The sequence below is a fragment of the Loxodonta africana genome, chromosome 3, assembly GCF_030014295.1.
Source record: "Loxodonta africana isolate mLoxAfr1 chromosome 3, mLoxAfr1.hap2, whole genome shotgun sequence".
Lineage (NCBI taxonomy): Eukaryota > Metazoa > Chordata > Mammalia > Proboscidea > Elephantidae > Loxodonta > Loxodonta africana.
The window spans coordinates 29,310,942-29,383,030 of NC_087344.1; the positions used below are offsets into that span (position 1 = coordinate 29,310,942).

Genomic DNA, 72,089 nt, shown 5'->3' on the forward strand with positions numbered 1-72,089 from the left:
TGTTTGACAGGGTGGCTCTGATATTTGATAGCTCTGTTAATAACCTAGGTGTTGCTATATCATCTCTCTACTGAAGTAACACAGATAAAGATGATGACACTACAAAATAGATTGTCATTGTTGTTGTTAGATGCTGTCAAGTTTGTTCCGACTCATAACGACCCTATTTACAACAGAACAAAACACTGCCCGGTCCTGCACCATCCTCACAATCCTTGTTATGCTTAAGCCCATTGTTGCAGCCACTGTGTCAATTCATGTAGTTGAGGGTCTTCTTCTCACTGACCCTCTACTTTACCAAGCATGATGTCCTTCTCCAGGGACTTATCCCTCCTGATAACATGTCCAAAGTATGTGAGACATAGTCTCACCATCCTTGCTTCTAAGGAACATTTTGGCTGTACTTCTTCCAAGACAGATTTGTTTGTTCTTTTAGCAGTCCATACTTGTTAAGTAGAGGGTCAGCAAAAATGAGGAAGACCCTCAGTGAGATGAATTGACACAGTGGCTGCAATAATGGGCTCAATCATAAAAATTGGGAGGATGGCACAGGACTGGGCAGTGTTTTTTTCTGTTGTACATTGGGTTGTTATGGGTAGGAACTGACTTGATGGCACATCATAAGAACAATAACAACTATCTCTTTGATAATTTTCCCTCTTTCCCCCTGTTCTCTCTGGTAACCATCAAAGACTTCACCCGATGTGTAAACCTTTTGTTGTTACTTTATAAAAGAGGTCTCATACAATATTTATATTTTTACAATTGACTCATTTCACTCAGCATAATGCCCTCCAGATTCATCCATGTTGTGAGATGTTTCACAGATTCCTCATTATTCTTTATCCTTGCATAGTATTCCATTCTGTATATGTACCAGGGTTTGTTAATTCATTCATCTGTAGGCGGACACTTACGTTGCTTCCACTGTTTTCCTACTGTGGATAATACTGTAACGAACATGGGTGTGCATGTATCTATTCATGTCACTACTCTTATTTCTTTAGGGTGTATAACTAGGAGTGGGATTGCTGGATCATAGGGTATTTCTATTTCTAGTTTTTTGAGGAAGCACCATACCGTTTTCGGTAGGGGTTATACCATTTTACATTCCCTCCAGCAGTGTATGAGAGTTCCAATCTCCCCACATCCTCTCCAACACCAGTTTTTTTGGGGGGACTTCCAGACAACATGGTGCTATAGACAGAAACACCACACTGTCCCTCTGCAGCGAAGACCGGAAAAACTAAGTAAAACAGAGGTAAACGCCATTCCTGGAACCTGAATGTCAAATGAAGAGATAAAGAACTCAGCCACACACCAAATGGAATAAAAAACTGACAGAGGTCAGAGAGCAAGGAGAGATACATGTGGAGGACCCCATCAGCTAAGACAGCACAGCACAGCCATCTTGGACTTCTGTCGGGGATTGGCAGACAGAGAGCATCAGAAAGCAGCCTCTCAGAACTCCCAGCAGGAGACAGAGCACCTGGTAACCAGTGATACATGTTTCCCACCCCCCATTCTCTCCTCACTGCTCTACCTCTGAGCTTCCTAGCTGGGTGCCATAGCTCTGCCAGTCAGGAAGTGCAGCATCAGTACCACTTGGATTTGCCCCACCCACGTCAGAGATTGCTGGACAGGGAGTACAGGAAAGCAGCTTCAAGAAGTTCCCAGCAGGAGACAGAGCACCCGAAAACCAGCAACATACCTCTTCCCCTCTTCCTCACCACTTCGGCCTCCTGAGCTTCCCACCAGCAGCAATCTCTTGGCCAGGAGTCAAATGCTTTAGTTTCTGGCTGCTTGGATTTGCCCTGCCCACGCTGGCAGGGCCCCTGAGCTGGTGTTGGTTCCTTCCATACCTTTTGGTGTCTTCTGTGCCTCCTACCACCTCCCACTCCATTCTCTGGACCACCTGGCTCCATGTGCCATTTTTGCTTCTACTTGAAAGGGTGTGAGCCACTCCCCCAGCCGGTGACACCAAGCTGGTAGGAGCCCTGGAGCTTTTTATTTTTTGCCTTGTTTTGCTTTGTTCTGTTTTTGTTACATTTTGTTTATTTCCTTTTCCAGCTTGGGAGCCCCTTCTAGTCAGGCTGCACTGCAAGGCTTAGGAGCCACTCCCCCAATCTGCACAGCCGCTTAAGTAGGATCCCTGGGGATCTTTCTCTTTCTTTCTTTTGTTCTTCCTTCCTCCCTTCCTTTCTTTCTTTACTTCTTGCTTTCTTTTTCTTTTCTCTCTCTTTTTCCCTTTCTGTCTTCATTTCTCAGTTTTCATACTCCATATACGTATCTAACTAAATCTGCATTTCTTGTCTCCTGAATACCTGGTGCTGTGTGACATTTATACCCCCCCAGCCAGGCTATACTGTGCAGCCTGGGAGCCACTTCCCTGGCCTTAGCAGCCCCACTGGTGGACTCCAGGACTCCTAGGGGCTTTTCTTTTCATTTTTCTTTTCCAAATTTTTATTTAGTTATTTTTTCTTTCTTTTTCCTTTTTTCCTTTTTGCTCTTCTCCATTTCCTGGTTTCTCATCTCCCCACTCCAACGGCAGGTTCCCTTAGCACTCGTTTTTCTTTTTTTCCTTCCTTTTTTCTTTCTTTGCTTGTTTGTTTTTGGCTCCTGTTTCACTCTCTTCTCTCTCCTCTTCCTCATACCCTTATTAGGTCCACACACCACAACCTCCCCCCACTTTCCTGCCTGCCTGCACTGCACACTGAACATCACACCCCCAAGCAGCACAGGCACAGCCTACTGGAACCTGCCCAGCACTGATTCCTGGCCCACCTTGTCAGCCCCAGTCCGTGCAACAAACAACCCATCCCAGCCCTTCCCCTTCAGCTGGACCTTCCACTGCTGCACCGTAGGTGATTGACTAGCCCTGCGCATTGGGCAAGAAGGTGAAAAGTATCATGACTATAGATGAGCAAACAACAAAGGATGCACACCCCACCTGCTCAGACATAACCAAATAAAACAAAAAAGAAGGATGAAACAAACAAGTCAACAAACAAAGAAAATGACCACTGAATGTCCCAAAGACAGCAGAACCATATGAAAAACAGGACAGGATGGGTCCAGTCGATATCCAAAATAAAACACCAGATGACTTTCCAGTAAAAGAAAAGGCACTAGAACTACCTGACAGGGAATTTAAATCTCTAATATTCAGACAAACCCAAAAGTCGAAGCAAAAAGCAGACAAAAATGAGGAACAATAGAGAAATTTATGGAAAAGGCAGACAAATTCATGGAAAATACATACAAAAAACTGAAAAAATTAGAAAGTAATATGGGAACAAAATACTGAGATAAATTCACAACTAGAAATCATACAAAAACAATTAGAAATCCAAAAGATAAACAACAAGGTTTCAGAAATGGACAGTGTCATTTCAGAAATGGACAGGTTTGAAATGATGGAAGACAGAATCCATGAAATTGAAGACAAACACTTGGATACAAGTCTGTTTGAGGAAAAATCAGAAAAAAGAATGAAGAAAAATGAAGAATCTGAGAATGATGTGGGATACAATCAAAAGCAAAAATTTGCAAGTGATCAGAGTTCCAGAAGACGGGGAGAAAATGTTAAACACAGAGAAGATCATTGAGGAACTGCTGGCAGAAAGCTTCCCTAATATCATGAATGATGAAAAGCTGACCATCCAAGAAGCCCAACGAACCCCATATAAGATAGACTCCAAAAGAAAAACACCAAGACATATCATAATCACACTCGCTAAAACCAAAGACAAAGAAAAAATCCTGCAAGCAGCTTGAGAAAAACAAAAAGTCTCATACAGAGGAGAAACAATAAGACTAAGCTCTAATTATTTGACAGAAACCATGCAGGCAAAAAGATAATGGGATGACATACATAAAACCTTGAAAGAAAAAAACTCCTAACCAAGAATAATATATCCTGCAAAACATTCAAATATGGTGGTGAAATTAGGATATTTCCAGATAAAGAAAAATTAAGGGAATATGCAAAAACCAAACCAAACCTACAAGAATTATTAAAGGAAGGACTTTGGCTTGAGAAAAAACAACAACAAACCACAGCCTGAATCTGGGGCACGAGGTTGTAACAGCCAGATACCAACCTAGGAAATGAACTCTCAAGGACTATCTGAAACCAAAAGAATTGCAACAAGGAACCAAAGAGGTTAATCTGCAAATAAAAGCAACGTCAGAACAATAAAAGAGGGAATAAACCGTATAGATATAGAACTTTCCAATGGAGAGGAAGGCAAGGCAATACCAAGTGATGATAGACTGGTTCAAACCTAGGAAGATAAAGGTAAATTTCAAGGTAACCACAAAGAAAGTTAACAAACCAACTCATCAAAGTAAAGAAGAAAAACATAAAGACTCAATAAAAACAAAATCTATAAAAATGGAAAAGAAATCCACACAAAAAAAAGGAACTCAGCACAGGAGAGTAAGGGGAACAAAGAAAATGTTAGCACCACAAAAAAGCACTACAAAATGACAGTAATAAACTCACACCTTTCAATAATTACACTGAATGTAAATGGCCTAAATGCACCCATAAAGAGACGGAGTGACAGAATGGATAAAAAAAACAGGATCCAGCAATATGTTCTCTACAAGAGACACACCTTAAAAACAAAGATATAAGTTTATTGAAATCAAAGGCTTGAAAAAAATATATCAAGCAAATAACTATCAAAAAGAGCAGGAGTAGTCTCAGATAAGGTAGACTTTAAAACTAAATTCGCCATGAAAGACAAAGAGCACTACATAATGATTAAAGGGTCAATCCACCATGAAGACTTAAACATAATAAACATCCCTGCCCCCAATGACAGGGCTCCAAAATCCATAAAAACAAACCCAAACAGCACTGAAAACAGAAATTGACAGTTCCACAATAATAGTAGGAGACTTCAACACACCACTCTCAGTAAAAAACAGAATATCTAGAAAGAAATGCAACAAAGGTACAGAAGAGCTAAAGAGCACAATCAGCCAACATGATCTCATGGACATATATAGAACACTCCTACCAAGAGCTGCAAAATACACATTCTTTTCCAATGCACATCAAACGTTCTCCAGAACAGACTACATCTTAGCCCACAGAGCAATCCACAAGAAAATCCAAAACACTGAGATAATACAAAGTATCCTCTCTGACCACAAAGCCATCAAAGTACAAATTAACAACAGAAAGAGTAAGGAAAAAAAATCAATTACATGGAAACTGAACAACACTCCGCTTAAAAAACACTGGGTAATAGAAGAATTCAAAGATGGAATCAAAAAGTTCCTAGAATCAAAGGAGAAGGAAACACATCATACCAAAACCTTTGGGACAGAGAAAAGGCAGTCCTCAGAGGTCAATTTATAGCCCTAGATGCACACATCAAAAAAGAAGAAAGGGACAAAATCAAAATATTAGCTACACAACTTGAACAAATAGAAAGGGAACAGCAAAGAAGCCCACAGCCACCAGAAGAAAGGAAATAATAAAGGTCAATACAGAAATAAATGAAATAGAGAACAGAAAAGCAACAGAAAGAAGCAACAAAACCAGAAGTTGGTTCTTTGAAAGCATCAACAAAATTGACAAATCACTGGCCAGACTGACAAAAGAAAAACAGGACAGAACACAGATAACCCAAATAAGGAATGAAATGAGGGACATTACAACAGACCCGAACGAAACAAAAAGGATAATAGCCGAGTATTATGAAAAACTGTACTCCAAAAAATTTCAAAACCCTAGAGGAAATGAACAAATTTCTAGAGACACACTACCTACCAAACTAACAAAAAATGACACTGAAAATCTGAAAAGACCCATAACAAGTGAAGAGATTGAAAAGATTAAAAAAAAAAAAAAAGGCCTGGCCCAGGTGCCTTCACTGGAGCATTCTACCAACCATTGAGAGGACAGCTTACACTAGTACTATTCAAACTATTTCAGAACAGAGAAAAGGAAGCAATACTTCCGAATTCATTCCATAAAGCCAGCATAACCCTGATAACAAAACCAGGCAAAGACACCACAAAAAAAGAAAATTACAGAACAATATCTCTTAGGAGCACCCAGGATGTTCTGCCCTTTCGGTTTTCCATCTCCGGATCTTTGCAGATGTCATTATAATACTTTAATTTCCCTTCTCAAGAAGCCCTTTGAAATCTTCAGTTTTTCTACTTCATCAAGTCTTCCTTTTGTTTTAGCTGCTTGACGTTCGAGAGCAAGTTTCAGAGTCTCCTCTGACATCCATCTTGGTCATTTCTTTCTTTCCTGCCTTCTCTCAAGCTGAAAGAACTGAAGAAAAAATTCAAGCCTCGAATTGCAATGGTGAAGGATTTTATGCAGAAAATATTAAATGACGCAGGAAGCATCAAAAGAAGATGGAAGGAATACACAGAGTCATTATACCAAAAAGAATTAGTCAATGTTCAACATTTCAAGAGGTGGCATGTGATCAGGAACCAATGCAACTGAAGGAAGAAGTCCAAGCTGCTCTGAATGCATTGGAGAAAAAAAAGGCTTCAGGAATTGATGGAATATCAACTGAGATGTTTCAAGAAACAGATGCAGCACTGGAGGTGCTCACTCATCTATGCCAAGAAATATGGAAGACAGCTTCCTGGCCAACTGACTGGAAGAGATCCATATTTATGCTTATTCCCAAGGAAGGTGATCAAATCGAATGTGGAAATACAGAACAACATCATTAACATCACACACAAGCAAAATTTTGCTGAAGATCATTGAAAAATGGCTGTAGCAGTATATTGACAGCGAACTTCCAGAAATTCAGGCTGGTTTCAGAAGAGGACATGGAACCAGGGATATCATTGCTGATGTCAGATGGATCCTGGCTGAAAGCAGAGAATACCAGAAGGATGTTTACCTGTGTTTTATTGACTATTGATGTTTACCTGTGTGGATCATAACAAATTATGAATAACATTGCAAAGAATGGGAATTCCAGAACACTTAATTGTGCTCATCAGGAACCTGTACATAGATCAAGAGACAGTTGTTCGGACAGAACAAGGGGATACTGCATGGTTTAAAGTCAGAAAAGGTGTGCATCAGGGTTGTATTCTTTCACCATACCTATTCAATCTGTCTGCTGAGCAAATAATACGAGAAGCTGGAGTATCTGAAAAAGATCGGGGCATCAGGATTGGAGGAAGACTCATTAACAACCTGTGTTATGCAGATGACACAACCTTGCTTGCTGAAAGTGAAGAGAACCTGAAGCACTTACTAATGAAGATCAAAGACCGTAGCCTTCAGTATGGATTAGGCCTCAACATAAAGAAAACAAAAATCCTCACAACTGGACCAGTGAGCAACATCATGGTAAATGGAGAAAAGGCTGAAGTTGTCAAGAATTTCATTTTACTTGGATCCACAATCAACAGCCATGGAAGCAGCAGTCAAGAAATCAAAAGACATTGCATTGGGTAAATCTGCTGCAAAGGACCTCTTCAAAGTGTTGAAGAGCAAAGATCTCACCTTGAAGACTAAAAGGTGTGCCTGACCCAAGCCATGGTATTTTCAAGTGCATCATATGCATGTGAAAGCTGGAAAATGAATAAGGAAGACCGAAGAAGAATTGACACCTTTGAATTGTGGTGTTGGCGAAGAATATTGAATACAGCATGGACTGCCAAAAGAAGGAACAAATCTGTCTTGGAAGAAATACAACCAGAATGCCCCTTAGAAGCAAGGATGGTGAGACTGTGTCTTACATATTTTGCACATGTTGTCAGGAGGGATCAGTCCCTGGAGAAGGACATCATGCTTGGCAGCGTACAGGGTCAGCAGAAAAGAGGAAGCCCCCACGAGGTGGATTGACACAGTGGCTGCAACAATGAACTCAAGCATAACAACGATGGTAATGATGGCTCAGGATCAGGCAGTTTTCGTTCTGTCATGCATAGGGTCGCTATGAGTCAGAACCGACTCAACTGCACCTAACAATAACAACAACAATATCTCTTACAAATATAGATGCAAAAATTCTCAACAAAATTCTAGGCAATAGAATTCAGCATCATAACAAAAAAACAATAATAATATACCATGACCAAGTAGGATTCATACCAGATATGCAAAAATTGTTCAACATTAGAAATCAAAGTAATCCACTACAAAAATAAAAGAAAAGAATCACATGATATCTCAATCAATGCAGAAAAGGCATTTGACAAAGTCCAACACACATTCCTGAAAATAGGAATAAAATAGGTACAGAAGGGAATTTCTCCACATAATAAAGGGCATCTATGCAAAACCAACAGCCAACATTGTTCTCAATGGAGAGAGGCTGAAAACATTCCCCTTGAGAAGAGGAACAAGACAAGGATGCCATTTACCACCACTCCTATTTAACATTGTGTTGAAAATCTTAGCTTGAGCACTAACGCAAGAAACAGAAATAAAGTGTACCCAAATAGGTAAGGAAGAAGCTAAACTGTCCCTAAAAACTACTGGAACTAATAAGGAGATTCAGCAGGTGGCAGAATACAAGATAAACATACAAAAATCAGTTGGATTCCTATACACCAATAAACAGAATAACAAAAAAGAAATCAGGAAAACAATACCATTTACAATAGTCCCTAAAAAAATAAAATGCTTGGGAATAAATCTAACCAGCACTGTAAAAGACGTATACAAAGAAAACTACAAAACACTAGTGCAAGAAACCAAAAGAGATCTACATAAATGGAAAAACATACCATGATCATGGATAGGTAGACTCAACATCGTGAAAATGAAAATTCCACGCAAAGTGATTTACAAATACAGTGCAATATCGATCCAAAAACCAACAACATTCTTTAAAGACATGGAAAAACTTATTAACTTTATATGAAAAGAGAAGAGGCCCCGGATAAATAAAGCACTACTAAAGAAGAATAAAGTAGGAGGACTCATACTATGTGATCTCACAACCTACTCTACAGTTATGGTAGCCAAAACAGCCTGGTGCTGGTACAATCACAGATACACTGACCAATGGAACAGAATTGAGAACCCAGATATAAATTCACCCACATATGGTCACCTGATCTTCAACGAGGGCCCAAAGTCCATCAAATGGGGAAAAGACAGTCTTCTTAACAAATAGTGCTGGCAAAACTGGATTGTTATTATTGTTGTTAGGTGCCATCGAGTCAGTTCCGACTCATGGCGACCCTATAGCACAACAGAATGAAACACTGCCTGGTCCTGAGCCACCCTTACAATCGTTGTTATGCGTGACCTCATTGTTGCAGCCACCGTGTCAATCCACCTCGTTGAGGGTCTTCCTCTTTTCCGCTGACTCTGTATGCTCCAAGCGTGATGTCCTTCTCCAGGGACTGATCCCTCCTGACAACATGTCAAAAGTATGTAAGATGCAGTCTCACCAACCTTGCCTCTAAGGAGCATTCTGGCCGCACTTCTTCCAAGACAGATTTGTTTATTCTTTTGGCAGTCCATGGTATATTCAATATTCTTAGCCAACACCACAATTCAAAGGCATCAACACTTCTTCAGTATGCTTTATTCATCATACAGCTTTCACATGCATATGATGTGATAGAAAATACCCTGGCTTGGGTCAGGCGCACCTTAGTCTTCAGGGTGAGATCTTTGCTCTTCAACACTTTGAAGAGGTCCTTTGCACAGATTTGCCCAAAGCAATGCGTCTTTTGATTTCTTGACTGCTGCTTCCATGGCTGTTGATTGTGGATCCAAATAAAATGAAATCCTTGACAACCTCAATCTTTTCTCCGTTTATCATGATGTTGCTCATTGGTCCAGTTGTGGGGATTTTTGTTTTCTTTATGTTGAGGTGTAATCCATACTGAAGGCTGTGGTCTTTGATCTTCATTAGTAAGTGCTTCAGGTTCTCTTCACTTTCAGCAAGCAAGGTTGTGTCATCTGCATAACACAGGTTGTTAATGAGTCTTCCTCCAATCCTGATGCCCTGATCTTTTTCAGATACTCCAGCTTCTCGTATTATTTGCTCAGCAGACAGATTGAATAGGTATGGTGAAAGAATACAACCCTGATGCACACCTTTTCTGACTTTAAAACAATCAGTATCCCCTTGTTCTGTCCGAACAACTGCCTCTTGATCTATGTACAGGTTCCTGATGAGCACAATTAAGTGTTCTGGAATTCCCATTCTTAGCAGTGTTATCCATAGTTTGTTATGATCCACACAGTCAAATGCCTTTGCATAGTCAATAAAACACAGGTAAACATCCTTCTGGTATTCTCTGCTTTCAGTCAGGATCCATCTGACATCAGCAATGATATCCCTGGTTCCACGTCCTCTTCTGAATCCGGCCTGAATTTCTGGAAGTTCCCTGTCGATATACTGCTATAGCAGTTTTTGAATGATCTTCAGCAGAATTTTGCTTGCGTGTGATATTATTGATATTGTTCTATAGTTTCCACATTCCATTGGATCACCTTTCTTGGGAATAGGCATAAATATGGGCCTCTGGCAATCAGTTGTACAGGAAGCTGTCTTCCATATTTCTTGGCGTAGATGAGTGAGCACCTCCAGTGCTGCATCTGTTTCTTGAAACATCTCAATTGATATTCCATCAATTCCTGGACCCTTGTTTTTCACGAATGCCTTCAGAGCAGCTTGAACTTCTTCCTTCAATACCATCAGTTCCTGATCATATGCCACCTCTTGAAATGGTTGAATATCAACTAGCTCTTTTTGGTATAATGACTCTGTGTATTCCTTCCATCTTCTTTTGATGCTTCCTGCTTCATTTAATATTTTCCCCATGGAATCCTTCACTATTGCAACTAGAGGCTTGAATTTTTTCTTCAGTTCTTTCAGCTTGAGAAACGCTGAGCGTGTTCTTCCCTTTTGGTTTTCCATCTCCAGCTCTTTGCACATGTCATTATAATACTTTATTTTGTGTTCTCGAGAGGCCCTTTGAAATCTTCTCTTCAGTTCTTTTACTTCATCAATTCTTCCTTTCGCTTTAGCTGCTCGATGCTCAAGAGCAAGTTTCAGAGTCTCCTCTGACATCCACCTTAGTCTTTTCTTTCTTTCCTGTCTTTTCAGTGACCTCTTGCTTTCTTCAGGGATGGTGTCCTTGATGTCATTCCACAACTCATCTGGTCTTCAGTCACTAGTGTTCAATGCATCAAATCTATTCCTGAGATGGTCCCTAAATTCAGGTGGGATATACTCAAGGTCATATTTTGGCTCTCGTGGACTTGCTCCGATTTTCTTCAGTTTCAGCTTGAACTTGCATATGAGCAATTGATGGTCTGTCCCACAGTCGGCCCCTGGCCTTGTTCTGACTGATGATATTGAGCTTTCCCATACCTTTTTCCACAGATGTAGTCAATTGGATTTCTATGTGTTCCATCTGGCAAGGTCCATGTGTATAGCTGCCGTTTATGTTGGTGAAAGAAAGTATTTGCAATGAAGTCATTGGTCTTGCAAAATTCTATCATATGATATCCAGCATTGTTTCCATCACGAGGACCATATTTTCCAACTCCTGATCCTTCTTCTTTGTTTCCAACTTTCACATTCCAATCAATAGTAATTATCAATGCATCTTGATTGCATGTTCAATCAATTTCAGACTGAAGCAGCTGATAAAAATCTTCTATTTCTTCATCTTTGGTCCTAGAGGTTGCTGCGTAAATTTGAATAATAGTCGTATTAACTGGTTCCTTGTAGGCATATGGATATTATCCTATCACTGACAGTGTTGTACTTCAGGATAGATCTTGAATTGTTCTTTTTGACGATGAATGCAACACCATTCCTCTTTGAGTTGTCATTCCTAGCATCGTAGACTATATGATTGTCTGATTCAAAATGGCCAATACCAGTCCATTTCAGCTCACTAACGCCTAGGATATCGATGTGTATCCATTCCATTTCATTTTTGACTTTTTCCAGTTTTCCTAGATTCATACTTCGTACATTCCAGGTTCCGATTATTAATGGTTGTTTGCAGCTGTTTCTTCCCATTTTGAGTCGTACCACATCAGCAAATGAAGGTCCCAAAAGCTTTACTCCATCCACGTCATTAAGGTCGACTCTACTTTGAGGAGGCAGGTCCTCCCCAGTCACCTTTTGAGTGCCTTCCAACCTGGGGGGGCTCATCTAGCACTATATCAGATAGTGTTCTGCTGCTATTCATAAGGTTTTCACTGGCTAATGCTTTTCAGAAGTAGACTGCCAGGCGCTTCTTCCTAGTCCGTCTTAGTCTGGAAGCTCAGCTGAAACCTGTCCTCCCTGGGTGACCCTGCTGGTATGTGAATTCCAGTGGCATAGCTTCCAGCATCACAGCAACACACAAGCCCCCACAGTACGACAAACTGACAGACACGTGGGGGCAAAACTGGATATCCATCTGCGAAGAAATGAAAAAGGACCCATACCTCATGCCATATACAAAAACTATCTCAAAATGAATCAAAGACCTAAATACAAAGCAAAAACTATGAAGTTCAGAGAAGGAAGACTAGGATCAACAGTACAGGCTCTAATACACGGCATTAACAGGATACAAATCACAACCAACAACACACAAGCTCCAGAAGATAAGTTAGATAAGTGGGATCTTCTAAAAATTAAACACTTATGTTCATCAAAAGATTCCACCAAAAGAGTTAAAAGAGAACCTATAGACTGGGGAAAAATTTTGGCTATGACAAACCAGACAGAGGTCTAATCTCTAAAATCTACAAGAAAATCCAACACCTCTACAACAAAATGGCAAATAGTCCAGTTAAAAAATGGGCAAAAGAAATGAACAGGCACTTCACCAAAGAAGACTTTCAAGTGGCCAACAGACAAATGAGGAAATTCTCACGATCTCTAGCTACCAGAAAAATGTGTATCAAAACCACAGTGAGATACCATCTCACCCTGGCATTACTGGCACAAATGAATAAAACAGAAAATAACTCATGTTGGAGAGACTGCAGGGAGATTGGAACTCTTATGCACTGCTGGTGGGAATGGAAAATGATACAACCATTTTGGAAAACAGTATGGAGCTTCCTTAGAAAGATAGAAATAGAAATACCATATGATCCAGCAATCCCACTCTTAGGAATATATCCTAGAGAAAAAAGAGTCATCACACGAACAGATATATGGACACCCATGTTCATTGCAACATTGTTTACAATAACAAAAGGTAGAAATAACCTAGATACCCATCAGCAGATGAATGGATAAACAAACTGTGGTACGTACACACAATGAAGCATTATGCAATGCTAAAGAACAATGAATCTGTGAAGCATCACATAACATGGATGCATCTGGTGGACATTCTGCTGAGTGAAGTAAGTAATCACAAAAGGACAAATATTGTGTAAGACCACTACTGTAAAAACTCATGAAAAGTTTTACATAAGAAAAGAAACACTCTTTGATGGTTACGAGGGTGGGGAGGGGTGGGATGGAAAAGTACTTAATAGAGAATAGATAAGAGGTAACTTTGGTGAAAGATAAAACAGTGCATAATACTGGGGAAGCCAGCACAACCTGTACAAGGCAGGGCCATGGTAGCTCCATAGACACATCCAAACTCCCCGAGGGACCAAATTCCTGGGCTGAGGGCTGTGGGGACCATGGTGTCAGGGAACATCTAGCTCAATCGGCATAACAGAGTTTATAAAGAAAATGTTCTATATTCTACTTTGGTGAGTAGAGTCTGGGGCCTTAAAAGCCTGTGAGCGGCCATCTAGGATACTCCACTGGTCTCACCCCTTCGGGAGGAAGGAATAATGAAGAAAACTAAAGGCACAAGGGAAAGACTAGTCCAAAAGACTAATGGACCACATCTACCATTGCCTCCACCAGACTGAGTCCAATACAACTAGATGGTTCCCGGCTACCACCACTGACTGCTCTGACAGGGATCACAATAGAGGATCCGAACAGAGCTGGAGGAAAAGGTAGAACAAAATTCTAACTCAAAAAGAAAGACCAAACTTGCTGGCCTGACAGAGACTGGAGAAACCCTGAGAGTATAGCCCCCAGACACCCTTTCAGCTCAGTAATAAGGCCACTTCTGGGGTTCACCCTTCAGCCAAAGATTGAACAGGCCCATGGAACAAAACAAGACTAAAGGGGTACACCATCCCTGGGGCAGGGACTGGAAGGTAGGAGGGAACAAGAAAGCTGGTAATAGGGAACCAGTGTTGAGAAGAGAGTGTTGACATGTCATGGGGTTGTTAAGCAATGTCATACAACAACGTGTACTAACTGTTTGATGAGAAACTAGTTTGTAAAACTTCATCTAAAGTTCAATAAAAATAAATAAATAACGTGCAACCCTCCCCCCCCAAAAATTATTTTCTTTTTTTTTCTTTTTGTTTAATGCCTGTAATGTCAGGGTGACATGATATCTCAATATACTTTTGATTTATATCTAATTGGAGCCCAGATGTATGGCACAGCCTTTAAGAGTTATGGTCGGTGGTTAGAATCCATCAATCACTCCTTGGAAACCCTATGGGGCAGGTCTACCCTGTCCTATAGGGTCACTGAGTAGGAATTGATTCAAGGGCAATGCGTTTGGTTTCTTTTTTTCTTTTTTTTTTTCCTTTTGGTTAATTGCTAATGATTGCAAGCATTTCTTCACATGTTTGTTAGCAGCTTGAATGTCTTGTTTGTTGAAGTGTCAGTTCATATCCTTTACCCATTTTTTAACTGGATTGTTTTCTTTTTGCTGTTCAGATGTTGAGGTTTTGCTTAAATTTTAAAGATTAGACCCTTATCAGATATGTCGTAGCCAAAAACTTTTTCCCAATCCATAGGTTCTCTCCTTACTCTTTCAGAGAAGTCTTTCGTCGAGCATAAGACTTTAATTTTTAGGAGGTTCCATTTATATACTTCATCTTTCTTGTAGGCATTTTTAGTTATATTTGGTAATCTATTTATGCCTTATATTAGGGCATCCAGCATTGTGCCTAATTTTTCCTCCATGATCTTTATAGCTTTAGGTTTTACATTTTGCTCTTTGATCCATTTTGAGTTAGTTTTTATGTATGGTGTGAGGTATGAATCCTGTTTCATTTTTCAAAAGATAGATATCCAATTTTGTTAGGTCCATTTATTGAAGAGTCTGTCTCTTCTCCATTCAATAATCTTTGGTCCATTGTTGAAGATCAGCTGTCCATAGATGAATGGATTTACATCTGGGTTTTCAATTTTATTTCATTGGTTTAGTAGGTTCTGAGATCAGGTAGTGTGAAGCCTCCTACTTTGTTCTTTTTTAAAAAATTTACTTATTTGGACCCTCTTTCCCTTCCATATGAATTTAGTGATTAGCTTTTCTACCTCGGTGAAGAATGCTTTTGGGATTTGGATCGGGATCACATTATATCTACCTTTTGCTTTGAGTTGTATTGATATTTTCACAATGTTAGGTCTCCTATCCAAGAGCATGATATGTTTTTCCATTTATGTAGGTCTCCTTTGTTTTCTTGCAGCAGTTTGTTGTTGTTTTCTTTGTATAAGTTTTTTATGTCCCTGATTAGATTTATTCCTAAGTATTTTATCTTTTGGGGGGCTATTGTAAATGGTATTGTTTTCCTGATTTTCTTTTCCCAGTTCTCTCTGTTGATAGGGAGCAATCCAACTGATTTTTTGTATGTATCTTGTATCCTGCCACTTTGCTGAATGCTTCTGTTAGTTCCAACAGCTTTCTTGTGGAGCCCTTAAGATTCTGTATGTATAGGATCATATCACCTGGGAATAGGGATAGTTTTACATCTTCCTTGTCAATGTGAATAGCCTTTATTTCCTTTTCTTGCCTTATTGCTTTTGCTAGGACTTCCAAAACAATGCTGAATAAGAGTGATGATAAAGGGCATTGTAGTCTGGTTCTCCTTTTCAGGAGGAATGTTTTCAGATTCTTCCCATTGAGGATAATGTTGGCTGTTGGTTTTGTATAAATTCCCTTTATTATGTTGAGGAATTTCCCTTCTATTCCTATTTTGCTAGGCTTTTTATAAGGAATGGGTGTTGGACTTTATCAAATGCCTTTTCTGCATCGATAGATATAATCATGGGATTCTTTTCCGTTGTTTTATTTATATGGTGATTATGTCGATTGATTTTTTTAATGTTGAAATAGCCTTGCATACTTGGTATGAATCCCACGTGGCTGTGATGTATTATTTTTTGATATGCTATTGTATTCTATTGGATAGGATTTTGTTGATTATTTTTACATCTATATTCATGAGGGATAATAGTCTGTAGTTATTTGGGTTTTTGTTTTTGGTTTGTTTTAGTGGTGTCTTTGCCTGGCTTTGGTATTAGGGTTATGCTGGCTTCATAGAATGAATTTGGGAGTATCCCTTCTTTTTCTATGTTCTGGAATAGTTTGAGTAGAACTGGTGTCAACTCTTCTCTGAATGTTTGGTAGAATTCTCCAGTGAAGCCATTTGGACCAGCACTTTTTTTTTGCTTGGGAGTTTTATTATAACCCCTTTGATATCTTCTTTTGTTATGGGTCTGTTCAAATTTTCTACCTCAGTTTGTGTTAGTTTAGGTAGGTGGTGCGTTTCTAGAAATTTGTCCATTTCCTGTAGGTTTTCAAATTTGTTGGAGTATGATATTACTTAGTGTTCTGTTATGATCCTTTTTATTTCAGTGGATTCTGTTGTAATGTCACCTACCTCATTTCTTATTTGGTTATTTGCATCTTCGGTTTTTCTCTTGTCAATTTAGCCAGTGGTTTGCCAATTTTATTAATCTTTTCAAAGAACCAGCTTTTGGTCTTGTTGATTCTTTCTATTGTTTTTGTGTTCTCTGTTTCATTTATTTCTGCTCTAATTTTTATTATTTTGTGTCTTCTGGTGACAGTGAGCTTCTTTTGCTGCTCTAATTGAACAGGAGGGTTAATGTCTTGATTTGTGCGATTTTTCTTTTTTGGTGTGTTTATTGCTATAAACTGACCTCTGAGCATTGCTTTTGCTGTGTCCCACAGGTTTGGGTATGTTGTGTTTTCATTCTCATTTGATTCTAGGAATTTCTTAAAATTTCATCTTTGAATTCTTCTATTACCCAGTAGTTTTTAAGAAGGGTGGTATTTAGTTTACATTTATCAGATTTTCCCCCTTTCTCTTCCTGCTATTGATGCCTACTTTTATAGCACTGTGATTGGAAAAGATGCTTTGTATAATTTTGATTTTTTTTTTAATTGTTGAGGCTTCTTTTGTGGCCTAAAATGTGGTCTGTTCTGAAGAATGCTCCGTGAGCATTGGAAAAGAACGTGTACTTTGCTGCTGTTGGGTGAGTGCTCTGTATGTGCCTATGAGGTCAAGTTCGTTGATTGTGATAATTAGATCTTCTATGTCTTTGCTGAGTTTCTTTCTAGTTGTTCTGTCCTTCACCTAGAGTGGTGCATTAAAATCTCCTAGTATTATTGTGGAAGTGTCTATTTCTCTTTTCAGTACTTTTAGACTTTGTTTTACGTATTTTGGAGCTCTGTCTTTGGGTGCAAATATATATTTTATGGTTGTGTCCTCTCGATGGATTGACACTTTAATCATTATACAATGTCCTTTCTTGTTTTTTATAGTGGATTTTAATTTAAAATCTATTTTATCAGAGATTAATATTGACATTCCTGCTCTTTTTTCTTTATTCTTTGCTTGATATATCTTTTTCCTTCCTTTAAGTTTTAGTGTACTTATATTTTTGTGCCTAAGGTGTGTGTCTTGCAGACAGGATATGGATGTCTATGTTTTTTTATCCATTCTGTCGCTCTCTGCCTCTTTACTGGTGCATTTAGGCCATATACATTCAGTGTGATTTTCGGTAGGTATAAGTTTATTGCTGTCATTTTCTTAAGCTTTTTTTTTGTGTGTAGTGTTGATGGTTTCTTAATTTTCCTTGCTGAGTCTTTTTTTAGTTCTTATTTATTGGGCTTGTCTTTTCATTTCCTTCATTGTTTTTTGTTTTGTGTGTGCTGAATCTTTATGATTTTCTTCTTTTATATATTGATGAGTAGGTTTGTTGACTTTCTTTGTGGCTACTCTGAAATTTACCCTTATCTTCCTAAGTTTAAAGCAGTAATTTATTTCTTGATATCGTCTCGACTTCTCCATATGGACATTATGAAGCTTTATTCCCTTTATTCCCACTGTGTGTTTTAAGTAGTTGACAGTTACAAATTGATGTCTCTGGAACCCTGTTTTCCATCTTTAGTTTTATTTTATTTTTGAGAGTTCTTTCTCTGAGTTGATATCTGTCTGATGTTGTCATGTGTTTTAATCTCAGGTTGTTGTCTGGTGTGTTGTTATTTTCTGTCTGAAGGACTCCCTGTAATATTTCTTGTAAAGTTGATCCGGTTTTTACAAATTTCTCTAATTTTGTTTATCTAGAAATCCCCTAAATTCACCATCATATTGGAGGGCTAATTTTGCTGGGTGTATAATTCTCGGTTGGCAGCGTGTTTTCAAGATTTTTTATATATTATCCTATTGCCTTCTTGCCTGCATTGTTTCTGCCAACTAATCAGAACCTAGTCTTATCAATGTCCCTTTGTAAATGACCTTTCATTTTCCTGAGTTGCTTTCAGGGTTCTTCCTTTGTTTTGGGTTTGGAAAGTTTAATGATGGTGTGTCTCGTGATTTTCTGTTGTGATTTCTCCTGTATGGGATTCGTTGTGTTTCTTGTATAGTTATCTTTCTCATCTTTCATGATATTAGGGAAGTTTTCTGTTACCATATCTTCAACAATTCTCTCTGTGTTTTTTGTCAACGCTTCCTCTTCTGGGATTCTAATCACACTTATGTTATTCCTCTTGATGGTGTCCCGCATAACCCTAAGGCTTTCTTCATTTTTTTGTTTAATTATTCCTCAAACAGATTAGTGTCAAGATACAGGTCTTGTATTCCACTGACCCTGTCTTCCATTATTTCAAGTCTACTCTTATGACTTTCCATTGGTTGTCAATTTCTGCAATTTTCTTTTAAGCTTCTGGATTTCTAGTTGCTCTTTCTGTATCATTTCAAATTTTCTATTTATTCTGTCTTTTTGTTCTTGTATTATTTTCCTGAATTCTTCTAGCATTTTTTCTTTGTTTTCTTTGGTTTTGTCTGTGTTCTTCATAGTTTTGTCTGTATTTTCTTGATTAATTTGAGTGCCCTATACATTTTTTTTTTTATACGTAAGCCAAAAACCAAACCCATTGCCATCAAGTCGATTCTAACTCATTGTGACCCTATAGGACAGAGTAGAACTGTCCCATATGGTTTCCAAGGATTGCCTGGTGGATCTGAACTGCTAACCTTTTGGTTAGCAGCCGTAGCCTTGACCAATATGCTACCAGGGTTTCCACCCTAAACATAAGCCTTTTGAATTCCTTATCATAGAGCTCCATTACTTTTTCTTCCTCAGGGAGGATTTCTAGTTCTTTATTATGGTCATTTGTGGTGCCATCTTGCCCCACTTCTTTAGGTGGTTTTCTATGACCTGTTGTCCCCAAGACATTAAGGAGTTATAGTATTTAGTTTTTGTTTATATGATTGTTTGCTGGGTCTTATTTTGTTTTGTTGATTCCTGACAGGTGTGGCTGGAGTATTGCTCTGATCACTAGATTGATCATGCTGAACCACTCCCTAGCTATCTTTGGATGAGTGGAGTGGTGGGCAGGCACGGTAGCACAGGTCTCTGTTTACCGATCTTGAGGTGAAGCTGACGGTGGTTTGGTTGGGCTTTGGCCTCCATCTGTCTTCAGATTAGTGGCTCAGGAGCAGGGAATGATGCTCTCTCTGCACTTGGAGCAGCTGATGTGATGGCTGTGTAGGTGAGGGGGGGAATGCTGTTCACCTGTTGCTGGTTGGGAGGGAATGTGTGGGTCATAGAGGGAGGGCTGTGGTGGGGGGACACTCACAGAGTTCCTCTTCATTTATCTTCTCCTAGCCAGGAAGAAAGGAGGAAGGAAGGAACAGCAGGTGGATGTTTGCTCAGTCTCACTGCATCTGTCTGTCAGTGGTGGTAAGAGGAAGGAAGGTGCAACAGATAGGTATACATGCACTCACTCTTCTTACACTCCACACTAGGCAGGGAGTGGAAGGAAAGGGTCTCAGTGGGGATGCACACATAGTTATAGCTACTCTGCCCCTCTGTGTTTTGGTTAAGAAATGGAGTTGCAAATGGTGGATGCACACAGTGGTGACGCTTCATGTCAGGTGGGGGGAGGGAGGAAGCGACTGCAGGGCGATGTGCCTAGTCATGGCTCCCTTGTCCCTTGCTAGGTGGGTTAAGAGACAGAGTCACATCTGTGGAGGTACACACAGAGGCGCTATCTCACGTCAGGTGAGGGGATGGGGAAAGGGCTCCTGGGGGATGTGCACATAGACGGGTTTCCTCTGACCCTCACTGGGTGGGTTAAGGGATGAAATCATACCGGGTGAATGCACACATAGTGATGCCATCTTGTGTCAGTTGGTGGCGGGGAAGGGAGGAAAAGGCTGTGGTGGGATGCACATAGTCATGGTTCCTCTGCTCCTTGCTGAGCAGGTTAAGGGAGAGAGTCCTGCCTGGTGGATGCCCACTCACATCATGTAGGGGGAGGGAGGAAGGGCCTACGAGGGGATTCATGCACAGTTAAGGCTCTTCTACCCCTCCCTGGGTAGGTCAAGTGATTGCATCTCCCCTGGCAGATGCACACACAAAGATTTTGCCTTACACTGGATGGGAGGAAGGAGGAGGGAGTGCTGGGTGACCTCTCTCACTGTCTTGCTACCACTGCCCTCCACCAGGCCCTTGGTGAGGGAATAAGTGGCAGGTGGGCACGGGAATGGGGGTGTGCCTAGTCTTGCTCATCAAGTGGGCAAGGGTGAGCACTGGGTGGTGTTGGGTGGGATAAGGGGAAGAGGATGGGCTTGTGTTATGAGCTGCCACCTCTAATCAGGTGGATGGGTTGAGGGGGAGTGAGTTCCTCCATCTAGGATACGTGGGTGCCAGGGGACCTTGCATCTACTGAAACCAGTGAGCAGGACCTGTTCACTCTCAAGTACAAAGAAGGAGGACCACGGGAGGACTGCTTGTATGGGAGAGCTCCCGCCAACACTCTGTGGATCCACTGCCCCGTGCACACCACTCAACTCTGAGTATCTCCGGTTCTGGATCTGGCACCCTCCCCATCTCTGCTTCTCTCCCTGTGTCTCTATAGAGGTCCTCTCTCCCTTTTGGGAAAGTCACGAAGTTGTCTCGCTGTTTTCTTCACGTAAAGTTGCTGCTGGCTTTGTCCAAAGTTAGCTGCAGTGAGCCAAGAAAGCTGACTGAGCTCCTCTGTTCCATGTTACTCCTCTTTTGCTGCTTTCTTATTCCTTCCAGCTGGTGTTTGGTTTAGTCCTTTAATTTTCTTTTTTCATGTTCAGGGTTCCCGGATTATTATGTGATTGTATTTTGCTGGGCTTTTTGGGTCTTTGTTGCAGGAGGACATTATGGTGTGTGTGACTAAGCCACTATCTTGGCTCCACCCCATTTTATAATAATTCTTGAATTAGGTGATATAGGACTGTCAGCTCTATTTTTCATTTTCCAACTTTTTTTTGTTAATCTAGATGATTTGCATTGGCATGTAAATTTTAGAAATGTCAATTTTTTTTTTAATGCCTGTCTGAATTTGATTTGGCATTGTATTGAACATGATAGGTCATTTTGGGGGGAAACTGACATCCTAACAATATTACATTTTCCAAGCCATAGACATGCTATTTCTTTATATTTCTTTATATTTCAGTCTTCATAAATTTCTCTCATATTTTATAGTTTCTAGTGTGGATTTTTTAGTGTAAAGAGTTTACGTGCATTTAAATATTTATTCCTTGATATCTTGATGTCATTACAAATGCTATTTTTAAATTTTAACTTCCCAATTTGTTACCAAACCCATTGCAGTCAAGTCAATTCCAACTCATTGCAACTCTACAGGATAGAGTAGAGCTGTCCCTTAGGGTTTCCAAGGAGTAGTCGGTGGATTCAAACTGCCTACCTTTTGGTTAGCAGCCAAGCCCTTACTGCACCACCAGGGTTCTAGTTTGTTACCAGTATATAGAAATACAATTTATTTCTATATATTAGCCTTGTGATCTGCAGCCTTGCTAAACTGATGTATTAATTGTAGAAGTTATTTTTTATACATTGCTTTAGACTATGTATATAATGATGCTGTCTACAAATAATCAGATTTACTTCTTTCCTTACAAGTCTTTAAACTTTTATTTTATTGTACCTCCATTACAATGTTGAAAAGAAGTCATGAGAGCAGGCATTTGTTTCTTGCCTTGTTTATGATCTTAGAATGGAAATATTCAGTCTTTCACCTTTAAATATGATGTAGGCGCTCTTATTCAGGTTGAGAAATTTCCTTTCTATTCCTTGGCTGAGAGTTGAATTTTGGATCTTAAATTTTGTCAAATGCTTTTTCTGCATGTATTGAGATGATCATATGGCTTTCTCTTTTGATTTGTTGATATGATGGATTACTTTGATTTTGAAATGTTGAGTTCACTTGCATTCATATAGTTTTGCTTTCAATTGTTAAAATTTTGTTGAAGTTTGTTGTATCTGTGTTCATTAGGGATTTTAATCTGCAATCTTGTTTTGTTTTGTTTTTATACTTTTTTTGTTTGTTTTTGGTGTCAAGGTTATACTGGTCTTGTAAAATGAGAAGAGTTCTTTCTTCCTCTAACTTCTAAAAGGATTTGTATAAGATTAGCATTATTTTTACCTTATATGTTTGATAGACTTCATCAGGAAAAACATCCGGTCCAGGATTTTTCTTCGTGGGATAGTTTGGGTTTACAAATGCAATTTAAAAAATAAGCCCAGAGCTATTCAGAGTTTCTGTTTCTTCCTGAGTTGTTTTTACTGGGTTTTGTTGTTCAAGAAAAGTGTCTATATCATCTCAGGTGTAAAATTTATTGGCATAATGTTGTTTAACCCCATCCAGTGTCGTCGAGTCGATTCCGACTCCTAGCAACCCTATAGGACAGAGTAGAACTGCCCCATAGAGTTTACAAGGAGCACCTGGTGGATTTGAACTGCCGACCCTTTGGTTAACACTTAACCACTACGCCACCAGGGTTTCCACTATGTTGTTTATGGTAATTAATTATTATTATTTTAATACCTGAACATTTTTAAGGATCTCACTCGTTTTTAGTAATTTGTGTTTTTCCCATTTTTTACTTGCCCCTTCTTTCTAGGCATTTGTTAATTTTTGAGTATTTTCAAGCCATCTAATTAAGGTTTTTTTCTTATCTTTTTTCTTTTATTATTGATTTCTTTGATTATATTTGTTATTTCCTTCCTAATATCTACTTTGGGTTCATGTTATACTTTGTTCCTAGCTTCTAAGGTAGAAACTGAGATAATAGATTTAGGCCTTTCTTCTTTATCTAATATTAATATTTAAAGCTATAGATTTCCCTCAAAGCATTTCTTTAGCTGCATCCCACAAAATTTCAAGTTGTTTTTATTATCATTCAATTTGAAATAGGTTATTTGTTGTCATACTAGACATCAACGAATAAGAGAAAAAGCTCTCGGTGAAGAAAGTAAAATGTCTCATGATAACTTAAAAAATAATTGAGTTTATTACACCTAAATTGTAAAAGTGGTAGGAAGATAGGGGTACAGAATGGAAAAATAAACTCACATCTAATAAAAGAGATCTCAGAACTCAAATACACAGTAAGCCACAAGCAAAAATTTAAGCTCCAAGCTTTTATTATCCCATGAGATTTTTATGACTCATCATAATTTTGCCATGAAAGAGAAAATGAACTTGAAGACAGTATGTTTTTAGAAATAACTATGACCACTTTAAACAAGTGGATACTCTCAAATTAGTTCTGTTCTGAAGTTGGAAATTATTTTTGGGAAAGTAAAAACATAAAACATCAGAAATGTGTGAAGATTCAGAGACACACGAACAACAAAAAAAAAAAATCAGAATTTCTGAATGCCAATCTGGTTCTGGGATATTTGTGAAATCTTACCCTATCCCAAGGCAAACATTTTTGTCATTCATTTAAAGTGACAATCCCAACAAGACTTTTCAGTACCCTTTTTATGTCCTTGTTCCTCAGGCTGTAGATAAAGGGATTCAGCATGGGTGTGACTATGGTGTACATCACTGAGGCTATTGCACTGGCCCTGAAATTTTGGATAGTGGTAGAACTGAGGTAGACCGCAAGACCTGTACCATAAAACAAGGAAACAACTGAAAGATGAGACCCACAAGTGGAAAATGCCTTATATTTCCCCCTTGCTGATGTAATTCTCAGTATGGAAGAGACAATCTGAGAATAAGAAAATGTGATGCCAGCGAGGGGAATAATGCCCATCACCACAGTAGCAAAATACTTCTCTATGATATTGAGGAGGGTGTGAGAACAGGCAAGTTGGATAACCTGATTGATTTCACAGAAGAAGAGGGGAATCTCCAAGTTAGTACAGAAGGACAATCTCAATATCAGTAAATTGCGTAGCAGAGAATCCAAGACACTTAATATCCAGGAAAGCAGCAGCAGCAAGCCACAGAGCCTGGGATTCATGAAGACTGTGTAGTGCAGTGGGTGACAGATGGCCACAAACCGGTCATAAGCCATTATAGAAAGGAGAAAAACATCCAACTCTGCAAAAAGAGTGAAAAAATACATATGAGTTAGGCAGCCTTGATAGGTGATGGCTTTGTTATGGGTGTGGATGTTCAGCAGCATCTTTGGGACAGTGGTGGAGAAGAAACATACATTTATGAAGGACAGGTTGGAGAGGAAGAAATACATGGGAGTGTGAAGGTGGGAGCCAGTAATGATGATCAAGATGATGAGAAGGTTCCCAGTAAAGGTGACCTATTACATAGACAGGAACAGGCCAAGAAGAAAAGGCTGGAGTTCTTCCTCTTCTGAGAGTCCAAGAAGAATAAATTCTGAAATCTGTGTTTGGTTTTCTAGTTCCATGTAGCTGGTGTGACTGTCAAGAAACAGGAAGAATACTTTACAAACAAATAGGCATCACCAACCAACAGCACTATGACAGATGATAATTTTCACATAATAAACATAAATACAAGAATTGTATTTTACACATAAAATAAATAAAACCCTGTATTTTGTCAGTGGATCATGTTCAGCTGAATATTCAGAGTATTAAAAATGCAGCTATTCTTTCTACCACTGACCGCCTTCCAAGTTAGCAAATTAACCCCTAATCATAACCTACCTTATAAAGCCAGCACTCTCTCCCCATACATTTCTCTGAGATAGAATCACCTTGCTCCTTTCTCCTCAGAGTGTCATCCATGGACTAGAAGCATCAGCCTCACCTGAAAGCTTGTTAGAAATGCAGAATCAGTAGGCTGCCCCTACTGAATCAGAATCTGATTATAACAAGTTCCCAGTTGTATTACTTTCCCAGGAATGCCAAATTACCTAGGTAATTTTTCCTAGCTCACAAATTACCCCAAACTGGGTGACTTAAAACCACAGAAATTGATTCTCTCACAGTTCAGGAGGCCTGGAGTACAAAATCAAGGTGTCAGTAGGATTGGTTCCTTCTGAAGGCTCCCTCCTGGCTTCTGGTGGTTGCCAGCAATCCTTGGTGTTCCTTGGCTTGTAGACACGTCACTCCAGTCTCTGTCTCCATCTTCACGTGGCCTTCTTCTTTCTGTGTCTCTGTGTCCTCTTCTCTTCTCATAATGACCTCAGTCATTGGATTTACAGCCAACCCGAAATCCAGAATCATTTCATCTGGAGATTCTTAATTAACTACATCTGCAAAGACCTTTTTTCTTTTAAGATCAATTCTGAGATTCCAGCTGTGCATACATTTTGGGAGGACACAATTCATTCCACTACATTAGGTGATTCATATACAGATTATAGCTGATCCAGCTGACAGTGATCTAGCTGACAGTGAGTGCCTCCAGGGATAAGAAGCCCCACATTTTAAGTGTTTTTCCTTTTACATCCTGCTTAACTATAGGGTTGCTATAGGGTCGTTATGAGTTGGAATTGACTTGACAGCAATGGGTTTTGTTTTGGTTTAACTATGACAATACGTTACTCTTCCAAAAGCTGCAATTTGCCTCCTTGTAACTTTCATCAGCTACACTTAATTCTGATCTCTAAATTGAAAGGGCACTTTTGGTATATCTGTCCAGAGGACACCCTCCCTCTCTAAGAACTGGGCTTTGTCTCACAAATACTAGGATGCGCCCCTGCCCTGCAGTCTAACTTATACTGTCAAAGCTGATTTGATCAGGAGAACACATGACAGACAATAGTCGAATGAGCATCTTACCTCATCCCTGTGTTTCCCCTACCCTTGGAATTTAGGATTGAAACTTTGAGATTACACTTACGTGGGACTTTGGAATTCTCATTGTGGTGATCATATTCTGCCAAGGGCATGGAGAAGCCTAGAAATATATTTTACAGAATGAGAGGAAAAAACAATTTAGACATGCAGAAAGAAGTTTGTACAAGAGACACAGTGGACATTATGGATATAATGGAGAGGAAAGTTGCATTAGACCCTGGTACCTTTCCATTTTCAACCTTCACTCAAAGACCCACCCTCTAGAGAGGATGATGGACATACTGATTAAGAGTGGGAAGTCTGGAGTCGCAGTACAAGGGATTGAAGACAACTCTGGCACTTATTAACTATGTGATCGTAGGAGGGTTAGTTACTTAAACTCTCTGTGCATTTTTTTTTTACCTGTAAAATAGAGGTCATTGAAGACTTATAATATTTTTGAGAGGAACAATTGAGCTACATATGTAAATCATTTGGGAGATTGTTTACAAATAGAATAAGTATTAGCTATAAGATTTTTATAAGCATTAACTAATACTATGGGGCCCTGGTGGCACAGTGGTTAAGAGTTTAGGCTGGTAACCAAAAGGCTGGCAGTTTGAATACACCAGCCACTCCTTGGAAACTCTATGGGGCAGCTCTATTCTGTTTTATAGGGTTGCTATGAGTCAAAATCAACTCCATGACAACGAAACAGGAACTAATATTATCACTGGAACCCAACCTTGATTATTTGTATTTTATTTTTATGCTCAGTTTAATATCTCATATTGTTTCAAGAATTATAATAAATTTGACTCTAAAAATACTATATTTGTTCCTGATTTTAATGCACATGCTTCTAAATGTTTTCCAATTAGTATGATGTTGATGGTGATCTTAAATACCATATCTTCGTCATGGAAAGAAAGTGTCTGTCTATTCAGAGAACTATATGAGAATTTTTTTATATAAGGAAAAGAGGACGAAAATTGTCTTGCACTTACACAGTATATCTTGAGATCATATTCACAACTCACAGTTCAGAAAATTTTTTGCCCTATAAAACAGTCAAATAGTTTTGAAAATTTTAATGACTTTCAAAAACTTTATGGTCCTACAGAAGATGATTAGATCTGGGCTCCACCACTTATTAGCATAAGGTTGAGAAAGATAAAAGATAATGTGTGTATACACACACATATACTTAGTATGGTGCTACATCACCAATGAATAAGGTGTTACCCTCCAATGTTAATCTTCAATGTAATTTTTAAATGTTATACATTTTCACATTTTCCTAACTTTTGACTATAAGCATTTATAAAACAGAAATCAATTTCAAAAAGTAAACAACAGGGATTATTTTCACTCTAACGAATGAATTCCAGGTAGTTCAAAACATTTTTAATGCCACACAGTTGCTCACAAAATTCAATTAATGCATTTCATGATGGGATAAGAGAATAAAGAGAAATGTCCGCAGAGAAAAGTAATGAGAAAAAACATAAGAGAGAGAGAAATAGAGAATGCAGAGAAGAGAGATAAAAGTAACAAAAAGATGTGGGTGAGTTACTCCCTATGCATGTGCCTTACTGCCTGATGACTCTTGCCTTCTATTTCCTGCTTTAATAACTAGTAGAAATGATGGGGGTGACAGTGAGTTAAATAAACTCAAGATATCTCCTATGTCCCTTTTCTGAAAGCTTTGCTAGTTATAATACCAGACATAACGGTAGCAAGGGAGCCTCAGAAACAGTTATTGAAGAGAAACTGTCAGAAAGTGGAAAATAAACTAAGCTAGAAGTGGCAAATGGTACTTTGAGGATCCAAATTTTTTAAATTCTATGACCATTGGGAGTCCAGACAAAAGTCTCCTGGGAAAAAAATAAATTTAAACCCTAAAATTGTACTTACTTTTCCAGACCAAGTGGGGATTTCAAGATAAATGACCTCCAAGATTTCAGTCAAGATGAAGCAACTCTTACTGGCTTTGTAAAAAGACGTAAATTTTAAGGAGAGATCTGATGGTGTTTGAGGCAAAGGGTGATAACATAAAGATGATAGAACAGTTTGAGACAAAATTTGACAGCTACAGATGTAGTCAAATGCTGGTAAAGCACACTGCAGAGCTGAAAGGTGTTACTCTTTCAAATGTTTAAGGAATGCAACAACTCTATGGCTTTAAAAAATTAACAAATCTCTTGCTGTTGTTAGGTGCCATAGAGAAGGGTCTGACACATATGAAGCCTATGTACAACAGAATGAAATGCTGCCCAATCCTGCACCATTCTCACAATCTTCCCACAGAAATGTATCAGGACAAAAATCGTTAGAGACATTTTCTCATTTCCTACTCCCTCTAGGAAGGATGGAGTCGGGGTTGCCATGAGATGTAATCGAGCCTACGGCAACTGGCTTTTTGTTGTTGTTCTTTTGTTTTTTTAGTTTGGTTTGCTCAATACCTTTTGAGCATCAGTTAATTCAATGTGCTGTTAATGCACAAGGTATGATAACTCACATCCTGTCCAGAAAAATTGTCAGCGGCTATTCCATTCAAGTGTCTTATAACATGTCTGGGACTCCCTCACAAGGTATGTACCACAGGAACGTACAAACCAGTCAGTGAGAATAAATTCCTAATTCCCATCTGCCTTAATTTTATCTCCATCTTCTTGTCCACAACTGATGTCTTTTCCTGTAGAAACCTTCTTCCAAAAACCCAGACCTCTTTTTGGTTTTCTAGGAGGAATAACACCTGTCAAGCAGAGTACTTGCTTCTTTTTTAATTTTGTCTGACCACAAATAAAATCTTCACCTTTAAAGAAAAATGGTCTATCACTTTCAGTCGGTTAAATACTCGACGGCACTGGGTTTATGCAAAATTAAGATAATACTGAAAAATCCCTAAATTCCTCTGAACAGGAAAGACTGAGAACCTCTGGAGAAGGTATAAAAAGAGATAAGATGACAGATGCAGAGTCTGAAAAGGGGAAAATATAGAAAGCCCAGAGGTTGGCAATTGAGGAGGGAGTATTAGGAGATGAATTACCATAATGGGGACTTTTCAAGAAAAATTTCATACACTGGATAGCAAACCCTCTCCTCTCTCTCTTTGATTAAATCAGTGGTAAAATATGCATTTCTTAGTAATGGTTTTACATAGGAAATTTTTTATGACAAATACGTAAAAAGTTCAGTGTCTTGCATCAAGGCTCTGATGGGGTAAAACCAAGGCTGCCCATGAGAAGCTGTGGGCACGTGCAGTTTTCCAGTTAGCAGCAGCCTAAAGGAGTTTCTACGTTCCTGGGTAGTACAAGTGTTTTCTGCGTGGCTACTGACAAAGAGATTAGTAGTTCAGATCCATGTAGCAGCATTGCAGAAGAAAGACCTAAGGATTCCTTCCATAAGATTGCAGCTGTGAAAACCCTATGCAGTACAGTTCTACTCTGAAGCACATGGGGTTGCCATGAGTTGAAATCAACCTGACTGAAAGAGGTCTGGGTTTTTGGAAGGAGGTTTCTACACGAAAAACAGCACTTTTGGACAGGAAGCAGATGGAATTAAGGTAGGTGGGAATTGGGAATTTATTCGCACCAACTGGTTTCTATGTTCATGTGATACATACCTTGTGAAGGAGTCCCAGACATGTTATAAGACACGTGAATGGAATACCTGCTGACAGTTTATCTGGAGAGGATGCGAGCTATCATACTTTGTGCATGAAAAGCACATTGAATTAACTAATGCTCAAAAGATGTTAAAAACGTGGGAATTTTTCTTACATACAGGGTACAGCACTCATCTTACAGCAACCACAAAGCCTTTCTAGAAAGGGGTTTCTGTTAGGAAGCTTTACTACTAAGAGTAGTCCCTATCTGATTATCAAACTACCAGAATCCATCAAGTGTCTTTGGGCATGAAATGGGGGAGATTATCCAGGATTATCCAGATGGGACCAATGTAATCACAAGGGTACTTATAAAAGGGAAGCAGGGGATCAAAAGAGACAAAAGCCTAGTTCATGGCAGAAACAAAAGGTTGGAGTGATGTGAGGAAAGGGTCATGAGCCAAGGAATGTAGGCAACCTCTAGTAGCTAGAAAACCAAGGTAGCAGATTCTCCCCTAGAGCTTCCAGAAGGAGTCAACCCTGCTGACACCTTGATTTTTACCCCGGAGGAACTGACCTCAGACATCTGGTCATCAGAACTGTAAGAAAATAAATTTGTGTCCTTTAAGCCACCAAGTAGTACCATTTTGTTAAGCAGCAGTAGAAAACTAAATACACTTTTACCTAGCATAGTGAGGTCATAACCTCTATGTTACACCACTACTGGCAGATATAGTGGTGATGCTAACTAAGATCTGCTGGGTAGGAAAAGCGGTTCTCTAGTTTTCTATGCTATCAGATGGATATAAAAGCATCAACAGAAATCTATGTTCATAGTTGTTCCACACTCTTCATTATGGGAACCTTAAAACCACGGCAAAGGATGCTTCTGAAATCATAGGCAGAAACTGCTTCAAAACCTCCCGTTTCAATATTGGTCTGGGAAGGTTGAAGCAGGGCACCACTTGAAAGGAAAACCTAGAGCTGTGGATGGCAAAACAACTGCTCTTTATTACTCAGAGGGACTGAGGGTTGTAGTGTCCTTGGCCTGTGCCAAGGCTTCAGGGTCATCTGAAGTGAGTATGAAACTGTTTGGATGTCATTTAGAACACTGGTTCTCTCCCATGAGAAATTCTGCTCTGCAGAGGAAACGTGGAAATGCTCAGAGACATTTTGGGCTGTCATGACAGGGGTAGAGGCAATTCAGTGTATAGAGGTCAAGGATGCTGTTCAACAACCTACAATGCACAGGACAAAAATTTATCCCATAACAACAAAGAATTAACTGTCCCAAAATGTCAACAGTACCATGGCTGAGACACCCAAAATTAGATCCATTTCCTGATCTTGCAAAATAAATACTGAGGTCTAGAGAGGTGAAGTGAACTCTTTGGGCCATATAATTAACACTCACCTCTTTCACCAACTGAAAAGTGAGAGATCTGATCATGCCCTGGCCCCCTTCTTGGAGAAGGGAAACCAGATGTAGATAAGAAGAGAAAGCCAATAGGACAATATCCATGCACTTGACAGAGACAGACTGTGTCCAAACACCCTTGGATGTGCTGACTTTGTGAAGAAGAGTGGTTTAAAGATCTGGCTTCAGGACCTGCAGAAAACGTTCACATTCACAAACTTGTAGCTTCACAGCCATTGTTCACAAATATCCAACACTGACACTGACTGGCAAGCTATACCAACATTTCTGGTTTTGAATCCTGGTTCTCTACTTCCAAGCAGGTGTTCAATAATTGCTAGCTCCCTCTTCATGCATTCTGTCTCAGATATTTCCTTTCATTTCCCTCTGCTCTGTTCCCACCTCAGCTATCTCTCATCATCTCTCTCTGTAATCAGAGAAGACTAGCTGGCTTCCAGCACATTCAACTCACTGTCCCCAGAAAGATATTTCTACAATCCCAACATGCTCTTAGAATTTCCTTTGTTCAAATGTTGGACTGATACTCATTAACTTCAGAAATAAGCCACAATTCTGTAGTTGATGATTTGGCCCCCACCTACCAAGCCAGTTTCACCTTTCACTATTCTCCTTCTCTCCCCCACATTGTCTTACAGCCATTTAAAAATAGTTTTGGTGTCCTAAGCACACCATTTACCTTAATGTGTGTGTGTGTGTATACACATAGGTGTGTGGTAAAATTCACATAATATAAAATTCACTATTTTAGACACTTTTTAAACTGTAAGTTCATTTACTATTGGCATCTAGAACAGTCACAATATTGTGAAACCATCATGACTACTAGTTGCAAATCATTTTCATCAACCCAGAAAGAAACTCTGTGCCCATTAAGACTCTCCCCATTGCCTCCTTACCCAAGCCCTTAGCAATTACACATCTGCTTTCTGTCTTTATGGATTTGCCCAATCTGGACATTTAACATAAATAGAATCATAAAATACATGGTCCTTTGAGTCTGGCATCTTTCACTTGTTACTTCACCTTTTTACACCTGGTTCCTTCTGTGTGGAGCACTCCCACCTTGAAATCTTCAATTCGTGCTTCAGTACTCACTCCAAATATTTTCTCTTCTCTATACTTTCTTTGGAAACCCTGGTAATGTAGTGGTTAAGTGCTACAGCTGCTAACCAAGAGATTGGCAGTTCAAATCTGCCAGGTGCTCCTTGGAAACTCTCTCTGTCCTATAGGGTCGCTATGAGTCAGAATTGACTCGAAGGCAGTGGGTTTGGTTTTTGATTTGATACTGTCTTTACCCTCCTCAAACAGAGCAGAGCAATCTTTTCTGAATCACCAATAAATAAATAAATATGAATAGAAATTGCTAATAAGGGAAGAGAGGAAAAATAGAAAAACTAAAAGAAATGCTACACCAGCTGTATCAGAGAGAGACAGAAAATGAAGAATTAAAAGGACAGTTAAAATGGATGAACTAAAAACTAACCACAGAGGAATCATATTGAGAAAGAGTAGGCTGCAGCTGTCTTTAAAGGGAATTAAAACTAGAAGGACTTGGTCCTGTTGAACTCCTAACTTTTCATGCAAGTCAAGAGCCTCAGAAGGTAATACTGCTAAAAGGGGGCCCTCCCTCCACAAAGCGTTCTCTCTGCACTTACAGTGATGCTCTGGATCCCTCAGATGTTATCACTAAGGAGTTGGCTTCCACTGGTACTGGTTCTCCCCTGAACAATCTTGAAAGATGAAAGCTCTGCCCCAAGAATAAGCAGGGAGATAAAGTCACTCATGAGATCTCTGGGAGGCACAGTTGTTGCTTAAATCAAACCAGAATAGATGGACAACAAAAAGAAGCCCCTATAATACCTGAGGCTTCCAGGACTGAATTATCATTGTCACTCTATCCACAGAGGACTATGCTTCCCTAGAAGCTAATGAACATAGTAGAACAAATTTTGTCATTTATGGCCCTTAGGGGTAGCTTTGGAGCTGGATGTGTGCCTCCTATCTCAAATCAGTCTCCTTTCCTTAGATGTGGTCTCAAGGGAGCAGGGTATAAGGAAAGACCTCTGTATCTTTAGATGTGGTTAACTCATTAAAGACCTGAAACAAAAGGATTGGATGAGGTCTGTTAAGTTCCCAGAATTTTCACTCAGAAATGTGAAAATGGCCCTGACTGAACCTAGACCCTTAAAGGACAACCCAATTGCTTAACAAGGCTTCCATTCTCATTTATGTCTGGTAGCACAGATTTTGGCTGTCTAACAGCCAGGGATTCTAAGGGTGTGTTCACCTACTCAAGGTCACACAGATGCAGAATCATATTGTCTTCCTTTCAGTTTTTGGTCCAGAGGGAAACAGGTGAACGTTACCAACTCATCGTGAGACTGGATGGTACACGAGATCTGCAACACTAATGAAATGGTATGTGCTACTTACTCTCGGGAATCTCTATGATCAGTCAGACAGTCACCTTGGACCACCAAATCATTGTCATAAGATCACCTGGTCAATATTCAGAACAAAGAGGGTATGTTGATTTTATGGACTATTGTCATTAAAAATGAAAGTGCTCTGTGGACATCACATTGAATGAAACATACTTAGTGATATGAAAGAATGTAATTGGAGTATCTAACTTAGTCTCAGTAGAAGAGGAGAGGGAGAATTTTCTAAAAAGATGTCATTCGAGCTGAGAGATGAAGAATGAGTAGATTCGTAGCTGATTGAAGGGAAGGGTTGGAAGGCTTTCATTTAATGCTGGAGCCGTAGTCTAGATTAAATATTCATTCCCACTCCTTTCTCCCTTAGTTTCCCCAAAGCACACATGGGTATCAGATACCAACATTTCTTAGTTGTCCCAACTCCATTTTCACTGTGTCTGTGTGTTTAACATCTATCCTTTTTACACCGATCTGAAAAACAAGCTTCATCACATGCTAATGTATCCCTAGAGTGGTCCCACCCTGTCTAAAGTGATACACAGGCACAGCACAACAGAACACGGACACTTATTTATTTATTTACATGTTTTTAGTATAAGGATGTACAGAATAAAAATATTATGTGGGGAGTAGTGGAAGGAAGTATGAGTTCAGAAAGAAAAGGGAAAGAGGTTAAAATTTTGACCATTAAAGAAAAGCTTGATCCTGTATTTTTTGACCTTTTACTCATAATTTCTAACTAAATGTTTACTTTGAAATAATTGTAGATTCATGTACACTTATAATAAATAATACAGTATGATCCCATGAACACTTCATTCAGTTTTGCCCAGTGGTAACATCTTCCATATTTATGCCTATTAGCAATAAAGGAGATCCAATTGAATGCGGAAATTATCGAACAATATTGTTAATATCACATGCAATCAAAATTTTGCTGATGATCACTCAAAAGTGGCTGCAGCAGTATATCGACAGGGAGCTGCCAGAAACCCAAGCCAGATTTAGAAGAGGACATAGAGCCAGGGATACCACTGCTGATGTCAGATGGATCCTGGCTGAAAGCAGAGAATACCGGAAAGAAGTTTACCTGGGTTTTATTGACTACACTAAGGCATTCAACTGTGTGGATCATAACAAATTATCGTTAACATTGCGGAGAATGGGAATTCCAGAACACTTAATTGTGTTCATGAGGAATCTGTCCATGGATCAAGAGGCAGTCGTTCGAACAGAACAGAGGGATACTTGATGTTTAAAGTCAGGAAAGGTGTGTGTCCAGGTTGTATCCTTTTACCATATCTATTCAATCTGTATGCTGAGCAAATAATATTAGAAGCTGGACCATGTGAAGAAGAACAGGACATCAGGATTGGAGGAAGATTTGTTAATAACCTGCATTATGCAGATGACACAAACTTGCTTGCTGAAAGTTCGTTTTACTTGGATCCATAAATCAAAGGGAGCATTTCGTTGGGCAAATCTGCTGCAAAGGACCTCTTTAAAGTGTTGAAAAGCAAAGATGTCACCTTGAGGGCTAAAGTGTGTCTGACACAAGCTATGGTGTTTTCAAATGCCTCATATGCATGTGAAAGCTGGGCGATAAATAAGGAAGACCGAAGAAGAATTGACGCCTCTGAATTGTGGTGTTGGTGAAGAATACTGAATACACCATGGAGTGCCAAAGAAACAAACAAATCAGTCTTGGAAGAAGTACATCCACAAAGCTCCTTACAAACAAGGATGGTGAGTCTCCATCTCACATACTTTGGATATATTGTCAGGAGAGATCAGTCCCTGGAGAAGGACACCATGCTTGGGAGGGTCAGTGAAAAAGAGGGAGCCCTTCAACGAGATGGATTGACACACTACTGCAACAATGGGCTCAAGCACAGCAACAATTGTGAGGATGATGCAGGACCAGGCAGTGTTTCGTTCTGCTGTGCATAGAGCCACTATGAGTTGGAACCAACTCGATGGCACCTATCAACAACAACTTGCAAAACGATTGTACAGTATCACAACCAGGATAATGACAGGGATACAGTCAAAATGTAGAACAGTTTCTTCATTAAAAAGATCCCTTCTTTGCCTTTTTATAGCTTACCTACCTCCGTGCCTCATCCTTGATCCCCTGTAACCATTAAGCTATTGTCAATTTCTATAATTTTGGCATTTCAAAAAATGATGTATAAATAGTATCATGCAGTCTGTTTCTTTTCGGGAAGGACTTTTTTGTTTTGTTTTGTTTTGTTTTCACTCAATATAATGCCCAGAATATTCATGCAGGCTGTTCATTCCTCTTCAAAAAGTAGTAGTATTCCACAATGTGGATATACCAGTTTGTTTAACCTTTTGTCATTGAAGGATATTTGGATAATCTCCAGTTTTTTTGACTAATGTAAATAAAGCTTCTATAAACATTTCTATACATGTTTTGTTGTTGTTTGTTAGTGTCACAAGTATTCATGGCTCTGAGATAAATACCCAAGAGCGTAGCACTTGTATGGTAGTTGCATATTTAGTTTTGTAAGACACTGCCAAACTGTCTTCCAGAGGGTCTGTAACATTTCACATTCCCACCAAAAATGTGTAATTGTTCCAGTTTCTCCATGTCTTCACTGGAATTTGGTGTTGAGAGAACACTATTTTTATACAATTAAAAGTATACATAAATTGAAAAGAATGGTGCTAAACACTGCTTCTTGCATTGATTCATCTTTCAGAGTAAACGTACTCTACTTTGGAGAACTGGATCATTTATAGAACAAACAGGCTCTGCCTTTATAATATTGATGCTCTCTCATGTTTCCTTCATACTATACTAATAATTCTTGCTTTTTAACTCTGTTTTCCCAAGCTTCCCTATCCCCTTTCCATAAAGGTAAATAATCATGGGGGAAATATTTCCATCCCACAACACTAAGTTTTCAAAATTCATAGGTCTATTTTAGTTCAAAGGGAGGAAGAAGTTTTTGACAATTGTAGATGGGTCTACGTATTTTAAGGAATTTTCTTAAAAATTGGCAAATTCTCTGCCACTTGAAATAGCCATCAGAGGCTGGGTAAGAAACTCTCAGATATGCTGTAGATACAGTGAGCACTTGGAGAGAATGGAAGAATTGGAGCTTGAATTTTCTAGGGAGTAGGAGTCACAGGAGAAGAAGCAACAACATTTGGTGTTAACAGAAACTGAAGCCATTTGGAGTCAATACTTGGTTAAGATATTTGGAGTCACCAGAAACTTAAGACAGTATTTTTACTTCATAAAGTACATACTATGAACAGACAACATATGCATACAATACCAATTCATCTGTGCAGAAAATAAAATTAAAAGTTGAAGAACTGCTCTAATTGAAGTGAACTAGAGACATAACAACCAAATGTAACATAAAACTCTGGGTTGAATCCTACTCATAAATGACATTATGGGACAATCGACAAAATTTGAATGAGGTCAGTGGATGAGATGGTTGTTGTCATTAGGTGCTGTCAAGTTGGTTCCAACTCATGGCAACCCTATGTAGAACAGAACAAAGCACTTTGAATCAAGTCATAAGTATTAGTTGATGTTCTCATTATATTTACAATTATGGTTAATATTTTTCAAACACCTCAACTTTCTGCTCAGGTTTATTTCCTGGACCTATGAACAAAGGACACAGAAATTTACTTATTCCTTTCTGAACACTGGTGGATGCTACTATTTACATGGAACTATTACATGTGATAATTCTCCTGATTTTGATAGTTACTCCCTTCCTTTTGGAATATACTCATCTATGGCTCCTCCTAGTCTACAAGTTACTGACCCATATGTAGCATTAATATGACTTAATTTCACGTGCCGCCACTGAGCATATAAAGTCCTGCCTCCAAATTGGATTGCAATTTGCCAGTTGGCTTATAGAGCACCTCATATTTCACTTCATTCAAAACTCCCATCAGGGGTAATTAGGAATATGAGAAAGATTAAGACTGATAGTAACCACAAACAGACCATCAAACAAGTAACTGAACAGCTATCAAATGAAGATCCATTGACTAAAGGAATGTTAATTGGCTGTTCTATAGCAGGCATGGTTCCCATAGTTTCTAGATTTGGTTTAGCCTGTGTGAGAAAAAATAAATAAATAAATAACATTGTAAATGGTGTTTGATAAGGTGGCTCTGGAATTAGATAGCTCTGTTAATCTAGGTGATCCCATATCCTCTCTCTCCACTGAAGCAACACAGATAAAGATAATGACACTACAAAATAGATTGTTGTTGTTGTTAGGTGCTATTGAGTAGATTCCAACTCACAGCACCACTATGTACAACAGTCCGAAACACTGCCTGGATGTGCGCCCTCCCCACAATCCTTGTTACTCTTGAAACCATTGTTGCAGCCACTGTGTCAATCGTCTCCTTGAGGGTCCTCCTCTTTTTCAATGACCCTCTACTTTACCAAGCATGTTGTTCTTCTCCAGGGACTGATCCCTCCTGATAACATGCCCAAAGTATGTGAGACATAGTCTCACCATCCTTGCTTCTAAAGAGCATTCTGGCTGTATTTCTTTCAAGACAGATTTGTTCATTCTTTTGGCAGTCCATACTTGTTAAGTAGAGGGTGAGCAAAAATGAGAAAGGCCCTCAACAAGATGAATTGACACAACACCTGCAACAATGGGCTCACCCATAACAATTGTGAGGACCAAGCAGTGTTTTTTTTCTGTCCTACATCTGGTTGCTAGGAGTCAGAATCAACTCAATGGCACCTCACAGCAACAGTAACTATCTCCTTGGTAATTTTCCCTCTCTCCCCCTGCTATCTCTGGTAACCATCAAAGATTTCCCCCAACCCCGTGTGTTAACCTTTTCTTACTTTATATAAGAGGTCTCATACAATATTTGTTTTTTTGTGATTGACTTATTTCACTAAGCAAAATGCCTTCCAGATTCATCCATGTTGTGCGATGTTTCACAGATTCCTCATTATTCTTTATCCTTGCATAGTATTCCATTGCATATGTGTACCACAGTTTTTTCATCCATTCACCTGTTGGCAGGCACGTAGGTTGCTTCCACTGTTTTGCTATTGTGGATAATGCTGCAATGAACATGGATCTGCATATGTCCATTCATGTTACTGTTCTTATTTCTTTAGGGTGTGTAACTAGGAATGGGATTGATGGATCCTATGGTATTTCTATTTCTAGCTTTTTGGGGAAGAACCATACCGTTTTCCATAGTGGTTGTACCATTTTACATTCTCACCAGCAGTGTATAAGAATTCCAATTTCCCCACATCCTTGCCAACATTAGTTATTTTCTGTTTTTTTGATTAGTGCCTCTAATGTCTGGGTGAGATGATATCTCAATGTACTTTTGATTTACATCTCTTTTTGGAGCCAGTGGAAACCCTGGTGACATAGTGGTTAAGTGCTAGGGCTGCTAACCAAAGGGTCAGCAGTTCAAATCTGCCAGGCCCTCCTTGGAAATTATGGGGCAGTTCTACTCTGTCCCATAGGGTTGCTATCAGTTGGAATCGACATGATGGCACTGGGTTTGGTTTTTTGGTTTGATTTAATTGAAGCCAGGATTGCACAGCAGTAAAGATCTATGGCTGCTAACCAAAAGGTCAGTGGTTTGAATTTACTAGCCACTCCTTGGAAACTCATGGGGCACTTCTACTGTGTTGCATAGGCTCACTATGAGTCGGAATTGACTCAATGGCAATGCATTTGGTTTCTTTTTCTTTTCTTTTGGTTCATGCTTGCATGTCTCTTTGGTGAAGTGTTGGTTCATATCCTTTGCATATTTATTAATTGGATTAGTTGTCTTTTTTTGTTGTTGAGGTGTTGAAGTTTTGCTTAAATTGTAGAGATTAGACCCTTGTGGGATACGTCATAGCCAAAAATTTTTTCTCGAGCTGTAGTTCTCTTTTAGTTCTTTTAGAGAAGTCTTCTGTTGAGCATAAGAATTTAATTTTTAGGAGGTCCCATTTATATACTTCATGTTTTGCTTTGTGTGCATTTTTAGTTACATTTGGTAATCTATTTATGCTTTGTATTAGGGACCCTAGTATTATCCCTAACTTTTCCTCCATGATCTTTATAATTTTATGTTTTACCTTTAGGTCTTTGATCCATTTTGAGTTAGTTTTTGTGTATGGTGTGAAGTATGAATCCTGTTTCATTTTTCTACAGATAGACATGCAATTTCGTGAGGTCCATTTGTTGAAGAGGCTGTCTCTTCTTCATTCAATAGCCTTTGGTCCTTTGTTGAAGATCAGCTGTCCATAGGTGGATGGATTTACATCTGGGTTTTCAGTTCTGTTCCATTGGCCTAGTAGTTTCTGAGATCAGGTAGTGTGAGGCCTCCTATTTTGCTCTTCTTTTTAAATAAAGGTTTACTTATTTGGGGCCTCTTTCCCTTCCATATGAAGCTAGTGATTAGCTTTTCCACCTCAGTGAAGAATGCTGTTGGGATTTGGATCAGGATTGCATTATATATAAACACCACGTTGAATTGTATCAGCATTTTCACAATGTTAAGTCTCCTATCCAAGAGCATGATGTTTTTCCACTTATGGAGGTCTCTTTTGGTTTCTTGCAGTAGTGATTTGTAGTTTTCTTTGTATAAGTTTTTTATGCCCCTGGTTAGATTTATTCCTAAGTATTTTATCTTTGGGGGGGCTATTTTAAATGGTATGTTTTTCCCAATTTCCTTTTCAGAGTTCTCTTTGTTTCTGGAGAGGAATCCAACAGATTTTTGTGTGTATTTTGTATCCTGCCACTTTGCTAAATGCTTCTATTAGTTCCAATAGCTTTCTTGGGGAGCCTTTAAGATTTCTGTTTATAGGATCATATCATCTGTAAAAAGTGATAGTTTTACATCTTCCTTAACAATGTGGATATACTTTATTTTCTTTTCTTGCCTTATTGCTTTTGCTAGGACTTCCAGTACAATGCTGAATAAGGCTGATGGTAAAGGGCATCGTAGTCTGGTTTCGGTTCTCAGGGGGAATGTTGTTGGGTTGTCTCCATTGAAGATAATGTTAGCTGTTGGTTTTGAATAAATTCCCTTTGTTATGTTGAGGAATTTCCCTTCTATACCTATTTGGCTAGAATTTTTATCAGGAATGGGTGTTGGACTTCATCAAATGCCTTTTCTGCATCGATTGATATGATCAAGTGATTCTTTTCCTTTGTTTTATTTATATGGTGATTATGTTGATTGATTTTTTTAATGTTGAAACAGCCTTGCATGCTTGGTATGAGTCCTACTTGGCTATGATGTATTATTTTTTTGATACGATGTTGTGTTCTATTGGCTAGGATTTTGTTGATCATTTTTACATCTATATTCATGAGGGATATTGGTCAGTAGTTTCCTTTGTTTAGTGGTGCCTTTGTCTGGCTTTGGTATTAGTGTTATGCTGACTTCATAGAATGAGTTTGGGAGCATTCTTTCTTTTTCTGTGTTCTGGAAAAGTTTGAGTAGAACTGGTGTCAACACTTCTCCAAATGTTTGGTCATCTGGACCAGCACTTTTTTTTTTTTTGCTTGGGAGTTTTATTACGACCCCTTCAATTTTCTTCTTTTTTTATGGGTCTGTTCAAATTTTCTACCTCAGTTTGTGTTAGTTTAGGTAGGTGGTGTGTTTCTAGAAATTTGTCCATTTCCTGTAGGTTTTCAAATTTGTTGGAGTATGATATTACTTAGTGTTCTGTTACGATCCTTTTTATTTCAGTTGATTCTGTTATAAGGTCGCCTACATCATTTCTTGTTTTGGTTATTCGCATCTTCTCTTTTTCTTTTGCCAATTTAGCCAGTGGTTTGTCATTTTTATTAATCCTTTCAAGACCTTCTGTTGCCCCAAGACAGGAACCATTCCCGAAGCCAAATCTTCAGACATGGATTGGACTGCACAATGGGTTGGAGAGGAATGCTGGTGAGGAGTGAGCTTCTTGGATCAGGTGGACACTTGAGACTATGTTGGCATCTCCTGCCTGCAGAGGAGATGAGAGGGTGGAGGGGGTTAGAAGCTGGTGAAAAGGACACGAAAAGAGAGAGTGGAGGGAGAGAGCAGACTGTCTCATTAGGGGGAGAGTAATTGGGAGTGTGTAGCAAGATGTATATGGGCTTTTTTGTGAGAGACTGACTTGATTTGTAAACTTTCACTTAAAGCACAATAAAAATTATTAAAAAAAAAAAAAGAAACCAGCTTTTAGTCTTGTTGATTCTATTGTTTTTCTGTTCTCTGTTTCATTTATTTCTGCTCTAATTTTTATTGTTTTCTTTCTTCTAGAGACTGTGAGCTTCTTTTGCTATTCTTTCTCTAATTGTTCAAGTTGTAGAGTTAGTGTCTTGATTTCTGTCCTGTCTTCTTTTTTGATGTGTGTGTTTATTGCTATAAATTGACCACTGCTTTTGCTGTGCCCCACAGGTTTTGGTATTTTGTGTTTTCATTTGATTCTAGGAATTTTTAAATTTCATTTTTGATTTCTTCTATTACCCAGTAGTTATCAAACATTAGATTTTTCCCTCTTACTCTTCCTGCTCTTGATACCTACTTTTATAGCATTGTGATTGGAGAAGCTGCTCTGTATTATTTTGATGTTTTTGAATTTGTTGAGGTTTGCTTTGTGGCCAAAAATGTGGTCTGTTCTGAAGAATGATCCGTGAGCATTGCAAAGGAATGTGTCATTTGCCGCTGTTGGGTGATGTGCTCTGTATATGTCTATGAGGTCGAGTTAGTTGATTGTGATATTTAGATCTTCTAAATATTTGCTGAGTTTCTTTCTAGTTGTTCCGTCCTTCACCTAGAGTGGTGTGCTGAAGTGGAATTGTCTATTTCACTTTTCAGTGCGTTTTAGAGTTTGTTTTATGTATTTTGGAGGTCTACCATTGGGTGTGTATGTATTTATTATGGTTTTGTCTTCTTGGTGGATTGACCCTTTAGACATTGTATAATGTCCTTCCTTGTTTTTTAAAGCAGATTTTGATTTAAAATCTATTTTATCAAAGATTAATATTGACACTCCTGCTCTTTTTTGTGTATTGTTTGCCTGATCTATCTTTTTCCTTCCTTTAGGTTTTACTTATATCTTTATGTCTAAGGTGTGTTTTTTTAAGGTGCATCTCTTGCAGACAGCATATTGATGGTCATGTTTTCTCTTTATCCATTCTGTCACTTTTTGCTTCTTTATTGGTGCATTTAGGCCGTTTACATTCAGTGAAATTATTGGTAGGTATAACTATATTGCTTTCATTTCTTATTCTTTTCTTGTGGTGTTGATGGTTTCTTAATTTTCCTTGATGAGATTTTTTTTCTTCTTATTATTTATTGTGGCTCGTCTTTTCATCTCCTTCATTCTTGGTTTTGTGTGTGCTAAATCTTTATGATTTTCTTCTTTTACATATTGATGAGTAGGTTTGTTGATTTTCTTTGTGGTTACCATGAAATTTATCTTCCTAAGTTTTAAACAGTAATTTATTTCTTTATATCACCTTGACTTCTCCATATGGAAGTTTTGAAACTATACCCTTTATTCCCCCTTTATGCTTTCAAATGGTCGTCAGTTACAGGTTGACGTTTCTGGTTCCCTGTTTTCCATCTTCTAGCTTTATTCTATTTTTGAGAGTTCTTTATCTGAGTTGATATCTGTCTGATGTTGTTATATGTTTTTATCTCAGGTTGATGTTTAGTGTGTTGTTAGTTTTCTGTCTAAGTGACTCCCTGTAATATCTCTTATAAAATTAGTCTGTTTTTTACCTGGAAATGCCCTAATTTCACCATCATATTTGAGGGATAATTTTGCTGGATGTATAATTTCTGGTTGGCAGTTTGTTTTTTCAAGGTTATATATATATATTATCCTATAGCCTTCTTTCCTGCATGGTTTCTGCCAAGTAATCAGAACTTAGTTTTATCAGTGCCCCTTTGTAGATGATCTTTCATTTTCCTGAACTACCTTCAGGATTCCTTCTTTGTCTTTGGGTTTGGAAAGTCTCATTATGATGTGTCTTGGTGTTCTTCTATTGGGATGTATCCTGCATGGAATTCATTGTGCTTCTTGTATGGTTATCTTCTCATCTTTCATATCGGGGAATTTTTCTGTCAGTATGTCTTCAACAATTCTGTCTGTGCTTTTTGTTGGATCCTCCCCTTCTGGGATTCCAATCATGCATGAATTATTGCTCTTGATGATGTCCCACATAACTCTTATACTTTCTTCATTTTTCTTTGTTGTTTTTTATTTGTTGTTGTTCCTCAAACAGGTTAATGTCAAGATATTAGCCTTCTATTCTACTGATCCTGTCTTCCATTGTTTGAGTTCTACTCCTATGACTTCCCTTTGAGTTGTCAATTTCTCCAATTTATTGTTAAACTCTGGATTTCTAGTTGCCATTTCTGAATTGTTTCCAATTTTCTATTTATTTTGTATTTTGTTCTTGTATTATTTTCCTGAATTCTTCTAGTGTTTTGTCTGTGTTTTCCTTGGTTTTGTCTGCATTCTCCGTAGTTTTGACTGTGTTTTCCTGGATTCCTTTGAGGATCCTATACATATTGCTGTTGTTGATGTTATGTGCCGTCAAGGTGGTTCTGACTCATAGCAACCCTATGCACAACAGAACAAAACACTGCCTGGCCCTGAGCCATCCTTACAATCATTGTTATACTTGAGCTCATTGTTGCACCCATTGTGTCAGTACACCTCATTGAGGATCTTCCTCTTTTCTTCTGACCCTGCACTCTGCTAAGCATGATGTCCTTCTCCAGGGACTGATCACTCCTGACAACATGTGCAAAGTATGTAAGACGCAGTCTCGCCATCCTTGCTTCTAAGGAGCATTCTGGTTGTACTTCTAAGACAGATTTGTTCGTTCTTTTGGCAGTCCATGATATATTCGATATTCTTTGCCAACACCACATTTCAAAGACATCAATTCTTCTTTGGTCTTCCTTATTCATTGTCCAGCTTTCACATGCATATGATGCGATTGAAAATACCATGGCTTGTGTCAGGAGCACTTGAGTCTTCAAGGTGACGTCTTTGCTCTTCAACACTTTAAAGAGGCCCTTTGCAAAAGATTTACCCAATGCATTGTGTCTTTTGATTTCTCCACCGCTGTTTCCGTGGCTGTTGATTGTGGATCTAAATAATATGAAATCCTTGACAACTTCAATCTTTTCTCCATTGATCACGATGTTGCTCATTGGCCCAGTTGTGAGGATTTTTGTTTTCTTTATGCTGAGGTCTAGTTCATACTGAAGGCTGTGGTCTTTGATCTTCATTAGTAAGTGCTTCAAATTCTCTTCATTTTTGGCAAGCAAGGTTGTGTCATCTACATAACGCAAGTTGATAATGAGTCTTTCTCTAATCCTGATGCCCCATTCTTCTTCATATAGTCCAGGTTCTCAGACTATTTTCTCAGCAAAGAGATTGAACAGGTATGGTGAAAGAATACAACCCTGACACACCCCTTTTCTGACTTAAACCAATCAGTATCTCCTTGTTGTGTCCGAACAACTGCCTCTTGATCTATGTAAAGGTTCCTCATGAGCACAATTAAGCGCTCTGGAATTCCCATCCTTCTCAATGTTACCCATGGTTTGTTATGACCCACACAGTCAAATGCCTTTGCATAGTCAATAAAACACAGGTAAGCATCCTTCTGGTATTCTCTGCTTTCAGCCAGGATTCATCTGACATCAGCAATGATATCCCTGGTTCCACGTCCTCTTCTGAAACCAGCTTGAATTTCTGGCAGTTCCCTGTCAGTATACTGCTGCAGCTGTTTTTGAATGATCTTCAGCAAAATTTTTCTTGCATGTGAAATTAATGATATCATTCTATAATTTCCATGCTCGGTTGTACCACATTTCTTGGGAATAGGCATAAATATGGATTTCTTCCAGTCAGTTGGCCAGGAAGCTGTCTTCCATATTTCTTGGCATAGACAGCTGAGCACCTCCAGCACTGAATCTGTTTGTTGAAACATCTCAATTGATATTCCATCAATTCCTGGATCCTTGTTTTTAGCCAATGCCTTCAGAGCAGCTTGGACTTCTTCCTTCAGTACCATCGGTTCCTGATCATATGCCACCTCTTCAAATGGTTGAACATTGACTAATTCTTTTTGGTATAATGACTCTGTGTATTCCTTTCATCTTCTTTTGTTGCTTCCTGCGTCGTTTAATATTTTTCCCATAGAATCCTTCACTATTGCAACCAGAAGCTTGAATTTTTTCTTCAGTTCTTTCAGCTTGAGAAACGCTGAAGGTGTTTGTCCCTTTTGTTTTTCAACCTCCAGCTCTTTGCACATGTCATTATAATACTTGTCTTCTCAAGACACCCTTTGAAATCTTCTGTTCAGTTCTTTTACTTCATGAATTCTTCCTTTTGCTTTAGCTGCTCAAGTTAGAGAGCAAGTTTCAGAGTCTCCTCTGACATCCATCTTGGTCTTTTCTTTCTTTCCTATCTTTTCAATGACCTCTTGCTTTCTTCATGTACTATGTCCTTGATGTCATACCACAACTTCGGTCACTAGTGTTCAATGCATCAAATCTATTCTTCAGATGGTCTCTAAATTCAGGTGGGATGTACTCAAGGTCATATTTTGGCTCTCGTGGACTTGCTCTGATTTTCTTCAGTTTCAGCTTGAACTTGCATACGAGCAATTGATAGTCTGTTCCACAGTCAGCCCCTGGCCTTGTTCTGACTGATGATATTGAGCTTTCTCTGTAGTTTTGTCTGTGTTTTCCTTGATTCCTTTGGGGATCCTATACATAAGCCTTTTGAATTCCTTATCAGGAACCTTCATTATGTTTTCTTCCTCACAAAGGATTTCCCGTTCTTTATTATGGTAACTTGCTGGTGCCATCTTGCCTGGCTTCTTTAGGTGTGTTCCTGTTGCCTCTGGGACATTAAGGAGTTACTGTATTTATTTTTTATTTGTATGATTGTTTACTTGGCCCTCTTTTGTTGTTGTTGTTTTGTTGATTTCTTGCAAGTGTGGCAGGAGTGGTGCTTTGGTCACTGGACTGGTAGTGCTGGAGCAACCCCTACCTATCTTTGGGTGAGTGGAGTGGTGGGCAGGTATGATAGCACAGGTCTGTTTATTGATCTTGAGGGGAAGCTGAGGGTGGGTTGGTTGGGCTTTGGCCTCCGTCTGTCTTCAGGTCTTTGGCTGAGGAGCAATGAATGATGCTCTCTGTACAGATGGAGCAGCCATTGTGGTGGATTGGGTAGGTGAGTGGTGGCATGCTGGTCATCTCTCGCTGGTTGGGATGGAACATGTGGATCACAGAGGGAGTGATGCAACGCGGACGTTCACAGAGTTACTCTACCTGCACCTTGTCCGAGGCACAGGGAGAGAGGAAGGAAAGGCAGGTAGATATTTGCTCAGCCTCACTGCATCTGTCTGTTGTTGGCAGTAAGAGGGAGGAAAGTGCAACAGATAAGTATGTGTGCACTCACTCTTCTTACGCTCTGCGCTTGGCAGGGGGTTGGAGGAAAGGGCTTCAGTGGGGATGCATACATAGGTATAGCTCCTCCGCCCCTCTCTAGGTGGGTTAACGGATGGAGTTGTGAATGGGGGATAAACACACGGTGGTGATGACTCATGCCAGGTGGGAAAAGGGAGTAAAAGAATACAGGGGGATGTGCCTAGTCACAGCTCCCTTGACATTCGGTAGGTGGTTTAAGGGACACAGTTGCGTCTGGCAGATGTACATACAGAGGTGCTTCCTCAGGTCAGGTGAGGGGTTCAAGGAAGCGGTTTCTGGGGGATACGCACGCAGTTGGGTTTCCTCTGCCCCTTGCTGGGTGGGTTAAGGGATGGAATTCCACCTGGTAGATGCACACATAGTGGTGCCATCTTGTGCCAGTTGGTGGCGGGGAAGGGAGGAAAGGGCTGCGGTGGGATACGTGAAGTTGTGGGTTCTCTGCCCCCCGCTGGGCAGGTTAAGGGAGAGAGTCCTGCCTGGTGGATGTGAGTTCAGCTGTGTTCCCTCACATCATATGGTGGGAGGGAGGAAGGGGCAACGAGGGGATTCAAGGACAGTCATGGCTCTTCTACCCCTCCCTGGTCAGGTTTTAATTTTCCAATTTTTTTGTTGATCTAGATTATTTGCTTCTGCATGTAAATTTTAGAAATATCTTATCAATTTCTACAAAAATGCCTGTCAGAATTTGGTTTGGTATTGTATTGAATGTGATAGGTTATTTTTTGGAGAAACTGATATCCTAACAATATTTTACCTTCCAAGCCCTGGACATGGTACGTATTTCTTTATATTTCAGTCTTCATAAATTTCTCTCATATATATTTTAAAGTTTTTAGTGTAAAGAATTTGCATGCATTTTAAATGTTTATTCCTTGATATTTTGATGTCATTACCAATGCTATTTTTAAATTTTAATTTTCCAATTTGTTACCAAACCCATTGCAGTTGAGTGGATTCCAACTCATTGCAACCCTACAGGACAGAGTAGAACTGCCCCTTATGGTTTCCAAGGAGTGGTTGGTGAATTCAAACTGCCTACCTTTTGGTTAGCAACCAAGCTCCTAATCATTGTGCCACCAGGGCTCGAGTTTGTTAGCAGTATATAGAAATAAAATCTATTTTTGATGTTAACCTTGTGACCTTCAGCCTGGCTAAATTTATATATTAATTCTACAAGTTATGTTTTTATACATTCCTTTAGACTACATATGTAATGATGTTGTCTGCAAATAATCAGATATATTTTTTCCATTCAACTCTTTATACTTTTTGTTTTATTGTGCCTCCAATACAATGTTGAAAAGAAGTCATGAGAGCAGACATTTCTTCCTTTCTTTACGATCTTTGAGGGGAAATACTCAGTCTTTCACCATTAAATATGACGTAGGTGCTATTGATCAGGTTGAGAAATTTCCTTTCTATTCCGTTGGCTGACATTTGAATTTTGGATGTCGAATTTTGTCAAATGCTTTTTCTGCATCTCTTAAGATAATAATATGGCTTTCTCTTTGGTCTGTGAATATGATGAGTTAGTTTCATTTCTGAATGTTGAGTCCACTTTGCATTTATATATTTTTGCTTTCAATTCTGAAAATTTTGTTGAAGTTTCTTGCCTCTATGTAAATTAGAGATATTGATCCACAATTTTGTTTTCTTTTTAATACTATATTTGTTTGTTTTTGGTGTCAAGGTTATGCTGGTCTTGTAAAAGGAGAAGAGTTCCTTCTGCCTCTAGCCTCTGAAAGAATTTGTATTAGGTTAGCATTATTTTTGCCTTATATGTTTGATGGACTTCATCACTAGAACTATCTTTTCCAGGATTTTTCTCCATGGAATAGTTTGGGTTTACAAATGCAATTAGAAAAATAAGTCCAGAGCTATTCAGAGTTTCTATTTCTTCCTGAGTTAGTCTTATAAGTTTTTGTTATTCAAGTAAAGTATGTATTTCATAAAAAAGGTGTCAAATTTATAGGCATAATGTTGTTTATAGTAGTTAATTATTGTTATTTTACTATCTCAGCATTTCTAATGATCTCACTGATTTGTAGTAATTTGTGTTTTTTGCATTTTTTGCTTGATCCTTCTTTCTAGAAATTTGTCCATTTATTAGTATTTTCAAGGAATCTACTTAAGGCTTTTTGTTATATTTTTCTTTTATCATTGATTTCTTTGCTTATATTTATTATTTCCTTCCTACTACCTACTTTGGATACATGTTATTCTTTGTTCCTAGCTTCTTAAGATAGAAACTTATGTCATAGATTTAGACCTTTCTTCTTTTTACAATATTAATATTTATAGCTATAAATTTCTCTCAAGGCATTTCTTTAGTTGCATCCCACAAAATTTCATGTTGTTTTCATTATCATTCAATTTCAAATAAGTTATTAATTGTCGTGCTAGACATCAATGGATAAGAGAAAAAGCTCTCAGAGAGGGAACTAAAATGTCTCAGAAAACTTATAAAGTGATTAAGCATACTACATCTAAATTATGAAAGTGGCATGAACATAGGGATTCAAAAAGGAAAAGGTGACTCAAGTCTAATAAAGGAGACCTCAGAATTCTAATACACAGTGAACCAGGAACAGAAGCTTACACTCCAATCTTTATTATCTCATAAAGTTTTTATGCTTCATCATAATTTAGCCATGAAAGAGAAAATGAAGTTGAAGACAGCATATTTTTATGAATAACTATTACCAATTTAAACAGGTGGATTCTCTCAAAATACTTCTGCTCCAAAGTCAGAACTTACTTTCAGAAAAGTAAAATCATAAATGCCAGAAATGTCTGGAGATTAAGAAACACATGAACAACAACAACAAAAAAAAAATCAGAATATCTGGATGCCAATCTGGTTCCAGGATACTCGAGGATTCTTGCCCAGCCCCAAGGCAAACATTTTTGTCACTCATTTAAAGTAACAATCCCAACAAGACTTTTCAGTGCCCTTTTTATGTCCTTGTTCCTCAGACTGTAGATAAAGGGGTTCAGCATGGGTGTGACTACGGTGTACATCACTGAGGCTATTGCACTGGCCCTGGAATTTTGGATAGTGGTAGAACTGAGGTAGACCCCAACACCTGTACCATAAAACAGGGAAACAACTGAAAGGTGAGACCCACAAGTGGAAAATGCCTTATATTTCCCTCTTGCTGATGTAATTCTCAGTATGGAAGAGACAATCCGAGAATAAGAAAATACGATGCCAGTGAGGGGAATAATGCCCATCACCCCAGTTGCAAAATACATCTCTATGATATTGTGGAGGGTGTCAGAACAGGCAAGTTGGATAACCTGATTGATTTCACAGAAGAAGTGGGGAATTTCCAAGTTCGTACAGAAGGACAGTCTCAACACCAGTAAACTACGAAGCAGAGAGCCTAGAACACTCAATATCCAGGAAAAGAGCAGCAAAAAGCCACAGAGTCTGGGATTCATGATGACCATGTAGTGCAATGGGTGACAGATGGCCACAAACCGGTCATAAGCCATTATAGAAAGGAAAAAATCATCCAACTGCATAAAAAGAATGAAAAAATATACTTGGGCAAGGCAACCTTGATAGGTGATGGTTTTGTTATGGGTATGGATGTTCAGTAGCATCTTTGGGATAGTGGTAGAGGTGAAACATATATCTACAAAGGACAGATTGGTGAGGAAGAAGTACATGGGAGTGTGGAGATGGGAGCTGGTGATGATGGCCAAGATGATGAGAAGGTTACCAATAAAGGTGATCAAATACATGGACAGGAACAAACCAAGAAGAAGAGATTGCAGTTCCTCCTCTTCTGAGAGTCCAAGAAGAATAAATTCTGAAATTTGTGTGTGGTTTTCTGGTTCCATATAGCTAGTGCGACTGTCAAGAAAGCAAAAAGAAGAACAACACTTTACAAATAGGCATCATCAATCAGCAGCACTACTGCAGATTATAATTTTCACATAATAAACATAAAATACAGTTATTTTACATAAAATAAATAAAAGCCTGTATTTTGCCAGTGGATCAGCTGAATAATCAGAGGATTTAATAATGCAGCCATTCTTTCTGCCTTTGACTGGCCCTTTCAAGTTGGTAAACTAATCTCTAGCCAGAACCTACCTCATAAAGCCAGCACTCTTTCTGCATACATTTCTCTGAGATAGAGTCATCTAGCTCCTTGCTCCTCAGAGTGTGATCCATGGACTAGAAGCATCAGCCTCACCTGAAAGCTTGTTGGAGATGCAGAATCAGTAGACTGCCCCTACTGAATCAAGACCTCCATTTTAAAAATTCCTAGGTGTATTAGTTTGCTAGGGATGCCAAATTACCTTGGTAATTTTTCCTAGGTAACATAGTACCACAAACTGGGTCGCTTAAAACAATAGCAATTTATTCTCTCACAGTTCAGGAGGCCAGAAGTTCAAAATCAAGGTAACTGTAGGGTTAGTTCCTCTGAAGACTCTCTCCTAGCTTGTGGTGGTTGCCAACAATCCTTGGTTTTCTTGGGTTGTAGACATATCATTCCAATCTCTGTCTCCATCTTCCTGTGGCCCTCTCTGTGTTTCTTCTTTTCTCATGAGGGCATCAATCATTGGCTTTAGAGACAACCCTAAATCCAGAATTACTTCACCTTGAGACCCTTAACTAACTACATCTGTCTTAGTATTTTTTAATAGGGTCACATTCTGAGGTTCCAGCTGGACATACATTTTAGGGATACACAATTCACTACCCTAGGTGATTCATATACAGATTAGAGTTTGAGAAGCACTGATCTAGCTGACAGTGGGTGCCACCAGGGATAAGAAGCCCCGCATTTTAAGTGTTTTTCCTTTTACATCCTGCTTACCTGTGATAGTACATTACTCTTCCAAAAGCTGAAATTTGCCTCCGTGTTATTTTCATCAGCTTCTTTTCACTTAATTCTGATGTCTAAATTGAAAAGGCCCTCGGGGGATATTTGTCAAGAAGATACTCTCCCTCTCTAAGAACTGGGCTCTGTCTCACAAACACTATGATGGAGCCCTGCAGTCTAACTTACACTGTCAAAGCTGATTTGATCTGGAGGTGACATGACAGAAGATAGCTCAATGAGCACCTTACCCCATCCCTCTGTCCCCCCTACCCACGGAATTTGGAATTGAAGCTTTGAGATTACAATTAGCTGGGACTTTGAAATTCTCATCATGGTGTTCATATTCTGCCAAGAGCATGGAGAAGCCTGGAAATACACTTGACAGAACGAGAGGGAAGAATAATTTAGACATGCAAAAAAATATTTGGACAAGAGACACAATGGAAATTATGGGGATAATGGAGAGAAAAGCTGCATTAGACCCTGGTAGATTTCAAGTTCCAACCAGACACTCAAATACCCACCCTCTGGAGGGGATGGTAAACATATTGGAGGAGATGGTGAACACACTGGTTGAGAGCAGCAAGTCTGGAGACAGAGTACCAGGGTTTGATGACAAACTCTGACACACTTATTAGCTGTCTAACCATGGGACAGGTACTTAACTTCTGTGTGCTTGTTTTGTTTTTTTAAACTGTAAAATAGAGATCATCATAGGCTTATAATATTTTTGAGAGGAACAATTGAGTTACATATGTAAATCACTTGGGACACTGTCTACAAACAGAACTCTTACATAAGTATTAGCTATACAGTTTATGTATTAACTAATAGTATCATTGGAATCTAACCTAGATTATTTGTATTTTCATTATGCTCAGAGTAATGTCTTACATAGTTTGAAGAACTATAATAAAGTTGATCCTGAAAACACTATGTTCCTGATTTTAATGCACATGCTTCTAAATGTTTTTCAATTAGTATGATGTTGATGTAGATCTTAAATACAATGCCTTCATCAGAGTCTATTTAGAGAACTATATGAGAATTTTTTTTATAAACAAAGGAAGATGAAATTTATCTTACACTTATATAGTGTATCTTGAGATCATATTCACAACTCACAGCTCAGAAAATCTTTTGTCCTATAAAACAGTCAAGTTGTTTTAAAGATTTTAATGACTTTTAAAAAAGCTTTATGGTCATACAGATATTGGTTGGATCTGGGCTCCATCACTTATTAGCAGAAGGTTGAGAAAAATAAAAGATAATATATGTATACACTCACACACGCGCATACGTAGTATTGTGTTACATCACCAGTGGATAAAATGTTGCCATCCAATGTTGACCTTCAACGTGATTTTTAAAAGTTATGTTTCCACACTTTCCTAACTTTTCACAATAAGCATTTATAAAGCAGAAATCAATTTCAGAAACTCAACAACAGGTTTTTTTTTTTTTTTTGCTTTGCTGAATGAATTCCAGGTATTTCAATACATTATTAATGCCACACAGTTGCCTATGAAACTCATGCATTTCATGATGTGATATGAGAATAAAGAAAAATGTAAGATGGTAGAGAAAACTGATAAGGGGAAACAACATAAGAGAGAGAAAATGCAGAGAGGGGAGATAAAAGTAACAAAAGATGTGGATGAGTTACCACCTATATGTGCAACTTCATGCCTGATGACTTATGTCTTCTGTTTCCTGCTCTACTGACTATTAGAAATGACAGAGGTGATAGTGAGTTAAATAAACTCAAGATATCTATCAATGTTCCCTATCTGAAATCTTTATTGACCATGAGTCTAGTTACAATACCAGAGAAAATGGTGATGAAGAAGCCTCAGAAACAATTCCTGAAGGGAAATTATCAGAAAGTGGAAAATAAACAAAGCTGGTAGTAGTGGCATATGGTACTTGGATAATTCATAATTTTCAAATTCTCTGACCATTGAGAGGTCAGGCAAAAATCTTCTGGGGAAAAAGAAAGAAATTTGAACCCTAGAAATGTACTTACTTTTCCAGACCAAGTGAAGATTTCAAGAAATCTACCTCCAAGATTTCAGTGAAGATGAAGCAAATCTTCCTGGGTTTGGGAAAAAAAAAAAACAAAAACATAATTTTGTTTGAGGCAAAGGGTGATAACATAAAGATCATAGAACAGTTTGAAACAGAATTTGACAGTTTCAGATGTTAAATTTGCTCTGGGACACTGTTGGCAAAGCACACTGCACACTGGTAGATGTTACTCCTTCAACGTTTCAGGAACCCAACAATTCTATGCCTTAAAAAATTAAGAAATGTGTTGTCGTTCTTAGGTGCCAACGAGTCGGTTCTGACTCATAGTGACCCTATGTACAACAGAACAAAACACTGCCCAGTCCTGTACCATACTCACAGTTGTTCCTATGGAAACGTAGCAGAGTAAAAATAGTGGCATTTTCTGATTTCCTACTGCAATGGGGTTGCAATGGGTTTTAATCGAGTCTACTGCAAGTTTTTTTTTTTTTTCTAGGAAGAATTGCTTTTGATAAGCACAGTACCTTTTTCTTCTGTAATTTTATCTGACCACAAATAAAATCTTCACCCTTAGAAAAATAGCCTATTACTTAAGCCAGTTAAATAGTTGATATACAAATTCAAGATAATAGTGAAAAAGCCCTATATTTCTCTGAACAAGAAAGGCACAGAGATTGAGAACCTCTGGAGAAGGTATAAAATAAAATGCAAGATGAAGGGTGGAAAAGAAGAGAATCTGAAAGTATTCTCCCTGAGGACAGGAAGCAGACAAAGATGTCCTTTATCACCACTCTTATTCAACATTGTATTGGATGTCCTAGTGAAACACTAAGGCAAGAAAAGACAATAAAGATATCCACAATGAGAAGGAAGAAATAAAACTATCTCTATTCGCAGATGATATGATCCTATACATAGAAAATCCTCAGGACTCCACAGAAAGCTGTTGGAACTAACAGAAACATTCAGAGAAGTGGCAAGATAAAAGATCAACATTAAAAAATCAGTTGTATTCTTCATTAACAAAGAGAACTGTGAAGAGGAAATCAGGAAAACAATACCATTTATAAAATCCCCCAAAAGATAAAATACTCAGGAATAAATCTAACCAGGTACATAAAAAACTTATACAAAGAAAACTACAAAATGCTACTGGAAGAAACCAAAAGAGACCTACATAAATGGAAAAACACACCATGCTTTTGGATAGGAGACTTAACATTGTGAAAATGTCAATATGACTCAAAGCAATATATAGATATAATGCAATCCCAATCCAAATCCCAACAGCGTTCTTCACCGAGATGGAAAAACTAATCACTAACTTTATATGGAAGGGAAAGAGCCCCCCTAAAAGTAAACCTTTATTTAAAAAGAAGCACAGAGCAGGAGGCCTCACATTACCTGATCTCAGAAACTAATCTACAGCCACGGTAGTCAAAAGAGCCTGGTACTGGTACAATAATAGACATAGAAATCAATGGAACAGAATTGAAAACCCACCTATGGACAACTGATCTGCAAAAAGGACCAAAGATGATTGAATGCAGAAGAGACATTCTCTTCAACAAATGGATCTGGAAAAATTGGGTACCTATCTGTAGAAAAATGAAACAGGATCCATACCTCACACCATACACAGAAACTAACTCAAAATGGATGAAAACACAAATATAAAATTTAAACTATAAAGATCATGGAGGAAAAGTTAGGGAAAATGGGAAATGCTATGGGCTCTAATATATGGCATAAGTAGATTGCCAAGCATAATTAAAAATGCACACAGAAGAAGATGAAGTAGATAAAAGGGACATCCTAAAAATTAAATTATTATGCTCAACAAAAGTTTTGTCTAAAATAGTTAAAAGAAAACTTACGCACTGGGACAAAATTTCTGCTATGACATATCCGACCAGGGTCTAATCTCTAAAATTTAAGCAAAACTTCAACACTTCAACAAAAAAAAGATAAATTATCCAATTAAAAAATGGGCAAAGGGTATGAACATGCACCTCACCAAAAAAAGACATTCAGTCTGCTAACAAACACAAAACGCTCACAAACATTAGCAATTAGAGAGATGCAAATCAAAAGTAGAATGAGATACCATCTCACCCCAACATTACTGGCACTAATGAAAAAAAAAAAGAAAATAACTAATGTTGGTGAGGATGTGGGGAGATTGGAACTCTTAAACACTACTGGTGGAAATGTAAAATGGTACAACCACTATGGAAAATGGTATGGCACTTCCTCAAAAAGCTAGAAATAGAATTACCATATGACCCGGCAACCCCACTCCCAAGTATATACCCTAAAGAAATAAGGGTTGTGACACAAATAGGCATATGCACACCCATGTTCTTTGCAACATTATCAACAATAGCAAAAATGTGGAAGCAACAGAAGTGCCCATCAGCAGATGAATGGATTAACAAACTGTGGTACATGCACACAAAAGAATACTACAGAATAATAAAGAATAATGATGACTCTTTGAAACACTTCACAATATGGATGAATCTTGAGGAGATTATGCTGAGTGAATTAAGTCAATTGCAAAAGGACAAATACTATATGAGATCTCTTTTATAAAGTAACAGCAAAAGGTTTACACACAGGGGGAAAAAAAGCTCTTATATGATTATCAGGGATGGGAAGGGGAGGGAGGGAAAATTACCAAAGTGATAGTAGACATGAGTTAATATTGGTGAAGGAAAAGACAACACACAATATGAGAGAAGTCAGCAAAACATGACCAAGGCAGGAGAGGACACTGAGTTAAACACCTAAATAAAGGACAACAATGGTAACTACTATAACATAGACAATTCTGCAACAATAGAATCAATAAACAATAACCTATGAATGGACACACAGGTATGTCAAGCATGAGGGAGTGGGTAAGGGAGCACACCCACTGGCAGATACAGGTTCGGTAGTAGAAATTTCTAAATACATGACTGTAGGTGGCACTGGGTAGATGCTCCTTACTTATTAATGTAGACAACAGAGCATGCAAGTGGCACAGTCAGAGAAACCTCTTAGACATAACTAAACACCTCATAGGATGAAGTTCCCAAGCTTGAAGGCAAAGGACCATAGACTCCAGGGATATCTACATCATTTGGCACAACATATTTCTTAAAGACAATGTTCCACATCCTACTTTGGGAAGTAGCATCTGAGGTCTTAAAAGCTTGTGATTGGCCATCTAGGATACAACTATTGGTCTCTTCTACTCCGGAGCATAGAAGAGAAAAAAAAGAAAAAGACTCAAGGGAGAAATTAGTCCAAAGGACTAATGGATCACATGAACCACATCCTATACCACCCTGACACCAGAAGAACTAGGTGGTGCCTGGTTACCACTACTGACTGCTCTGCCTGTTATTACAACAAAGGGTCTCAGACTGAGTGGGGTTAAAATGTAGAACAAATGATCAAATTCACAAAAAAGTCCTGACTTACTGGTCTCACAGAGACTGCAGAACCCACAAGACTATGGTCTCCAGGAACCCTTCTAACTCTGAATTGAAGCCACTCCTGAAATTAACTTTTCAGCCAAAGATGAGGTGGGCCTAAAAAATAAACAATAACACACTTGAGGAACGTGCTTCTTAGAACAATCAAGTATATGAGATCAAATGAGCAAAACAGCCGAAAACAGACAAGAAGGTGAGAAGGAATAGGAAAACTGGGGAACTACAACCAGGGCACATGGGGTGGAAAAGGAAAGGAGGGAGCTGACACAAAGAGAGATTGCAACCAATGCCATGAAACAATTTGTGTACATATTTTTGAAAGAGAAGCTAATTTTCTCTGTAAACTGTCACCTAAAGCACAACAACAATTTTTAAAAAGTAGTGATTAAAAAAAAAAAGAAGGAGTAGAGGCTGAAAAGGGAAAAATATAGAACGAAAATACAAAGGTTGGTGATTGAGAAGGAAATCTGGGAGATGAATTGCTATGTGGGGATTTTTAAGAAAAATTTCAGACATTGAATTGTAAACTCTCTCCTCTATCTCCTTGAATAAATCATTCATAAAATATGTGTTTCTTAGTAATGCTTTTGCCTGTGGAAATTCCTTATGATGAATACAAAAAAGAACTAGGTCTCGCATCAAGGCTGTGATGGGGTAAAGCCAAGATTGTGCATGAGAAAATGTGGGCACGTGCAATTTTCCAATTAGCAGCAGCCTAAAGAGCTTCCTAGGTTCCTGGGTGGCACAAATGGTTTGTGTTGGCTACTAATCAAGAGATTGGTAGTTCGAATCCACCCAGCAGTATTGCAGAAGAAAGACTCACATATCTAGTTCCATACGATTACAGCCATAAAAACCCTGTGGAGTACAGTCCTACTCTGAAGCACAAGGGGTCACCAAGAGTTGGAATCAACTTGACTGCAACAGATCTGGGTTTTTGGAAGGAAGTTTCTACACAAAAAAATCTCGGCAGCAGGTGTGGACAAGAAGCAAGAGAGGAATTAAGGAGGTTGGAATTAGGAATTTCCTCTCACTGACTGGTCTGTATGTTCACGTGACACTTATCTTGTGAGGGACTCCCAGAAATGTCATGACACTTGAATGGAATAGCTGCCAGCAATTATCTGGTGAGGATTCAAGCTATCATACCTTGGGCATTAAAAGTACACTGAATTAACTGATGGGTAAAAAGTGTTCAAAACTGGGGCATTTTCTTTACATACAGGGTGCAGTATTTAGAACTGATAGTATCCAAAAAGCCTCTCTAGAAAGGAATATCTGTTAGGAAGATATACTACTAAAAGTGGTCCCTATCTAATTACCAAACTACCAGAATCTGTTAAGAGCCTTTGGGCATGAGATGGGGGAGGTTATCCTGGATTATCCAGGTGGGACCAATGTAATCACAAGGGTCCTTAGAAGAGGGATGCAGAGGATCAAAGGAGACAAAGGTCAGGTGATGGCAGAAACAAAAGGTTAGAATGATGTGAGAAAGGGTCATAAGCCAAAGAATGCAGGCAACCTCTAGTAGTTAGAAAATCAAGGTAGCAGATTCTCCCCTAGAACTTCCAGAAGGAGTCAACCCCGCTGACCCCTTGATTTTTAGCCCAGAGGAACTGACCTCAGACATCTGGTCTTCAGAACTCTAAGAAAATAAATTTGTGTTGTTTAAGCCACCGAGTCATACCATTTGTTAAGCAGCAGTAGAAAACTAATCCAGTTTGACCTAGCATACTGACATCATAGCCTCTATGCTACACACTACTGGATGATATAGTGGTGATGCTAACTCAGATCTACTGGATATAAAAGTATCAACAGAAAACTATGTTCATGATTGTTTTGCAGTCTTCATTATGAGAACCTTAAAACCATAGCAAAGGATGCTTCTGAAATCATAGGCAGAAGCTGCTTCAAACCTCCCATTTCAGTATTGGCCTGGGAAGGTTGAAACAGGGCACTGCTTGAAAGGAAAACCTAGGGCTGTGGATGGCAAAGCAACTGCTCTTTATTACTCAGAGGGACTGAGGGTTGTAGTGTCCTTGGCATGTACTACGGTTTCAGAATCAACTATAGTGAGTATAAAACATTTTGGAGGTCATTTAGAACACTGGTTCTCACCCAGGAGCAATTCTGCTCTGCAGAGGAAACGTGGAAATGCTCAGAGACATTTTGGGCTGTCATGAGAGGGGTAGAGACACTCCAGTGTATAGAGGTCAAGGATGCTGCTCAACATCCTATAGTGCACAGCACAAAAAAAATTATCCCATAACAACAAAGAATTAATTGTCCCTAAATGTCAACAATACTGTGGTTGAGACACCCAGAATTAGATCCATTTCCTGATTTTGCATAGTAAATACTGAGGTCCAGAGAAGTGAAGTGACCTGTTAGGGCCATATAATAAACACTCTCCTCTTTCACCAAGGGGAAAGTGGGAGATCTGATCATGTTCTGCGCCCCTTCCTTGGAGAAACAAAACCAAATGTTGATAAGAGGAAGAGAAATCCAATAGGACAAAATCCATGCATTTGACCTAGGCAGTATCCTAACATCCTTGAGTGTGCTGACTTTGTGAAGAAGAGTGGTTTAAAGATCTGGCTTGAGGACCTGCAGAAGACCTTCACACTTACAAACTTGACTACACAGACAATGTTCACACATGTCCATCACTGACCACAGACTGCTAAGCTATATCAACATTCCGGGTTTTGAATCCTGGTTCTTCACTTCTGAGCAGGTGTTCAATAAACGCTAAATCCTTCTTCATGCATTCTGTCTCTCAGATATTTCCATTCATTTCCCACTGCTCAGTTCCCACCTCTGCTATCTCTCATCATCTCTCTCTGTATCAGAGAAGACTAGCTTGCCCCCAGCACATTCTACTCAATGTCCCCAGAGAGATATTTCTACAAGGCAATCATGCTCATAGAATTCCCTTTCTTAAACACTGGACTGATACTCATTAACTTCAGAAATAAACCACAATTCTGTAGTCTCAAATGTAATAATTTGATATAGAAAATGTAATAATTTTTGAAATTTGATAGTTTGGCCCCCATCTACCAAGCCAGTTTCATCTTTCCATATTCTCCTTCTCTCCCCCACATTGTCTTCCAGAAATTTAGAACTAGTTTTAGTGTCCTAAGTGCACCATGCACTTTTGGGTGTGTGTATGTGCGTGTGTGTTAAAATTCACATACCATGAAATTTACTGTTTTACACAATTGGAAGTATGCAATTCATTTACTATTGGCATCTAGAACATTCACAATATTGTGAAGCCGTCATAACTACTAGTCCCGAATCATTTACATCACCCCAAATAGAAACTCCGTACCCCTTAAGAACTCTCCCCATTGCCCTCTTACCCAATCCCTTAACAATTCCAAACCTGCTTTCTATCTCTATGGATGGGCCTACTCTAGACATTTAATATAAATAGAATCATATAATATGTAGCCTTTCATGTCTATTTTCTCATCTCTATACTCTCTTAACCCCCATGAAAAAGAGCAGAAGAATCTTTTCTGCACTCAATCACCAATAAATATGAACAGAAAGTGCCATGATGGAAGAGAGGAGTAACTAAAGGGAATGCTGCACGAGGTGCATCAGAGAGAGAGAAAGGGAAAATGAAGAATGAAAAGAACAGCCACTGTGGTGAATTATAAACTAAACCCAGAGGACTCATACTAAGAAAGAGCAGGCTGCAGCCAATGCTAAGGCTAGGGAATTAAAACTGGAAGGACTTGATACTGTTCAACTTTTACCTTTTCATCCATGTCAGGAGCCTCAGAAGGTAACAAGGTTAAAAGGGGCCCTTCCTCCACAAAGCATTCTCTCTGCACTTACAATAATGCTCCGGATCCCCCAGATGTTATGACTAAGGGGTTGGCTTTCACTGGCTCTGGTTCTCCCCTGAAAAATCATGAAAGATGAAAGCTCTGCCCCCAGGATGGGCAGGGAGACCAAGTGGTTCATAAGATCTCTGGAAGACACAGTTGTGTTTCCTCCTAATCTATCATTACTTAAACCAAACTGGAGTAGATATACAATAAAAAGAAGCCCTTATAATATCTGAGGCTTCCAAGACTGAATTATTACTGCGCCTCATGAGATAAATTACTCTATTGTCACGCTATCCTCTGAGGACTATCCTTCCATAGAAGCTAAGGAACAAAATAGAATCAATTTTGCCAGTCATGGCCCTTAGGAGTAGCTTTGGAGCTGGATATGTGCCTCCTATGTCAAATCAGGCTCCCTTCCTGAGATGTGATCTCGACGCAGTGGGGTATAAAGGAAGACCTCTGTATCTTTAGGTGTTTAACTCCTGGGAGGGGAGGTGTGTGGAGGGGGAAGATGAGGCAGGATTTGTTGAATTCCCAAGATTTTACTCACTAATGTGAAAATGGCCCTACAGAATCCAGGCCCTCAAAGAACAACTCAGTTGCTTAAAAAGACTTCCGTTCTCATTTACTTTTGGCTGGCTTACAGGCACAGCCTCTGGAATGTCTTTACCTCCACAGGGTCACTGCAAATTCAGAATCGTATCATCGCCCTTCCAGTTTTCAGTCCAAAGGGGAACAGATGAATGTTACCAGCCTATCATGAGACTCGTTGGCAAACGAGACCTGCAACTTAAATAAAATGGGTTTTTGTGGGTGTTACTTGCTGTCAGGAATCTCTATGTCACTCAGAAAATCACCTTGAACTGCCAAATCAATGTCATATAGTGAACTGGTAAATATACAGAGCAAACAGATCTGTTCATTTCATCAATTATTTTCTTAAAAAATAAAAGTGCTGTGTGAATGTTACATTGAATGAAAAATACCGAGTGATTTGAAAGAAAATAATTGGAGTATCTGACCTAGTCTTGGTAGAAGAGGAGAGGGAGAACTTTTTAAAAAGATATCATTTGAGCCAAGACAGGAAGAACAAATGGATTTTAGCTGCATGAAGAGAGGGGCTGGAAGATGTTCATTTAGTGTGGGAGCCATATTTCTAGATCAAATATTCATCCCCACTCCTTTCTCCCTCATTATTGTTGTTGTTGTTGCTCGGTGCTGTGGAGTCCATTCCCACTCATAGTGACCCTATGTACAACAGAACAAAACACTACCCAATTCTGGGCCATCCTCATATTCATTGTTATGCTCGAGCCCATTGTTGCAGCCACTGTGTCAATCCATCTCACTGAGGGTTTTTCTCTTTTTTACTGATCCTCAACTTTACCAAGAAAGATGCCCTTCTCCAGGACTGGTCACTCCAGAAAACACGGCCAAAGTGTGTGAGGTGAAGTCTCATCATCCTTGCTTCTAAGGAGCATTCTGGCTGTACTTCCTCCCGGAAAGGTTTTTCCATTCCTTTGGAGTCCATGGCATAGTCAACATTCTTCACCAATGCCACAACTCAAAGGCATCAATTCTTTTTTGCTCTTCCTTATTCACTGTCCAGGAAGTGGCTGAAAACACCATGGTTTGGGTCAGGGGCACCTTAGTTCTTAAAGTGACATCTTTGGGTTTTTTTTTTTATCACTTTAAAGATGTCTTTAAAAGCAGATTTGCCCAATGCAATGCGTCTCTTGATTTCTTGACTGATGCTTCCAATGGTGTTGATTGTGGATCCAAGTAAAATGACATCCTTGACAACTTCAATCTTTTCTCTGTTTATCGTGGTATTGCTTATGTGTCCAGTTGTGAGGATTTTTGTTTTCTTTATGTTGAGGTGTAATCCATACTGAAGGCTGTAGTCTTTGATCTTCACCAGTAAGTGCTTCAAGTCATCCTCAATTTCAACAGGCAAGGTTGTATCACCTGCATAATGCACTTTGTTAGTGATTCTTTCTCCAAACCTGATGCCCTATTCTTCATACAGTCCAGCGTCTCAGACTATTTACTCATCATACAAGTTGAATAAATATGGTGAAATGATACAACCCTGACGTACACCTTTCCTGACTTTAAACCAAGCAGTATCCCTTGTTCTGTTCAAACGACTGCCTCGTGGTCTATGTACAGGTTCCTCATGAGCACAATTAAGTGTTCTGGGATTCCCATTTTTCAGAAAATTATCCATAATGTGTTAGGATCCACATAGTCGAACACCTTTGCATAGTCAATAAAATTCACAAGTAAACATCTTCTTGGTATTCTCTACTTTCAGCCAGGACACATTTGACATCAGCAGTGATATCCCTGGTTCAATGTCCTCTTCTGAATCCATCTTTTTTCTGGGAGTTCCTTGTCTATGTACTGCTGCAGCCACTTTTGAATGAACTTCAGCAAAATTTTACTTGTGTGTGATATAAATGATATTGTTTCATAATTTCTGCATTTGTTGAGATCCCCTTTCTATGAATAGGCATAAATATGGATCACTTCCAGTGGACTTGTCAGGTAGCTATCTTCTAAATTTCTTGACATAGATGAGTGAACACTTTCAACACTGCATCCGTTTGTTGAAACATCTCAATTGGTATTCTGTCAATTCCTGGAGTCTTGTTTTTCTTCAATACCTTCAGTGCATCTTGGATCTCTTCCTTCACTACTATTGGTTCTTGATCATATGCTACCTTCTGAAATGGTTGAACATTGACTAATTCTTTTTGATACAATGAATCTCTGTATTTCTTCCATCTTCTTTTGATGCTTCCGTGTTATTTAATATTTCACCTGTAGAATCCTTCATTATTGCAACTAATGGCTTGAATTTTCTCTTCAGATTTTTCACTTTGAGAAATGCCAAGCATGTTCTTCACTTTTGGATTTCTGTCTCCGGGTCATTGGACATTTCATTATGATACTTTACTTTGTCTTCTTGAGCCACCCTTTGAAATCTTCTGTTCAGCTCTTTTACTTCATCATTTCTTCTGTTCGTTTCAGCTTCTCTGCATTCAGGAGCAACATTCAGACTCTCTTCTGACATCAATTTTGATCTTTTTTTTCATTCTTGCCTTATTAATGACCTCTTTCTTTTTTCATCTTTGATGTCCTTGATGGCCTTCCACAACTCACTCCGTCTTCAGTCATCAGTGTTCAATGCGTCAAACCCATTCTTGAAGTGATCTCTAATTTCAGGTGGGGTATATATATTCAAGGTCATATTGTGGACTTGTTCTAATTTTTCTCAACTTCGGCTTGAACTTGCTTGTGAGAAATTAATGGTCTGTTCCACAGTCGAACCCTGGCCTTATTCTGACTGATGATATGCAGCCTTTCCATTGTCTCTTTCCACAGATGCAGTCTATTTGATTTCTTTGTGTTCCATCTGGCGAGGACCACAAGCATAGTTCCATTTATGTTGTTGTAAAAAAGGTATTTGCAATGAAAACATCTTTGCTTTTGCAAAGTTCTATCATATGATCTCTGGCATAGTTTCTATTGCCAAGGCCATATTTTCCAACTGTCAATCCTTCCACTTTGTTTCCAACTTCCGAATTTCAATTGCCAGTATTACCAATGCATCTTGATTGCATGTTTGATCAATATCAGACTGCAGACATTGGTAAAAATCTTCCATCAGACTGGAAGAACAACAAACAGAAGCAGCTAAGGAATCAACAGAAACAACATGTTTCACAAAAAGGTACCCCATTTAGCATTACCCATGAGACCCAAGGAAACCTAGATTGGTGCCTGTCCAACACTTAGTGATCAAAGATTTTAAATGAATCATGATCAGCAAGAGGGATATTGTGTATATTGTGGAATCAAATTTTTATTTAAAATACATTTTTTCTTGTGTTTCAAGAGACGTTTTCTTATTCACAAATTCAAAAATAAGTCGGCCAGCAGATTTTTTCTTCTCTCACCCAAAGTTGCTAATTGAATTTTCTTTCCTGTTCCAAGAGCAAAGGATAACAAAACTATAAACCTGTAATTTAATGAAAAAGACTCTGGTTTTTTTAATTTAAATTTCTGGAGGTCTCAGGACTGCAGGTAGGTGGAGGTTCAAATCTTCCAGAAAGTTACTTTTTTAATGTTAACTCAGTACCCATTAAGTGCTATATCACCATGATTGCTTCCACCCTGTACTTGTAAAGTGGGCATCAAAAGAGTAAACAAGGGCTACCTTAGTAAAAGTGGTTGAAGAGAAAATAACAGACATCCTGAAAGACTTTCAGGTCTTTCAGGATGTCTGTTATTTTCACTGGTCACCTTGGATCGGGATCTTGCACGAATACTTTTGAATCAGTGTTTTAACAAAGGTGTGCAGCCCAAGAAAAACAGAACATTTCCATCTCCTCAGAAAGTTCCTTCATGCCCATTTGCACTCGTATATTCACTTTTTTTTTTTATTTTTTATTTTTTTATTTATTTTTTTTATTCACTTTTCAACCTTGGCCCCGGGAGCCACTGATCTGATTTCTAGCACCACATTGTTCTAGAAAGTTTCTTGCCCATTTGCTGACAGTACATTCCCTCCTCCACCTTGGCCCAGGCAAACACTGAACTGACTTCTATCATCATAATATTAGTTTCAACCCTTCTAGGACTTCAGTGAAGAGGACTTGAAGAACTTACTAATGAAGATCAAAGACCATAGCCTTCAGTATGGATTGCACCTCAACATAAAGAAAACAAGAATCCTCACAACTGGGCCAATGAGCAACATCATGATAAACGGAGAAAAGAGTGAAGTTATCAAGGATTTCGTTTTACTTGGATCCACAATCAACAGCCATGGAAGCAGCAGTCAAGAAATCAAAAGACACATTGCTTTGGGTAAATCTGCTGCAAAGGGCTTCTTTAATGTGTTGAACGGCAAAGATGTCACCCTGAAGGCTAAGGTGCACCTGACCCAAGCCATGGTATTTTCAATCACATCATATGCATGGGAAAGCTGGACAATGCATAAGGAAGACCAAAGAAGAGTCGATGCCTTTGAATTGTGGTGTTGGCGAAGAATATTGAATATACCATGCACTGCCAAAAGAACGAACAAATCTGTCTTGGAAGAAGTGTGGCCAGAATGCTCCTTAGAGGCAAGGGTGGTGAGACTGCATCTTACATACTTTGGACACGTTGTCAGGAGGGTTCAGTCCCTGTAGAAGGACATCATGCTTGGCAGAGTACAGGGTCAGCTGAAAAGAGGAAGACCCTCAACGAGGTGGATTGACACAGTGGCTGCAACAATGAGCTCAAGAGTAACAACGGTTGTAAGAATGGCGCAGGACCAGGCAGTGTTTAGTTCTGTTGTGCATAGGATCGCTATGAGTCGGAACTGACTCGATGGTACCTAACAACAACCAGAAGTCTTCCTATCCAAGACCATGGTATGTTTTTCCATTTATGTAGGTGTCTTTTGGTTTCTTGCAGTAGTGTTTTTTGTTTTCTTTGTATAAAAAAAAAAAAAAAAAAATTTGTATAAGTGTTTTATGTCCCTGGTTAGATTTACTCCTAAATATTTTATCTTTTGAGGGCCTATTGTAAATGGTATTGTTTTCCTGATTTCCTTTTCACATTTCTCTTTGTTGATGGAGTGGAAGCCTACTAATTTTTGTATGTTACTCTTGTATATTGCCACTTTGCTGAATGCTTCTATTAGTTCCAATAGCTTTCTCATGAAATCCTTAGAATTTTCTATGCATAGGATCCATATCATCTGCAAATAGGGATAATTTTATTTCTTCATCACCAATGTGGATGCCCTGTATTTCCTTTTTTTGTCTTATTACTCTTGCTAAGACTTCCAATACAATGTTGAATAACAATGGTTATAAAAGGCATCGTTGCCTGGTTCTGGTTCTCAGGGAAATATTTTCAAATTCTCTCCATTGAGCATAATATTGGCCATTGGTTTTGTATAATTCTCTCTATTACGTTGAGAAATTTCCCTTCCATTTTTTTATTTATTTTATTCCTATTTTGTTAGACGTTTTATCAGGAATGGGTGATGGAGTTTACCAAATATCTTTTCTGCATCGATTGATATGATTGTGTGATTCATTTCCTTTTTTTATATACACTGGATGAAATTGATTGCTTTTCTAATGTTGAAGCAAACTTGCATGCCTAGTATGAATCCCACTTAGTCATGATGTGTTATTTTTTTTAATATGCTGTTGTATTTTATGGGCTTTTTTTTTTTTTTATCAATTTTAGATCTATATATTTATTAATGAGGGAAACCCTGGTGTCGTAGTGGTTAAGTGCTATGGCTGCTAAGCAAAGGGTCTGCAGTTCGAATCTGCCAGACACACCTTGGAAACTCTGTGGGGCACTTCTACTCTGTCCTATACGGTCACTATGAGTTAGAATCGACTCGGTGGCACTGGGTTTGGTTTTTGGTTTTATATTAATGAGGGATATTGGACTATAGTTTTCTTTTTTAGTGGTATCCTTCCCTAGCTTTGGTATTAAGGTTATACTGGCTTCATAGAATGAAGTGAAGACTATTCCTTCTCTATGTTCTGGAATAGTTTGAGTAAAACTTGTGTCAACTCTTCTCTGAATGTTCGGTAGAATTCTCCAGTGAAGCCATCTGAACCAAGGCTTTTTTTTTTTTTTTTTTGGTTGGGAGGGTATTTTTTTTACCTCTTCAGTTTATTCATTTGTTGTAGGTCTTTTCAAATTTTCTACCTTGCTCTACGTTAATTTAGGTATGTGGTCTGTTTCTAGAAATTTGTTCATGTCTTCTAGGTTTTCAAATTTGTTGGGATAGAATTTTTCCTAGTATTCTGTTGTGATCCTTTTTATTTCAGTATGTTCTGTAGTGACGTCACCCATCTCAATTCTTATTTGTGTTATCTGCACCTTCTCCCGTTTCTCTTTTGTCACTTTGGCCAGTGGTTTGACAATTTTATTAATCCTTTCAAAAACCCAGCTTTTAGTCTTGTTGATTCTTTCTACTGTTTTACTGTTCTCTGTTTCAGTTATTTCTGCTCTAATTTGTATTATTTTCTTTCTTCTGGCAACTGCAGGCTTCTTTTGCTGCTCCCTTTCTAATTGTTCCATTTGTTGGCTTAATGTCTTGAGTTTTGTCCTTTCTTCTTTTTTGAATTGTGCATTTATTACTATAAATAGACCTCTGAGCATTGTTTTTTCAGTCTCATTGGCTTTGTTATGTCATGTTTTCATTCTCATTTGATTCCAAGGATTTTTTAAATTTCCTTTTCGATTTATTCTATTACCCAGTAGTTTTTAAGCACAGTGTTATTTAGATTCCACTTATTAGGTGTCTTTCACTACTATTCGTGTATTGATTTCTACTTTGTATTTTTGTTATCAGAGAAGATGCCTGTCAGAATTTGGTTTGACATTGTATTGAATATGATGAGATATTCTGGGGGAGAACTGATATTCTAACAATATTACATCTTCCAAGTCATGGACCTGGTATATATTTCTTTATATTTCAGTCTTCATAAATTTGTCTCAGAAATATTTTATAGTTTCTAGTGTAAAGGTCTTGCATGCATTTAAAATATTTATTCCTATGTATTTTCATGTTATGGGAAGTGCTGTTTTTAAATTTAAATTTTCACTTTGTTACCAGAATATACAAACATATTTTTGTATATTAACCTTGTGCCCTGCAACCTTGCTAAATTTATGTACTAAGTTCCAAAATTATTTTTATACAGTGCTTTAGACTTTCTGTGTATACAATGATGTTGTCTGCAAATAGTTTTATTTCTTCCTTTCATCTCTTTATACCTTTATTTTATCATACCTCCAATACAATGTTGAAAAGAAGTTATGAGAGCAGAGATTTATTTCTTTCCTTGCTTCTGCTTTTAGGTAGAAAATATTCAGTCTTCCGGCATTAAATATGATGTAGATGCTATTGATAAAGCTGAGAAATTTCCTTTCTTTTCTTAGTTGGCTGACAGTTGAATTTTGGATGTTGAATTTTGTGAAATGCTTTTTCTGCATGTATTGAAGTAATCCTATGACTTTCTTTTTTGGCCTGTTGATAAGATGGGTTACCTTGATTTTGAAATATTTAGTCAACTTAACCTTTATGTATTTCTGATTTCAGTTCTCAAAATTTTGTTGAGATTCGTTGCATATATGTTGATTAGTGATATTGATCAATAAGGTTTTTTTTTGCATAATATCCGTGTGTGTGTGTGTGTGTGTGTGTGTCAAGGTTTTGCTGGTCTTAGAAAATGAGAAGAGTTTTTTCCTTCTCTAGTTTTGGAAAGGGTTTGCATAAGATTACCATTATTTTTGCCTTACATGTTTGATAGACTTCATCAGTAAAACCATCTGGTCCTGGAGTTTTCTTCATGGAAAAGTTTGGGTTTACAAATGCAATTTAAAAAGTAAGTCCACAGCTATGCAGAGTTCCTATTTTTTCTTGAGTTTTACTAGGTTTTGTTATTAAAGAAATGTGACTATTTCATATAAGGTGTCAACTTTTTGGCATAATATTGTTTATACTAATTTCTTACTGTTATTTTCATGTGTGAGCTTTGTAATGGCCTAATTGATACTACTAATTTGTGCTTTTCCCATTTTTTACTTGATCCTTCTTTCTAGGCATTTGTTCAATTATTAGGATTTTCAAGGAATCTAATTAAGGATTTTTATTATTTTTTTCTTTTATCATTGATTTATTCCCTTATATTTACTATTTCTTCCCTTTTACCTGCTTTGAGCTCATGTTATAATTTGTTCCAAATTTCTTAAGGTAGAAGCTTAGATCATCGATTTAGATCTTTCTCCTATTCTAATATTAATACTTAAACCTATAAATGTTCCTCAGTGCAGTTCTTTAACTGCCTGCTATGAAATTTCTGTTATTTTTATTACCTTTAAATTTTAAATAATTTAAGCTATTAAGTGTCATATTAGGCACCAATGAGTAAGAGAAAAAGCTCTCAGTGAGGAAACTAAAATGTCTCAAGCAACTTATAAGATAATTACACATATTAGGGTCTGAATTATGAAAATGACTTCAATGAGAACACAGACATAAAAAGCTGGCTCAAGCCTAACACAAAAAACCTAAGCATTGTAATAAACAGCAAGCCAAGAACAAAAAATTGAGCTCCAAGTCTTTATTTTTTATATCGAATCCTAATTTTGCCATGAAAGACAAAATGAAGCTAAAGATAGCATGTTTTTGGAAAAAACCATCACCACTTGAAACAAGTAGATACTCTCGAATTAGTTCTGTTCCAAAATTGGAAATTACTTTTAGAAAAGTAAAATCATAAAATGTCCTAAATGCCAGGAAAGTCAGAGAGATGTGAACAACAACAACAACAACAAAAATCAGAATTTCAGAATGCCAATCTGGTTCCTGGATACTCATGGATTCTTCTTGTCCAGCCGCAAGACAAACATTTTTGTCACTCATTTAAAATGACAATCCCAACAAGACTTTTCAATGCCCCTTTTATGTCCTTGTTCCTCAGGCTGTAGATAAAGGGATTCAACATGGGTGTGACTATGGTGTACATCCCTGAGGCTATTGCACTGGCCCTGGAATTTTGGGTAGTGGCAGAACTGAGGTAGACCCCAAGGCCTGTACCATAAAACAGGGAAACAACTGAAAGGTGAGACCCACAAGTGGAAAATGCCTTATATTTCCCCCTTGCTGATGTAATTCGCAGTATGGAAGAGACAATCCGAGAATACGAAAATATGATACCAGTGAGGGGAATAATGGCTACTACCACAGTTGTAAAATACATCTCTATGACACTGAGGAGGGTGTCAGAACAGGAAAGTTGAATAACCTGATTGATTTCACAGAAGAAGTGGGGAATTTCCAAGTTAGTACAGAAGGACAGTTGCAACACTAACAAACCATGTACCAGAGAGTCCAGACCACTCAATATCCAGGACAACAGAAGCAGCAAGCCGCAGAGTCTGGGATTCATGATGACTGTGTAGTGCAGTGGGTAACAGATGGCCACAAACCGGTCATAGGCCATTATAGAAAGGAGAAAACTATCTAACTCTGCAAAAAGGAAGAAAAAATACATTTGGGAAAGGCAGCCTTGATAGGTGATGGTTTTGTTATGGGTGCGGATATTCAGCAGCATCTTTGGGATAGTGGTGGAGGTGAAACATATATCTACAAAGGAAAAGTTGGCAAGGAAAAAGTACATGGGAGTGTGGAGATGGGAGCTTGTGATGGTGGCCAAGATGATGAGAAGGTTCCCAATAAATGTGACCAGGTACATGGACAGGAACAGCCCAAGAAGAAGGGATTGCAGTTCTTCCACTTCTGAGAGTCCAAGGAGAATAAATTCTAAAACCTCTGTGTGGTTTCCTGGTTCCAGGTAGCTGGCGTGACTGTCAAGAAAGTGAAAAGAAGAGTAATACATTACAAAAAGAATACACATCATCAACCAGCAGCACTACTACAGATTTTAAATTTTTAATGAATAAACATAAATACAAGTATTGTATTTGACACATACAATAAATAAAAGCCTGTATTTTGTCAATAGATT

General features: G+C 38.5%; 3 protein-coding genes across 3 annotated transcripts in view; all 3 read right to left on the minus strand.

The window, feature by feature from the left end:
• Positions 1-24,049: 24,049 nt before the first annotated feature.
• On the minus strand, positions 24,050-25,695 carry LOC104846196 (olfactory receptor 7A10-like). Its single transcript, XM_064279901.1, has one exon. The coding sequence runs from the start codon at positions 24,812-24,814 to the stop codon at positions 24,050-24,052; it is 765 nt and encodes a 254-aa protein (XP_064135971.1). The 5' UTR covers positions 24,815-25,695.
• A 24,531-nt stretch (positions 25,696-50,226) lies between these two features.
• On the minus strand, positions 50,227-51,372 carry LOC135230533 (olfactory receptor 7A10-like). Its single transcript, XM_064279902.1, has one exon. The coding sequence runs from the start codon at positions 51,163-51,165 to the stop codon at positions 50,227-50,229; it is 939 nt and encodes a 312-aa protein (XP_064135972.1). The 5' UTR covers positions 51,166-51,372.
• Positions 51,373-70,976: 19,604 nt separating this feature from the next.
• Positions 70,977-72,089, minus strand: part of LOC100667797 (olfactory receptor 7A10-like) — a 1,793-nt gene continuing 680 nt past the window's right edge. Inside the window, exon 1 of the mRNA XM_064279903.1 lies at positions 70,977-72,089. This exon is cut by the window's right edge and continues 680 nt beyond it. Coding sequence (XP_064135973.1) covers positions 70,977-71,981 — 1,005 coding nt within the window. The 5' untranslated portion in view covers positions 71,982-72,089.

Coding starts and splice junctions, on each gene's coding strand:
- LOC135230533 (XM_064279902.1), bottom strand. CDS start 51,165: ATGGAACCAGAAAACCACACACAAATTTCAGAATTTATTCTTCTTGGA.
- LOC104846196 (XM_064279901.1), bottom strand. CDS start 24,814: ATGTATTTCTTCCTCTCCAACCTGTCCTTCATAAATGTATGTTTCTTC.